This window comes from Apium graveolens, chromosome 3 (genome assembly GCF_009905375.1).
Source record: "Apium graveolens cultivar Ventura chromosome 3, ASM990537v1, whole genome shotgun sequence".
Taxonomy (NCBI): domain Eukaryota; kingdom Viridiplantae; phylum Streptophyta; class Magnoliopsida; order Apiales; family Apiaceae; genus Apium; species Apium graveolens.
In genome coordinates, this window is record NC_133649.1 from 40,720,898 (window position 1) to 40,792,986 (window position 72,089).

At 35.4% G+C, this 72,089-nt stretch overlaps 4 protein-coding genes across 7 annotated transcripts; 1 reads left to right on the plus strand and 3 right to left on the minus strand.

The window, feature by feature from the left end:
* The first annotated feature begins 10,149 nt into the window (after positions 1 to 10,149).
* Positions 10,150 to 22,441, plus strand: LOC141712179 (uncharacterized). Of its 2 annotated transcripts, XR_012571537.1 has the most exons (8): positions 10,150 to 10,590; positions 14,396 to 14,631; positions 15,623 to 16,301; positions 16,762 to 17,125; positions 18,479 to 18,573; positions 18,895 to 19,089; positions 19,521 to 20,327; positions 22,183 to 22,441. XR_012571537.1 is itself a non-coding variant. In XM_074515013.1 (7 exons), exons 1-7 carry the CDS (start codon positions 10,414 to 10,416, stop codon positions 20,205 to 20,207), a joined length of 2,433 nt encoding a protein of 810 aa, XP_074371114.1. In that variant the 5' UTR covers positions 10,150 to 10,413; the 3' UTR covers positions 20,208 to 20,477. The 2 variants fall into 2 exon arrangements, 1 of the variants encoding a protein (XP_074371114.1); XM_074515013.1 differs by lacking the exon at positions 22,183 to 22,441 and having other exon boundaries at positions 19,521 to 20,477.
* A 1,326-nt stretch (positions 22,442 to 23,767) lies between these two features.
* On the minus strand, positions 23,768 to 27,771 carry LOC141712180 (alpha-galactosidase-like). 3 transcript variants are annotated; one of them, XM_074515015.1, is made up of 16 exons: positions 27,453 to 27,771; positions 26,754 to 26,847; positions 26,572 to 26,630; positions 26,336 to 26,392; positions 26,225 to 26,259; positions 26,029 to 26,132; positions 25,824 to 25,899; positions 25,676 to 25,734; positions 25,516 to 25,581; positions 25,303 to 25,386; positions 25,145 to 25,209; positions 24,958 to 25,040; positions 24,756 to 24,846; positions 24,627 to 24,676; positions 24,407 to 24,547; positions 23,768 to 23,952 (listed from the first exon to the last, which is right to left on the minus strand). In XM_074515015.1, the coding sequence occupies exons 1-16, from the start codon at positions 27,493 to 27,495 to the stop codon at positions 23,866 to 23,868; spliced, it is 1,194 nt and encodes a 397-aa protein (XP_074371116.1). In that variant the 5' UTR covers positions 27,496 to 27,771; the 3' UTR covers positions 23,768 to 23,865. The 3 variants fall into 3 exon arrangements, with proteins under 3 accessions (XP_074371116.1, XP_074371115.1, XP_074371117.1); XM_074515016.1 differs by having other exon boundaries at positions 23,771 to 23,952; positions 26,754 to 26,852; XM_074515014.1 differs by lacking the exon at positions 27,453 to 27,771 and having other exon boundaries at positions 23,769 to 23,952; positions 26,754 to 27,429.
* Positions 27,772 to 27,925: 154 nt separating this feature from the next.
* Positions 27,926 to 29,569, minus strand: LOC141712182 (aquaporin TIP3-1-like). The gene is made up of 3 exons (XM_074515017.1): positions 29,323 to 29,569; positions 28,629 to 28,879; positions 27,926 to 28,544 (listed from the first exon to the last, which is right to left on the minus strand). The coding sequence occupies exons 1-3, from the start codon at positions 29,450 to 29,452 to the stop codon at positions 28,146 to 28,148; spliced, it is 780 nt and encodes a 259-aa protein (XP_074371118.1). The 5' UTR covers positions 29,453 to 29,569; the 3' UTR covers positions 27,926 to 28,145.
* A 705-nt stretch (positions 29,570 to 30,274) lies between these two features.
* Positions 30,275 to 32,978, minus strand: LOC141714154 (leucine-rich repeat receptor-like protein kinase PXC1). Its single transcript, XM_074517688.1, has 3 exons — positions 32,153 to 32,978; positions 31,381 to 31,758; positions 30,275 to 30,969 (listed from the first exon to the last, which is right to left on the minus strand). Exons 1-3 carry the CDS (start codon positions 32,976 to 32,978, stop codon positions 30,329 to 30,331), a joined length of 1,845 nt encoding a protein of 614 aa, XP_074373789.1. The 3' UTR covers positions 30,275 to 30,328.
* Positions 32,979 to 72,089: the final 39,111 nt, after the last annotated feature.

Here is a 72,089-nt window from a genome sequence, read left to right on the forward strand (position 1 = left end):
AATTTTGGGCCCATTTTCCTAGGTTTTGCTTGGCCCATTGGTTTAACTGGGCTTCTTTGGTCCATTTTAAATTGGGCTTTTTTCTAGGCTTTATTATTCAAGTCCCATTTAAACTTGGGTTGGGCCTTAACTCTCAAGCCCAATTTCCAGAATATTCTGGAATTTCTAGATTATTCCAGATTTTGCCATAATTTTCCAAATTTTTTTTAAAATATTCTGGAACATTCCAGTTTTTTCCATTATTGGGCCCAAATGGGCTTTTTTAAGGCCCAATTTGCCCTACCAAGGGCTATATAAGAGTGTGGTGTGGGAGGTGTGACTTCACACTTCTCATTTCATTTCTTCCAACTCCTAAACAATCTCCTTTCCTTCCTTCTTCCTCATTTTAGCAAATTTTCGACCAAGTTCCTTTCAAGGTTTTCAAGTATTTCCAAGCTTTTCATTGATGGCTGACAAGAATTCCGAGAGAGCGGCCAAGATAGCCTCGGCTTCAAAATGAGGTTAGGATATCGAGATCCGTTCTTCATACATGTCTTTGATCGATATGATTAACACTAGGGGGGATGAATATCCCTCCACTGCACATCTCGATTCTTTTAATCATTGTAACACTTGGCACAACATAGATTTCGATAAATTAAATGCACGTTATAACGTTCTTCCTCCTCTTAGATTAGTTCCAGTTTCTGGTGGTGACCGTACTTGCCACTGGAAACCCGACACTCTTTTTATTTATACAGATGCCCTCGATGCTGGGCTTATGTTCCCTTTTCATCCCTCCATTCCTCATCTTCTAGCTGATTTACAAATCAACCCATGTCAGCTTCCTCCAAATGCTTGGAGGAACATTTTATGTTTTATGGTTTGCTGCCTTAGGGAAGGTTTTCCCCTATATGTAGCTGTTTTTAGGAAGGTTTTTCAATGTTACAATAGCGCTTCTGGTAATTGTGGTTGGGTCTATGTCAAACAAAGACCCAAATGTAAGCATATCTTAACGGCGCCTCCATTCCTGAGAATAACCAAAATTGGAGGAATAGTTTTGTCGGGTTACGTTGGGAGAATGGCAACTGGGGCACACTCTTCAGATCTTCCTTCGGGAAGGTTAGTGATGGTAGCCTCAAATCCATTCACTTAACTCCCGAGGAAACTAATATTTATAATGAGCTTACACGGGAGGACGGCACTACTACCAACTGGACTCTCTTAGAGGAATTCTCCCTCATTTATGTGGGACTATCCTCTGTTTCTCAATAGGGTATTTTTCTTCCCTTCTCAATTTTATTTCATTTCATGCATTATTGACACCACTTATTTTGTTTTTTTATCTTATCTTGCAGCTGCCAAGGAGATCAATGAGGATAACGTGCCCCTCGTTGAGGAAACTGCTAGAATGAAGAAAGCTCGACTTGCGGGTCTGGACACTCGAGGAAAGGCCACGGAGCCTATCTTCTTGAGGAAACACAAGGAGCCCATGGGGGAGGCTTCAGCTGAGGGAGCTGAGGGCCACAGTGCTCCTATTACTGCTGCTCCTGCTGCTGCTACAGGTGCTTTCCAGCCTCTCTGGGGATTCCGCCGAGGGGATACCGTGGTGGGATCCACCAAGCATGCCTGGGATTGGTCCTATCATGGCATATCTCCCAAAGATTTCACTAACGTGGTTGCCACCCCTGACCTAGAGAGGATAAAGCTCATGGGAGCTCAATCTCTGGCTTCGGTATGACCTTTTCTTGAATTTATCTTTCTTACTTGTAGCATTCATTTGCCTTACATTTTTGTTAATTGTTTCATTTCAGTCTAACGCCTATTTTCAAGGCGCTGTGAGGCAAGTCGAGTAATGGAAGCGGGCTTCTAACAAGGCTGACAATGCCCTCAGGAGGCAACAGAAGAAGTATGCTGCTCTAGAGAAGAAGTTCAAGCGCAAGGAGGAAGAACTCGGATAATCTAACGCCGAGCTGGTGGTGCTTCGGGCCGAGAAGGATAAGACTATAGATAACTATCTGGATTCGGAGGAGTTTGCCCAGTCCATGAGGATAAGGGATGACTCAGTCTTCCCCGGGTTTTTTAGGACTGGTTGGGACACGGCCCTTGGGACCGTGAACGAGGCTTGTCCTGATATTAACCCGGCGGACTATGTCTGCCCTGATGACGAGGCTTTGCTGCAGAGGTTTCGCACTCGAGTAGTTGTCTCGGATAACGTCTCTCAGGACTTGCTTCTTCCTCCTCCCGAGTCTTCTTCCAGGCCTGCTGAGGATGACAACTCTTCCTCCTCCTCCGAGACGACAGAGACTTCTAGCGAGAGCGGAGGGGATGACGATATGGATGCCGATGGCACCTCAGCTCCTTAGAGCTTTTCCAGCCCTGCGTGGCTTATTTACTTCATATTATTTTCGAGACTTTATTTATCAAACTCTTGTAATATTTATTTGATCTATTTTATTTATCGTATTTTATGCTTGCATTTCACGCATTTGGTTTTATTTGCCTTGCCATAGAGATTCAAACATATTTCGAAAACTTTATGAATTTTCATAAATTGTTTGGGATTCATCCCTTACACGAGTCTTAATAAACCTCAAAATAAAACTAGAACATATAAATCCTAAGCAAGCAAAGCTTCAAGGTGCTTTTCAACCTACTTGTCATCTTGACAAGTGAGAATTGTATTCAGTTGCCCTACACATAGTAAACCTTCAGGTTTTGTGCATGCCAAGTTCTTGGGACTTCAAAACCATCCATAGTCTCCAGCTTGTAGGTTCCTCTACCTTGAACACTCTTGACTTTGTATGGCCCTTCCCAATTCGGGGCAAGATTCCCTTTCTGTCCTACACCAGAAGCTTCTATCTTCCTCAAGACTAGGTCACCGTTTTTGAAAAACCTTTCTTTAACCCTTAGGTTGTAGTAGAATGAAGCCTTTTTATGATATTCCACTATCTTCGCATGTGCCTCATCTCGCACTTCATCAATTAAGTCCAGGGCTAACCTTTGTCCTTCCTCATTCCCCTCAGCATTGAAAGCTTGAATCCTGGGAGAGGAATGTGATATCTCTACGGGAACAACTGCTTCTGCCCCATATGCTAACATGAAGGGAGTTGCTCCAGTCGTGACTCTACAGGTAGTCCTATAGGCCCATAGTATTGGGAGTATCTCATCCACCCAATTATTTCTCGATTTCTCGATCCTCTTCTTTAGTCCATCCAGGATTATTCGATTTGCTACCTCTGCTTGCCCATTGTCTTGCGGGTGAGCCACAGAGGTGAACCGTAACTCAATTTCATTTTTTTTACAGTACTTCTTGAATTCCTCGTTGTTGAATTCTGTTCCATTATCGGTGACTAGGATACGGGGAATTCTATACCGACACATAATATTTTCCCACAGGAAATGTGCAACCTGCTTAGTTGTGATTTTGGCCAAGGGTTTGGCTTCAATCCACTTAGTGAAATAATCAATGGCTACAATCAGGAACTTCCTTTGTGCCGTGGCCATGGGGAAAAGCCCCAGAATACCCATTCCCCACATAACAAAGGGGATGGGCTAGTTGATAGAGGTCAGCATCTCGGAGGGTTGTCTAGCAACCGGTGCATGCTTCTGACAGCGGTCACACTTCTTCACATATTCTTTGGCATCGGCCATCATTTCCGGCCAATAGAAGCCTAAACGGGTTATCTTATGAGCCAAGGCCCTGCCCCCCAAGTGTTGCCCACAAATACCTTCATGTACTTCTTCAAGAGCCAAGTATGCCTCATCGGGCCTGAGACACCTTAAGTAAGGAACCACGAAAGATCTTTTGTACAGAATCCCGTCTATCAAAGAGTACATTAGTGCCCGAACAGCTAACTTCCGTGCTTCAGTAGCATCGTTTGGCAACCAACCGGTTTGAATGTGGGCCTTAATGGGATCTATCCATGACGTCCCCAGGCCTACAAGAGCTACAAGCTTAACATCTATGCTCCGTGTCTTCAAAATATGGAAGTACACACTTCCTGAACTTTCTTCTATCTCGGATGAAGCAAACTTTGATAATACATCTGCCTTAGCATTTTCCTCCCTTGGAATGTGCTCAACATGGCATTCATTGAATTGGGTCATCACAGCCCTTACTAGGCCAACATACTTAGCCATCGTATCATCCCTTGCCTCAAACTCTCCCTTTACCTGGGATATGACCAGCTTCGAGTCTCCACGGACTTTTAAGTTCTTGACTCTAAGTGTCCCTGCCAGGCCGAGGCCAGCTATCAGGGCTTCATATTCTGCCTCATTGTTTGTGGTTGGGAAGTCTAACTTCATGGCATACTCAATCAAGAACCCATCAGAGCTTTGTAAAACCAATTCTGCTTCACTTGAATTTGTTTTTTATGCTCCATCAAAATAGAGAACCCATTATTCTTTCTCCTTATCATCCTTCTCTTTGTCCCCCTTATCAACTTCCTTGTCTTGAGGTATGGTATCTTCCTGCCCCCCGACTTCTTGGTTGGGTATGGTACATTCCACCACGAAGTCAGCTAATGCCTGGGCTTTTATTGCCATCCGTAGCTTGTACTTAATGTCGAACTCTCCCAGCTCTATTGCCCACTTGATCAACCTCCCACTAGCTTTGGGACTATGAATGATATTTCTCAGGGGCTGATTTGTTAGCACCTCAATTTGATGAGCCTGAAAGTAAGGGCGTAACTTTCTTGAAGTCATCACCAAGGTTAGAGCAAATTTCTCAATAGTTGAATAATTGAACTCGGCACCATGCATAATTTTGCTGACATAGTATACGGGTTTCTGGATTTTCAGTTCCTCCTTAACCAATACAGCGCTCAAGGCACTCTCTGAAACAGCTAAGTACAAGAATAAAACTTCATTCAAAGTTGGCTTGGCCAACAACGGGGCCTGGGCCATATATTTCTTTAATTCCTCGAATGCCTTCTGGTTTTCCTCATTCCATACAAAGTCTTTAATGTTCTTTAGTGACTTGAAGAATGACAAGCACTTGTCTCCTGACTTGGAGATGAATCGTCCCAGCGCAGCAACCCTTCCTACGAGCTTCTGAACATCCTTGACAGTTTTTAGTGGTTCCATGTCCAGGATTGCCTTTATTTTATCGGGGTTAGCCTCGATCCCTCTCTTGGAGACCATCAATCCCAAATTTTTTCCAGACCTTACTCCGAAAGCACACTTTGTAGGATTTAACATCATCTTGTGGTATCTCAGGACCTCAAAAGCTTCCCTCAAATGGGTTATATGATCAGTCTTTACTAGACTCTTGACTAACATGTCATCAACATAGACTTCCATAGTCTTGCCAATAAGATCCTTAAAAATTTTATTTACCAACCTTTGATAGGTGGCTCCTGCATTCTTAAGACCAAATGTCATAATAAGATAACAATAAACACCAAAGTCAGTGATGAATGATACCTTTGGAATGTCACCCTTGTGCATCTTAATCTGATTGTATCCACTAAATCGATCCATGAAGCTCAGCATCTCATGCCCAACAGTGGCATTAATCAAAGTATCAATCCATGGCAACGGAAAACAGTCCTTAAGGCATGCATCATTCAGATCAGTGAAGTCTATACACATCCTCCACTTTCCATTGGCCTTCTTCACCATTACAGGGTTTTCTAACCATTCCGGAAATTGAATCTCCTCAATGAAACCGGCCTCTAAGAGCTTTTCTACTTCCTATTTTATAGCCTCTTGTCTTTCCGGGGCAAAGTTTCTTTTCTTTTGCTTCACTGTCTTCCGGTTTGGATCCACATTTAACTTGTGAGTAATCAGCTCCGGGTCTATGCATGGCATATCAGCTACTGACCATGCAAACACATCACTATTCTCTTGCAAAAATCTCACCAACTTCCCTCTAAGGGGCTCCTCAAGTGTGGCTCCAATGAAAGTCATCCTCTCAGGATTCTCGAGGGCTAAAGAAATCGAAACCGAGTCTTCTGCTGGCTTTCCTCTTTTCTCATCATTCTCTCGGATATCCATATCTTCAATAGGAACAACCTGCCCCCCCCAACTCCATCTGCCCTCAAAGAGGCTATATAACAGCTTCTAGCCATTTTTTGATCTCCTCTCTCTTCTTCAATCCCATTCCGGGTGGGAAACTTCATAACTGAATGGTAGGAAGAAGGGACTGCCTTGAAGGCATGTATCCATGTTCTTCCCATGATAGCATTATAAGTTGAACTAGCCTTTACCACCACAAAGTCCAACATCTGCGTTGCTTGCCTTGGTTCCTGACCTATGGTGGTTGGCAACTTGATTATCCCTTCCACGGGATATTCTACTCCCGCAAATCCATATATCGGCATGTCGGTTGGGGTCAATTGGGAGTCGTTATATCTCATCCTTAGAATGACGTCATGGAGCAAGATATCCACTAAAGCACCATTATCCACAAGGACCCTCTTGACCGGGCTATTTCCTATTATCGGTGTTATGACCAGCGGGTCGTCATGAGGAAATTTCACACCTTCTAGGCCAGAATCATCAAAAGCCAATGTTACTTCTGTCCTGGCCCTCTGCGGGGCTTCTCCAACAATATGCATAACCTCTCTAGTATATACTTTTCTGGAGTTTCTGGATAATCTAGCAGCAGTTGGTCCTCCAAAGATTGTGTTTATCACAGGCCCTCGAGGTCGCGGCCCTTCAAAAATTGCGTTTATAACCGGTCCTCTAGGATGGGGATTCCGCCCCTGATCGTCTTGGTCCCTTCTACGATCATTAAAGTTCTTCCTTCCATTGTTATTCCTATCCCCTCCTTCTCCAGTGTATTTGTTCAATCTTCCTTTTCGAATGAGAGGAACTCAATTTCATCTTTCAGCTGTCTATACTCATCGGTGTCATGACCAACATCTTTGTGAAATCTGCAATACTTGCTCTTATCTAGCTTGGCAGGATCAGCCTTCAAGGGCTTAGACCAACGAATATCTCGATCTTTTTCGATTTCCATCAGGATCTGGCTTCTAGGAGCATTCAGTTTAGCGTATTCAGTGAACTTTTGCCCAGGTCCTCCCTTCTTGGGGTTTGAATCAGGGTTTTGCTCGGTTCTAGGATACTTGTCCTTAGCGATATACTCTAGATCAGTTTTCCGCTTCTTGCCTCCAGTGGGCTCATTACTCACTACGGTCTTCCTCATGCTCTATTCCACCTTGATATACTTCCCTGCCCTATCCTGAAGCTGCAACATGCTTTCAGGGGGACGTTTGGCCAAGGACATCTTAAAAAACTCATCCCTAGTTCCTTGTTGTAGTGCTATCATGGCTACCTTATCATCAAGGTCTGGGACTTTTAAAGCCTCCTTTGTGAAACGATTCAGGTAGTCTCTCAAGGATTCCTTTGTTCCCTGCACAATGCTCATAAGAGATGCCGAACTTTTCTCATGTACTCTCCCACTGATGAATTGCTTAATAAAAGCCTGACTTAATTCTCTGAACGACCCAATAGAGTTTGGGGGCAAACGACTATACCACCTTTGAGCCATACCCGACAGGGTTTGAGGAAAGGCCTGACACTTAATAGCATCATTCACGGGCTGCAACAGCAGTGCATTAGAGAATGTCCTAACATGATTAGCGGGATCTCCCGTGTCATCATAAGCTTTGATAGTTGGCATCTTGAACTTCCTTGAGATATGAGCATTCATTATTTCTTCAGTGAAGGGCGGAGTAGGATCATCAGAATCTCCAAGGGGAAGAAGATTGTTTGGATCAGCCCTTGGGACAACAACCATTCTCTGTACTGGACCATCCAGGTCTATGACAGGAGGAGGATTTCTCCCCCTAGGAGGTACGGGGGGTCTGGTGGTCTGGTACGCCTCCAAGTCGCGCCTCAGCCTTTGAATCTCAGCCTCGTGAGCCTTGATCCTTTCCTGCACTTCTTGGGGATTCGTCCCTTGGGTGCTTTGAGGACGTTGGCTACCATCAGTCATCGGCTATTTGCCAGCACGTCTCCTTATTGGGGCTACTTCATCATCCGAAGATTCAGAGTCTCTCTCAGTGTAAGGACCAGAAAATTCCTGATCCTCGGGGATAGGAGCTAAACCTCGTATATAAGGGGGTGATCGCCCTCGTGCTTCACTCCGTCCATCATGTCCACTTCCCCCAACCTCGGGGTAAAGGGACATCCCATAAGGAGGGTTAATGGTCACAACAGTTGAATACTCGTACCCAATGGGTCGAGAATTCACAGGTGCATGTAATTGTTGAACTTGGGGATTCGTTCCTTGAATAGCCGAGGGAATCGTCCCTTGTGGCTGAGGTTGAGTTGCCCCTATCTGGGCTTCCCCTTGGGTAGCTGCATAAGTTGAGTGAGAAGGTATTTCCACGGTTGACGAAACCACTTGGGTTGTCCGCGATGGTATTCCTTCCTCAAGAGCTCTAATTGTTCTCCGTGTTCTCGCCATGGTTGTTGTTGTGCTGTCCCACAGATGGCGCCAAATGTTATGGATTAAAAATTAAGATGTATAATTGTTGTATTTATTACTAAGGAACGTGAGCTTCGAGGCTCAATTTGACTGCTCTTGTGTTTCGTGACTCAATCTGCCTTAACAAGATGCCTACGTACCTTGCTGATTGCCAATGATCAAGTCAAAAAACGTAGTTCTGATTTGTGGGGTGAGGCCCCTTATATAGATGTTGGGAGCCCTTGAATTGAACTTGGTATAGGAGACTTGGTGGTCAAGTCTCTGAATTAGAATGGACTTTGGAGTCCTAGGAAGTAGGAAGCTGATTCCTTATCCCATAAGGTTCCTTGGAGGCCAATCTACAAAGATTTATATTTCCATCAGGACTTATCTTAATGGCTGATTTTTCCCTTATTAATTAATTACGAAATTAATTAATAATCAGGGTTTTGGGCCTTCTTTGTTCCATCAAACCTGATCTGGTCCATCAGGCATGATCAATGTGTTGACCTTTTTGGTCTGAATGTCATACATCTTCTTATTGGGCCTTGCAGCCCAAATCATGTGTAACTAATACAACATTAACTACGTAATCAGGATTTATTTATTCCCTATCAAATAATATTAATTTTTTTTCAAACGAATCCAATCCAATTCGGTCGTAAAAATGTATCCAAACCAGACCAAGCAGATCATCAGCCCTATGTTTGAGTACCTAAACCTAGGGATGACAATTTTACCGGACCCGACAGATACTTGACCCGTTTCGATTCGTTTGGATTTACCCGAACCCGAATTTTTTATATTTGGATCCGAATCAGGATCTTATTTTTAAACCCGAAAGAGTTTGGATCTGGATTTGTATCTTAGGTATACCGAACCGATACCCGACCCAAAACCCGAAATCCGTTCCAAACCCGATCCGAATCCGAAACCCGAAAAAAACACGATAACATATTCTTATCTTACATAATTTTATAACAATAATACCTGATTTGTATACATCAAATATTTGAATCTAATGTTATAACCGGGACGTTGGATAATTATCGATTCATAAATTTATTATATTTTACGCTAATATTAAATTATCTAAATATACGTAGTACTATCTTTTTAGTTAAACAAACGCGTGTACTATCTTTTTAGTTAAACAAACGCACACGCACGAGTGAGTAGAACTTTTAACCTACATTTATTAAAGTAAGATCTCTGCCATCACACCAACCCCTGTCCCCTCATTTCTTTAACGTTTTTCCAAATACTTGACACGCATTTTAAGACAACTATAAAGTATATTTCCGTAATTTATTTTTAAAATCTTTTTTTTTGTATAAAAGTTTGAACATTATATTTTTATTTAAAAGAAAAAAAAATTTTAAAAAATTATACAACTACGTTTAATAAGAGCATTAAAATGCGTGCCGAGCTTCCGTCCTCAAATGTAAAGAATTAAGGAAAACGGAGGGAGTATTAAGTATCATTTTTGTATTCTTAACATTGAAAAATGTGTTCTCTTAACATATTTGTATAATAATATAACTTTATTTATTTTTAATTAATTACTTTTAAAGTATCCGAATTAAACCCGAATTAAACCCGAAACTAACCCAAAACCCAAAAAAATCCGATTAATCAAATTTGGATATTTATATTTTATATTCAGACCCGAACCCGATCCGAACCGAAACATAACAAATGAGATTTAGATTTTACGAAACTCAATCCGATACCATCCGTTCCCATCCCTGCCTAAACCCCAATTACAACCGGTGGGATTGAAGCATCAGAAAAGTGGCCCATAACAACCCCGTCCCCACCATTTCACTTTCCCCTATTTTCTTCGTTTCTCAAATCCTGAAAATTCAAATTCCATTCCACCACACCCCCTTTATTCTTCTTTGTCACTTCTTTCCACACCCAAAATTCTATTCTTTTCTTAATTATTTCACCCTATTGCGACAAATACTACCCTTATCTCATAATCAATCAAATGTGTTCCACAAAGTAAAATTATGGTTCTGTTCACTCTCTCTGTTGGGTTTTTTCTTGGTGTACTTTCCATCATTTCACTTGAATTTCTTGGTTTTTTGTTTCTGATTAAAAGATTAAATAGAAAGAAAGTTAAAGATCAAGAATTTAAGCCACAACTTCATGGCGATCACTTGGATCTCTCTTACCCCAATAAGCAGGTTTTTCACCTTTTACTTATTTTTTTTTGATAAATGGGTCATTGTGTATATAGTGTATATATTGTTTTTTTACATATGTTATGCATTTTTTAAATGAGGTTGCAAGAAATTTATTGTATGTACTATTTGTAACTGAGAATGGTTGGTTATGGGTTTGATTTAAATTTATGAAATTGGGTTATTATATGTATTAAGAATGTTTAGTTACTATGTTTTTGATCTGACAACAACTCTCCGAGTGAAGAGTGGTGACAATGTTCATATGGCCCTGATGGGGCACAACTCGAAAATGACTCGAAATGATTTACCTAATTAGAATTTCACTATATATTTGTATATTGAATGTTATCAAATTTCCGCGAGTTTTTTTGTAGCAAGGGGAATTTGTCATGTTTAAGAACACGACCTTAAGCCCAAAGTTGCCGGTTGTGAAGTGGTAAAAAATGGTGCAAGCCGTGGCTTGTGATCACTTACATGAGTTGCTTTCAAAAATGAAATTGAGTGTTATGGCAAAGTTAATCTTAACACATAGGCATATGAATAGATTTTTTTAATCCTAATGGACAATGGTAGTTGAACTTTGCTTGACATGACAATGAAGTGTATTTTAAAGTTTGTATTGCTTCTAGTTAGCGGCATCGAAGTAATAACATTTTGTATTTTTTTCATCCTCTATTAATATATGTCTTCTAATAATGTTATACTTCCTCGAAGTTGTACTTTCTCCAGATTTATTTCTTACCTCTTACCAGCTTAACCACGGGTTTTAGTACCGGTTTGGCCAAACCTAACATACCCGGTTTATCCTATCCTGCTAGGAGGGCTAAGATGTACGCATACCATGCTCTATTTCGAAGAGTAGCGAGACTGTTTATGTGAAGACCCAAGACCCCGGTGTTAGTGCACGACAAAAATAGTGCGACAAAAGTAAATAATAACGAAAATGATAAATAATAATATAAGTAATAAAATTGGAAGAGACAAACTTGAGCCTATGGTTGTTTTCACATGGGACTTACGTATAAGGATTAATCTTCGTTTTTCATCTTCCGTCATCTTCTGCACTATGTGTCTCCAATCGTTAACTTTTAACTAATCTTGGTGATCACAAATTGCCTTCACCTTATTCCTCTTCCTGTAGTGGTGAAATCATCCTTGCGATATTGTGCACAAATGACATTGTCTTTTTCCTCATCATGTATTCTCCGACTTCCAAGGAGAGAAACATAGTGATTTCGGTGATTGCAGTGGCAGTTGGCCGACCCGATATTTATGTTTCAACCCTCTTATGTTCTTGAAACCCGAAAACATAAACGTCCGGGAGTATATCATGTGTATCTTAATAATCCTCCATGTCTTAATCATCAATTCCGCGAGATAGTGACAATGGAAAGTGACGTAAATATATGAAAATGTAGTAGTTGCATTCATGCATTCATCAACTTTATACTATTGTCACTATGATGGCTTGGCATTTTTCATAATCAAGTTCCACAATTGGTGTTGCAAATCTTCTTCCTCTCTTAAAATTTAAGGGAATAGAGGGAAGTTATATTTTTCAAAGAACATAACCGAGGTCCAGGAACTCCCATTGGTAGATTGCATATCAACTTGCAACAACATAATATATAACATAATTATAGGGATATTCTTAATGATATCCTTTTATGATTGGCTTTTTCAAATGGCATGCAAAATAGTTTTGACTTCCGGATGGTACCATTTTACTATTATGTCATTCTATGCAGTACCCCAAATGTTAACCTCCGTTAGTTAACGTTATATTTTAAGTATCATTTGGAAAAAGTCAATTATAAGAGGGTACCATTAATGATTTCTCTTAAATTATATTATTATGATTTTTTTAACTTATTATTCTGAAAATTTAAACATATACAGATTAGACTTAATATCAGTTTTTAAAGTCGGGGTTAGGTTAAAATGAAGGATACCGATTGAATAAAATTGGGGACAATTAAATTGAGTGTAATTAGGGTTTAAAAATCAAGTATCATCTTTGACGAAATAACAAAGAATCTTATTTGTTTCAATCCGAGTACATCTTCTCATTTCTCTATTTTAGGCATACAAACAATTATTTATGTGTGTATTATCTAATAGAACAGTTTCAAATTAAAATAATAAAGTAGTTCTCATTTGAGCACATACCCATCACTCACTCGCGCTCATCACTCCAGTCACGCTCATCACCTCTCGTAAACAGTTATCTTGTTAATTTCAAATATAGACTATTGAAAATTGTGGAGCCGCGTCTCCGATTATAGGATTTTGATTATAAGTTTGGCCGCTGCTTTGATTTTTGTGTAATTTTTGATTTATTTAGTAAATATATGTTTTATTTAAGTTTGTATTTAGAATTAATAGTCTGAAAAGTCGGGTGTTACAAGCACCCTTTATATACATGATCTAGTTATAAAAGCATATTGGAGATGATATTTTCATAATAATAGGATTAAAAAAATATGAAAAACATATTTAATAGAAATTATCGATGGCGCCCTTCTAGAATTGACTTTTGACTTTTCTAAATAATACCAAAAATATAACATTTGAGTAAATGAGGTTAACGGTAGGGGTACTACACAGAATGACATAATAGTAGAATGGGTACCGGGCAGAAGCCAAAACTATTTTGTGTACCATTTGTAAAAGCCAGTTTTGAGGGTAACATTGAGAATTTCCCTGACTTATATATCAAATCCCTTGGTTTTGAACATATCAGTATGAAGGCCCGAAAGTGTCATCTTAACCGCATGGAAGAATGACTTATCAAATCCCTTGGTTTTGAACGAATGAGTATGAAGGCCCGAAAGTGTCATCTTAACCGCATGGAAGAATGACGAAGGCGACTAAATCTATTGGGCCAACACTACCGTATAAATTCCAATCCTTTTGTACCTAACAAGATAAATTTCTTGCTTATCTAGTGATTTGATAGATCCATTGTGGGCGGTATGTGCCAGTCCTCTTGGATAAAACTTCTTAAATTAATTTTAGTGGCTTGGTGACTTTCCAAATGATGATGTTTTCAATAATGTTATGCTTATTAATCTGGTTCATAGTAAATGATCCAAGGGATTGATCAAAATTTAACCAATGAGTTTCATTCTTCCAGTAAACAACAAAATTCCTTTATATATGGCAAAAGAATGCAAATACCAATTAATTCCCTTCCCTATAAGATGATGATATGAAGTATATATGGTCAGTATATAAGTTATGGTAATCTATGTCTTTAACTTAAAAATTAGAGTGGATGTACCATATTTTTTGTGCTCTACAACTCCTTTTCCACGAGTTCTTGTTTAGTCCACCATAATATGCTAGATGATCATGCAGAAGATACTAATAGTTTGAATTTTCAGTAAATAGATTTAAAGAGATGATTATTCCTAGTAGAAAGTACCAACTGTTAAACACATAAACATACACATCGCATGTAATGATACTTGAGATAAAAGAGTTTCCCTGCAGATGCTTGCACATTGCATCAATGTTGACCAAGCCTGTTATCATAGGAATTGCAAGTCGGTAATTGAAAGGTGATAACTTGGAGAGTAATCGAATGCCTTTAATAAACATTCTATGGAAGGTGTTCCTTTTATATACTACTATTCTGGTTGTTTTTCTGTAATATAAATCATGATGGTATATTTCCAAGCACAAATAGTTAGTAAAGCTGGCACAAGATGGTCTCTAGTTCGTTCACAGTTTAACATGATACTCTTCAGTCTTAGTGTTTTAGGTTCATTTTTTCACTGACAATTGCCTTTCTATGACTCAGGGGCCTGTGTGGGTTCTAGATTTTGATAAGGTCCCAAAACATTGGATTAATGACAAAGGATCCAGAGAGCAGAAAAGAAAGATAGAGGTCTTGGAAGTAAACCCTGTCCGCAAATATGCTAAACTCAAGGACCAGTTACTTCTGATAACAGGCTCAAATGGTTCAAGCACAGAAATCCAGTTAAAGGGTTGCACCGTAGCAGCTGTGTCTGCTACAAACCTGCCCTCAAGAAAATGGTAAATATAGTCTGTCCTTGTTAGTTTTACTATGTGTCTATGTCCTAGTACTGATTAGTCTGCTTACATACTTGTATATAAACCTCACTGAAGCAACCTGTTATATTTTTCATATTTTTGCTTATCTGTTGCAAATTATCATTATGTGTCTTACTCAAAATAAATAATAAATTCAAGTTAAAAATCATTTGTTGTGTATGCACGTGGGCCATATATTGGCCTTGAGCTAGTTAATTTAAACTTTTGCAAGCCTTTGTAGTTGTACTGAGGCTGGTCTAAAAATATCTAGTCTCAAAATTTCAATTATTCATTTTTGCTTGGACTGTACCTCAGGAAATTTGAGACGGTTTATTATATGTTTTCGAAATGTATCAGCATCTGCGAACTCTCTTTAGTGGGTGTAATCCCCCTTGAAATGCAAGGATTAAGGAGCCTCAATCACAGATTCAAAGGTCATTGTTTGCATGGTTCCCTTACTTCATTGACTAGTTCAGTGATTAAATGGCCAATCGGGCTTATATATATATTAATGTTTCATCCATTTAAGGTCTTAATGTACCATATATCCATATCCGTTGCAAATTTTCATGTGTCTCATATTTTGATGCTAACAAGTGGTAATGTGGTATATAAGATTAACAGCTTCTCTTTTCTTCCATATCCCTGTTTATCAAAGTCGGGTATGGTAGACTTCACCGAAAAATTTAAAATTATATATTTTCATCATAGTCATATCCCCTTTTGTAATTATAGTTAGCTGACTTGTCATTTATGCAAAGGTTTCCTAATACAGTTATGCATATCATTTTAGGTAAAAAAAATTATTAGTGAACTGACTCTAAAAGTCTGTACCTATGGTTGTCTATTTTTCTTAACTTCCACTACGAAGAGGGTGGGGGGGGGGGAGTTCACAACTTGATCGGCGTGTACAGAAAATTATCAGGACATATATACATCACAGCTCTAATTGTCATCTATGTATTTCTTATAGGGCCAAAAAGTACCCGATTAAAGTGGAGAGCAAGACTTCAGCAATATATCATGGTGATAAAAGATTATACATTTACTTTGAGACATCTGTGGAAAAGGAATCTTGGAGTAAGGCACTCCGTATAGCTTCATGTACCAACGATGAAAATCTTCAGGCTTTTGCCAAGTTGCGTATGGAGTTTCAAAATTACTTGACAGCTCTAAACACCGAACATCCTTTATTATTGAAACCAGTAATGGGTTTTAGTGCCGAGTCAATTGATAGGTCTATAAAGGTTGACGGTTCTTCATCAAAAGTTCGCCACTTCCTTAAGAGGCTTGCCAGAAAGACTTCTAAGAGTGGTATAGATATTAAGGCAGACTGGAGTTCTGCTGGAGGACGTGAAGGTAAAAGTGTAAATGAGAAATTTCGTCTACCCCAGGAGTCTGTTGCAGCAACCGGATTTTCAAAGCCTCCTCTAGTTGGAAAAGTACCCAATTCTGTCGATGAGAATGCTGAATCAGCTACCATTTCTCGCTCAGGTAGCAGAAATAGTCTCTCTGCAGTTTCTGAAGCAGATTCTGATGATAAACATATTAGTGATGAAGGGACACTTTGTTGGAATATATTAATATCACGATTATTCTTCGATGTTATGAGCAACTCAATGATAAAAAGTTTTGTACAAGCAAGAATTCAGGTTTGATTTTTGTAGAAGCTCCGTGATGTGATCTTAAACAGTGCATTCATAGCATGTATCTGTATATAGAACATTACGATTATTTTTTTCTAAATTAGCTTCTTACGTTTTCAGTTTAGTCAGAAATGGATTAGGTGCAAGAGTGTTCTGATCTCAAGCTTATGCATCTGATAACTTCTTCTTATTTGGAATAATGGAGTTAATATAGATTTTAGTTACTAAGGTGGTCTGGTAGGCTAGTCAGAAACTTTTAGAGGTTAGAGAATGAAGAAATGGTCAATATCATGAAATTTTGTCTCTGTGGTTGCTGACTTTTGTGTTCGAAGTCTTTTTCAAAAGTAAGAATGTGTGCATGTTTCTTATAATCACACTGTTGTGCAAAATGCTGCATGTTATTTTATTTTGTTTTCCCAGAAAGTTGAATGCACATTATATCTGATACTGATCTTTGATGTGACAGAGATCTCTGTCCAATGTTAGAACCCCCAGCTACATAGGTGAGGTCATGTGCACTGGCATACATCTTGGGAATCTTCCTCCATATGTTCATGGCATGAGGGTTCTTCCATCAGACATGAATAAAAATATGGCATTAGAAGTCGACATTGAATATCGTGGTGGTGCTGTGTTAGATATTGAAACAAGGGTTGAAGTTTGTGATCTTGATATTTCAAAAAGCATGACTCCAAATTCAGAAATGACCTCTGTGGATGAAGTCGCATCAGATCTTCTAGAGGGTATTGAGCACTATAGAAACCAGTTGGAGCTTTCTGAAGAGACATCTGAGAAAATGGAAGCTAAAAATGAAGAAAAACCTAAAATCGGTTGGTTCCATGATTGTTTTCTCGCAAATTTTGGGACTATTCATGTTTTTTTAATACAAAGAATTATCAGCAAAAAATATAAAAAAATACTGTTGGTGGGCAGTGGGACAGAAAGTCTACCCACAGTAAAACGAGTTGAAACATATTATTTAACACTCCCTCTTAATTGTACGTTGAACAAATATATAGCAGAGAGAACTAAACAGACAACAAACAATTAAATTGAACATATGGGTTTGGGAGGACTCAAACAGCTAATCTAAAACCTTACGGTGTTAGAGGAAGGCCTTAAATGGATTATATATTATTCAAGAGTACTAACATTAGGCGATTTCCTAATTTTTAGTCACTGTACAAGGCTATATAAGGATCTACTGTTTCTTTTTTTTAGAGATCTTTAATAATATAACTGAGGGGTCTGATTTTAGGATTTATAAAATGCTAGAAAGAATGCAGCTCTCATATCAAATATCACAACAGTGTGAATTTTCCCTATTCAAAAAACCAAGGGAAGCTGAATGAATGATCCTTGGTTTTGTGAAGTAATGATCCATACTTTTTCCTAGTAAGTAATCCTCATATTCTCTTGTGTTCTTATCTCTTCCGGTATTCATATAATATTTCGTGGTTTTAGTAATACTTGAATCCCTCCTTATTGTAATATTGGTATTGGAGTAACATATGAAATAATTGAGGTTGTCGCCTGTAGTCTTGCAGCAGCATTCAAAATTTTTCTTAACATGACATTTGTGAAACATAGAAATATCAGCTAAGAACTATGAGAAGGCTATGTAATGATTAATGTCCACACATAGTTCAATACAATAGGCTGAACTAGCAGTCTGTTGTGAAGCTCGGCCCACTCTTCTTATAATTATTTATAAGGTTACTCTGGGTATCTTATTTTGGTAGGCGATTAGATGTTTAGTAACAATAAATAATAAGCTCTGTATGGATAGAACTGCAAACACTAGACTTTTATCTTTTCAAATTTGAAATCTCTGTTTGACTACAAATATATTAATGAAACACAGACAGTTTATGTACTGTAAATCTGTTATTAACTGATAGTTTTGTTGCATGTAACACATGAAACTCGTGCAATGAGACTGTCGGATTTTACTGCATGGTTGCTTATATTATATATACATGCTCATTATATGCTAATATAGTTTCCCAAAGTTCCTAAGCTTAAAAATCAGAATATTATATTGTTTTTTGGATAGGTGAACGTTAGATTGTTAATCTCACTACTGTTTCATTTTTAACATAAAAACCTTCGCAATATAAATATAGTATCTTCGAAATACAAAATTTTTTTACTTGACATTATACCCTTCTATATCGTGCCAGGAAAGACCAAAAGTTTCAAGAGCTCTTCACATGGATCAGCTTATGCATCTAAGTGGAAATCAATTAAAAATACTGTTGCCAAACAAGTTTCACAAGTTAGCTCTCTCTCTCTCTCTCTCTCTCTCTCTCTCTCTCTCATGATATAGAGATGATATTACCCAGTTGTGTGCATGAATAAATGTGAATATTTCCTGTTCATTTTTGAGCCTTGAGGATATCTTATTGTTGATCTCCCATGAAATTTGTAAGGGACTTGGTTCAGTTTAGTTAGGGTATATACTTATTATGATTTTGACGTATAGAGGCCTATATTCTTTATAATCATTTAGGTGCCATGTGAAATCATGTCAAAATTTCCTATTGTTTCACTTTTACAGTATTTTTAACTTACTAAGTGATATACTACACAACTGAAGGTGCCTCTCTCTCTTGGAATAAGGGTAGCATCTCTTCGAGGAATTTTGAGGTTGGAGATAAGAGCTCCTCCATCTGATCAAATATGGCTTGCATTCACATCAATGCCTGATATTGATTTGAACTTGGAGTCTTCTGTCGGGGAGCACAAGATCACAAGTGGACATATTGCTCTATTCCTGATCAATCGATTTAAGGTCAGGTTACTTTATCATGCCAAACTGTCAAAGAGTTTATTAATTTCCCTTATGTTTAAAATGTGATTTGATATTGCCGCTTGCGATGTTCTTAGTCCCCTGTAAGTTGTCTTGAAATAGCAAATGGAAGTTGCCTTCAAAGTTTCTTTGATCCTCTGTTCATCTGTTTTTTTTGTCAGTTCTTTTCATCTGTTTTAATTAGTGTGAGAAAGGCGAGAATTCTGTTGGACCTTTTCTGACCTCCAGCCCTCAGATTCTAGATAAATTTATGTTGTCGTGTGATTAGTTTTACAATGCATGTGCTCTGTAAATTTTGTTTCTTTTAATGAAATTGTGTTATACCTGTGCTTTTATAGATTTGTTGCTGTAGATTGACAGGTTACTTATTCATATCAATTTGTTAAGGCTTTTGTCGTTTGACATTGATTCAGGCAGCCATTCGTGAAACTATGGTACTCCCCAACTTTGAAAATGTAAACATCCCATTTATGACAGCTGAAAAAGATGACTGGATTCCGAGGCAAGCGGCTCCATTTATTTGGGTAAATCAAGAATCTAGCAGTGATTCCACAACCTTACATGAAGCACCAAGCTCTCAACAGAAGGACGCCGCACAATTAAGTGGATCCAAGAGGGAACCCCACAGCAAGGAAGAATATAATGAAAACAAGGTTGACGAATTAGAAGGTCTACAACTGCAAACTAAGAAATCCTGGTCAACGTCATCAAATTCTAATAATCAGTCACCCCTTCATGAAAATCTTCTGCAAGAATTAAAAACCCCATTGTTAGGGATAGGTGAAGCAGAACCCACTCCCTGGTCGATAGAAGAAGAGCATGTGGAGAGGGAAGAACCAAAACGAGAAGTTCAGTCACCAGCTCGGTCAGCGAGTTTAAGTGAGTTATCATCTCGGTCAGTAAGTATAAGTGATGAAGAGACTCATTCAATGCTGGGAGATGACGCGAGGCCAAAAAGAATGGGGAGTACGCGGGCAAAGATGCTTGGTTTGGGAAAGAAGATGGGGGACAAATTTGAAGAACGGAGACGTCACATAGAAGAGAAAGGTAGAAACATTGTACAGAGGATGCGTGGGCCTGATAAAGGCGTGTTTCAGTAAAATCTTATAAGATGCTGGAGGAATTTTAGAACACAGTTAAGAAACATATATACAGTTCCATAATCGTCTGAATTAAAGTGATCAAGGTATCCCACCCAAAATTCAAGACATTAGGCAAAGGTTAGTAAAGATGCATCAGAAGTTTTAGTTATTGATTCTGCAACTGGTATATCATCTTACAGTCCGAGTCAAACCTGTATATACTATTGTGTTTTATAGAATTCTCGTTACACAGAAATCAATTATTTTAAAAGAAGATTAGCTTTAGCATATTGATCTTTTTGTGCACCTGATAAAAGATAGCTAGCTAGCATGTTTTCCTATTGTGACCCTTAGTGCTACCCAAATGAAGCATAATCTCTTTTTCAATGTACATAATCCAGTTTTACACACTATAGTTGTAATCTGATCCATTTCGAATAATTTTATTCATTTTAGCCTTTCAATCTACATAGTTTATACTTATATTCTAGTTTCTGTTGTGAAATCCAGCCTCACTTTATATTGGTGAAACAAACTTATAATATGTGGCATGATTACAGTGCGCAGTACAACTGAGAGATTAGAGATCTTTTTATAAGTTATTAAAGAAGATCAAAATTTTAGTTCTTTACAAGATATAGACCAAAGAAACATGTCCTTGTATCCATTATATATCGCAAAAGTTGTTGAAGTCAGAAACGAGATTTCGTTTGGTTAAATTAATGCTTAACAGTTAACGAATAGCCTAGGTTTTAGATAGTAGTATACTTTAGTTGCAATTTATAAATGCTAGATCATTGACATGGGCGAAAGTAACCTGCAATGTTAATTATTAAAGTTTAGAGCATTAAGATTGCAAGTTCAACTATTTTCTCTGATACAGTTTTTGCAATAAAATATCTCAAAGATTGTCTCTTCTGTTGGACAAGACCATCTTCGTGCTTAAGCAGGAGTAAGTACAAACGTCTTGCAATCATGGGAGTCCACACTAGCAGATAGTTGACCCTTCACTGAGCTCTCAGTCTGGTGCTGTAGTTTTATCACCATTCATCAAACCTTGTTTGTACAGAAGCTTGCAAAATGATACCATGTTTCTCTTGATCACCCTATTGATCCCTAAATAAATGTTGATCCTTCTAACTTAAGTGCTTTGTTATCCCTGATATAGAATTCTTATGAATTGTTCCTTGCGTACCTTTGAATCACTCCCTGAACTTTGTTTCCTTAAAATCTGAATTAAGAATGAGTTTCGACTCGAAAGAGTCCGAATGATTTCAAATGTTTGGTAATGATAAAAATGGATTTTAGAAAACCTATTTGTTTTTCCAACTCAAGGTTTTCCAAATGAATTCCTGATGGATTGGATTGGGACGTAAGAGGCTAGTGAGACTAGTCCAGTCATGGTAAGAGGCTAGCGGGGCTAGTCCAACTTAAGGCTGAAATTATGCCGATTGGTACCTTAAAGACCGGATGGAGGTCGGTACGGGCTGATCACCCGTACATAATGAAATGGAAAGATAAGTGATCCAATCAAGGGTTCTAATTGATTATTTAAAAAGGGAACTGAAACTTTTTGTTCAGTAAATTGATGTTTGAAAATGAAAATGGTTTTTATTGTTTTGAAAAGAGTTGATTATGTTATCGTGAAGTTTAAAACTCGAGAACCCTGATTCTTGAAATTGTTGATTATAAGATTGATTCTATATATTGAAATAATGTTGCTTTCCTCTATCGAAAGATCTATTATGATCCTTTAATGATTTGTGATGAATGTCGGCTTTTGTCCTACTTTGAGCCTTGTTCCTTGAAAGCCCCATACTATTCTTCAAAAACCTTTCCTTAACCCAAAAGCTGAAAATCTGCCACCTAGATCGAATAAAGTAGAATGTCCTGAGTTTGGTAAAGCATATTGTGATTGGATATTGTAGAACTGCTATATAGTTACTTGCTGAGTTGTATACTCATTTGTTTTGTTTTAATCTAACCATGGCAGTTAAGCAGGAAGATGAGCAGACTTAGCCGCACTGCTCGTAAGAGCATACTTGGTGGTCCCTACCATGTTGAGGGTTTCCGGTTGCCAGAGCAGGTAGTGGTAATTATGAGTGAGCTCACGCCTAGAAAGAAGTATTAAAAGATACAATGGGTTATCTGTCGGTTCCCAGCCAGAATCGATATTGATTATTCAATAATATTTTGGGTTTGTAAGTTATATTTTATGATTGGTAGTTGTGATCTTGTCTCATACTTTATCCTGTTGATTCTGTTAGTAGTTAATCGGGGTTTATGCATATTTAATTATTAGATTAGAGGTGTGTGAGTCCTCATTTCCTAACCCCGAGATTGAGGGCGTCACAACCCGTGAGTATTAAGATTCGAGATATTGCATGCTCATACTCACTACTACATGATCAGGCTATTTTAATTATTATTTATTTTTAGTTAGGATTTATTTTTATATTATTTTTAGTGTTTTCTATCCTTAAATTAATAATCTTATAATGTTACAGATGAGAATCTTTTATTAAAGTTAAAAATCTAATAGTTTTCTCTTATCTTTGTTGTTTGAAGGATTGACTGGTTTAAAGTTTTTTTTCTGTAAGAGTACTTGCGAGGATTAACGCTTTTTCCCCCTACATTTTCATGCTACGTCAGTTGCCATCAGAGCATTATTTATCTAGTATTTTCATTAGTTGATCTATTGTGGGAGAATGAATTACCAAAAATATCTTGTAGTGGTTATAGCGACTTTTACCGCGACTCTCAAAGTTTTGACACACCAGAAGATTACGTTGACGGACGAAAGTGGAGATGAGAATCGAGTTCCTCGAGATAGGAAATATCATGTTGGTGAGAATTCTGGCTCGAAGTCAAATATGGGTAATCGACTCAATAAATTAAAAATGATGATATACCATTATTTTATGGGTCTCTAGGAGTCGATGAACTTTTTCATTGAAAATTGATGTTGATAAATTTTTCAATGTCATGGGTATTCCAGAAAACCTACCGATTAAGATGGTGGCAGTTCTAAACGACGGGAAAGATTTGTTCTTCAGAGGCGGTGACAAAGAAAAATATCAGTTAAAATATGCAGATGAGATTTTGAGGATATATATGTTCTTATCGCCATGAGTACAAGATGCATATTAAGAGTAAAAAAAAGGATAACGTGATTCATCATTATGAACCCGTACAAGATGCACGTTGAGAGTAAAGAAGAGGACAACGTGATTCATCGTTATGAACCCAATCACGTTGATAATGTATTTGATGAATGTCCACAAACGAAATATGATATTTTGTTGGAATTGAGAGATGTGAAGGAGATCGTTCTTGTAAACGCGCAATTTTTTTTTAAAAGTTTGAGAGGTGTGGATATAGTCGGAGAAGGGCGTGAGATAGTGGATTTTGTAATTTTTTATGTCAATGATAAAATTGATTGTGATAATTGGTTTTGATATATATGCAGGTAAGATCTTATATCATTATTTCTCGTATACTTAGTTTTTTCTTATAATTTATAAACGCTAAATCATTGACTTGAACTTTGAAAAGAAGTAACCTGCAACCTTGATTATATTTAAATTTCAAAGCATTAAGATTGCAATTCTCAGATACACATTTTGTATTAAGATATCTCAATCATCATCTTCTTTAATGTTTTGTTCCAATGTGGTTAAGCAGGAGTAAGTACAAACATCTTGCAATCATGGGAGTCCACACTAGCAGATAGTTGACCCTTCACTGAGCTCTCAGTCTGGTGCTGTAGTTTCATCACCATTCAAACTTTTTGTTAAAACAAGCTTATTTAAACATGTATATGTACATGTATTACAAATTTACAATACAATTACAAGTGTATATGTGCATTGGTCCTCTTTCACAGCAACAGTTTGTTACAACATATCAAATCATGGTGATATACTATGGTGCGAAAATTGCAGGATTTTTGTTACGAATACATGGAAGTGCGTTCTCTATAGCCTTATATACACAATACAGTGAAGCTGAGCCATTTAGAATGTATCATTTGCAGATTCTACCTTGAAGATCATGTTGCCAGGTTTGTTCAAGTGCAGCTATTTACAGTTTGAACGATTTCACATATCTTTTGGTTACTCGTTATTTATCAGTATCTCTTGATTCTTGGCATATAGGTGAAAGTAGATGAATATTACTCCTAAAAAATTTAGACAAAGAAAATCTTATTATCTTACCGCCCATAAGTCACGTGCAGCAACAACAGTTGATGGATTAAGACCTAAATCAGACCAATAAGCAGTTATATTAGTTGTTGAAGATCCTCTGTTCCAAAGCACCACTGCTACTTTGTTACCACTGAGCGGACCAGCCCAAACCTGCCTCAATTTTCTATTATTAATGATTTTGACTTGTAATTACAAAAAAAAAAGAATAATATCTAAACAAGATAATAACCTCTGAATCTCCATCAGCCTTAACTTTTTTCCCTTGAGTTCCAAGTCCATCTGTACTCAGATTTAACACAGATTATCAATTGACAGTAGGCCAAATAATTTAGGGAATAATAGATACTTAAACAATCACCTTGGTTGACATCAATAACCTCTTTATTGCTAAGTATTTCCAGTGTATCTTTGTCCATTGCTGTAAGATCACATCCTATCAGCAGAGGAGCCTGTATAATTTATATAAACCGCGCAGTTAAGTACACATATACAACAACATGAGCAAAAATTATGTATATTTTATGTACACTGTATGATTATCTCCCAAATTCTATAGATACCTTGGCTAATGCCCATATGCTGAAATGAGATCGATATTCTGCAACTGTCATTCCTCCATTTCCAACTTCCAACATGTCAGGATCTGTATCACCGGATTAGGACATTCAATATTGTCGATATTTATATTTCTATAAAATTGCAAGCAAGCAGCTAAGGTACTAAAACTGAACTTGTATATTTCCTTACCATTCCATCCACCAGGGCCAGCATAGGATGCCCATCCGTCATTTTGATCTGCCCTTGAAGTCATGCTACATTATTTAACCAAGAACAAGATATAAACATATTTAACTCGATAAAACAAAACAAAACAAAATATGTATATCAATAAAATATCTAGTTACCTATCCCAACCATCAGATATATCTCCGGTAGTTCTCCAACTGTTTCCAAAGGCTGGTGCCCATGTAGCAGGGTCCTCTTGGCCCCTTCATGTAATCAAACATATGAAAAATATTAAATAAATGCATGCTTAAAGGAAAAAAAATGGATACAAAATCAATTGGAAATGCATTCTAAAGAGCAACTACGTAACTACTGAAGAATCCGTAACTCACCATTCACATAGGGAATAAAAGATGGATCTTCCAGAATCCAGCAAAGCTTTAGACATTATGGGGTACCTTTATATGTTTCAGCCAATATAATGTATATAGTCAAGACAAAATTTGATTGATTTCCCTTGTACATTATATGGAAAATGTTGTGTTTAATTACCTCTGTTTAGCATCTATGTTATTGTTATTGCAGTTATCATACTTCAGATAATCAATTCCCTGCATATAATTTATGAATAAATTTGAATCCAGGAGTGGCTTAGAATCATTACTTGATCATTTTATGTACATAAATTATGTATGCATACCCATGAAGCAAAAGTCTTTGCATCTTGTTCCTCAAAGCCCAGTGACCCAGGCATAGTTTTGCTACATGTTTGAGTCCTGAAGAATAACATTCAGAAAATTTAATAATGCAAAAACAACTCTATCTTATTATTGATATTTTTTATGTGCGTGCACACATGTTTCCGGTTAAATTTAGTAGATTAATATGATGGATCATAATAATACCCAGCATCAGAGTAAATTCCGAGCTTCAAGCCTTTGCTGTGAACATAATCTGCAAGTGCTTTGATTCCGGAAGGAAATTTTGTTTTATGAGGCACCAAATTTCCCTGTGAAATCAAGATTTTAGCTTCACAAACTGAGCTCAAATAAAGCAGAGTCTGATCCTGTACAAGTTCACTCACAGAATTGAAGAACTAACCTGAGAATCTCTATTAAGTTCAGCCCAACAATCATCTAAGATGAATTGAAATATCAGATAATCATATTTATCAAGAGAATTATTACCATCATTCATATCTAACTTACTCACCTAAATTTATGTATTCGTAACCAAGTGCAGCAAGTCCTGTTGATGCCATTGCATCCGCTGTCATAATATATTCTTGTTAGAACTAATTATTTCTCCAAATAATAAGAACTAAAATTGAAAAAGTTATGTTCATTGAAGAATACTATACAGGACACGTTCCTCTGCAAACTATCTTTGCCTACAATTCTGTTGGAATTCACTAAATCTGTAGTTAAACACAATCCTTGCTGTATTACCTGTCTGTCTGATCATTTGTTCTTCAATATTACAGTGAAAATGGTTCCAGCTATTCCACCTGGTTATTAGGCAGAAAAAGGAATAACATTTAGAACAAATCTGTATAAAAAACGTTTGTATCATTTATCTGTACATCCCTATATGCATGTATCTTAAATTCGAGAGAGAGAGAAATTATCACCCCATTTGAGGAGTAAGGGCAATTCCATTTTTGAGAAGCTTCCTCCGGGACTGATCACCCATCGTCGTCTTCTTCATCAGCCTAGAAGCTTCAACTTCACTAATATTGTTGATTGAAAATATCAGAAAAAGGCTCATATTGATCACAAGTAATGCTGAAGAAGCTGAAGATTTACGACAACCCATCGTAAACTAAATATTTTCTCTAATCGAATAGTTAAAGTAGATTTTACTCAGAGACTCTAATCTTTATATAGAGAGAACAGTAGATTGGGACAAGCTAAAAAGCACAAACTCAGGCATTGTTTAAAAGGCTTAGAAAACTTGGAAGATCAAAACAAGAGAAAGAGAAGTGTTAATTTAATGCATCTATGATCAATGTTTTGGCTGGAAGTATTTGCATGTACAATATAACAATAGCTAAGCTATTTCATCATCTATTACACGTGCAGCCGTTCCTTTGTACTCTACATTACAAAAATTCAAACATACTTATCTCATTCATTTGAAAATTGCCATAATAAAAAAGACGTGCGCTATTTAGCAAAAAAAAAAAAAGACGTGCGCCGAACGCAATTAGTGATTGCATATTAAACTGATCCGACTGACCTTTCATGCATCCAGTTCTGAATGAATTTATATGAACTCTATTTTGTGAGGTTCAGGAGTTTGAGTTATGTTTAAATAACAATCGACTTGCCTGTTTGCCATCCCTTAGCACGGGGAGATGTCGAATGGAACATAATCTGCCCTTGCCCAGGTATACTCCAGATTTGAACTAAACAAGTAAAGAATTAGTAGAACAGCGGCATCACAATGATTTCCCCCCTCAAATTAAGCTACTAGTTCCTTGAAAAACAAAAACAAGCTGCCAGTCAATTAGTCAACAAGTATCACATATTGCCTCTACTTTGACACCTAACAACTAGATCTTTCAGGAAGGTTAGTGATACTTTCAGTCTTTCACTAGTTAGTTCTGAGTGAATTTGTGAGGACTAACATAAAGAGTTCCGAGTCATTAATCAATGTGACTCAGACAAGTCAATATGAAACAAATTTTTTAAGGTGAAAGAGCCGAAGGTTGCACTTCATTTTCTAATTTACTTGAAGTGCAACAGTGATACTTTTCATAGATTGCAAATCCTGTGAATCAGGTCAAACCTCAATGTAGGATGAACAACGTAAATCACAAGAAAACACATCATGTGTAGCAGTTACAGCTTGGTAACTGCTTTTATTTTACACTGGAACGAATTCAACACGAACAACAAAAGGTCTGAACAAATCACTGCAAATGAGTCCACAATACACAACTTGTCTGAATCAACAGACTTTATTAACACAGCACTTTAAAAGAGAGCACCAAGAACAAACTTGAACGATATTAAACAACCTAGTAATCCTCTGGAGTCAAGGGCTGGTGATGGGATTGAGTATGGTGCGGGAGAGCCTCTGATTCTATGATCCCGAACTCATATATCAAACCAGACAATGCTGCACCAATGAATGGACCGAGCCAGTAGATCCAGTGGTTGTTCCACCTCCACCCTACCAAAGCCGGTCCAAATGCCCTTGCTGGATTCATGGATGCACCTGAATAAGGCCCCCCGACCAGCACATTTGCCCCAAGTACCAATCCAATTGCAAGCGGTGCAATTGTCCCCAAATGACCTCTTTTTGGATCAATAGCAGTCGCAAACACAGTGTAAACAAGACCAAATGTTAGTATAATTTCCATCAGCAATGCATTGAAGTTCCCCACACCTGCAGCCACCTCGAATCCAAGTGGTCTCTGAAAAAAACTCATGATTAGTAACTAATAAAATAGACAACTGTAAAAGGAAAAAGATCTATGTTGAACGACGTTAAGTATTACCATGCCATTAGTAGAGAACCTGAGCAAGAGGGATGCAACCACAGCACCTAACAGCTGACCAACCCAGTATAAAACAGCACGCATTAAAGAGATTCTTCCCCCTACCAATGCGCCAAATGTCACGGCAGGGTTTACATGGCCACCTGAAGTGTTGGCAGCAGAAGCCACTGCAGCAGAGAGGGATAAGGCATGTGCAAGTGCAATCATAACCAGACTTGCAGCTCCCAGACCTTTGTCCCTGTACATCTTATCTACAAGTAATTATACAATAAGTTCAGTACAACATCCATATACAAAATTATGTTGTTGAAAAGTAAAAAAATCTATTTAGTGCATTCTGCTAACACTTTAGGATTTTAGAAGAGTTAAGAACTTAACACAGTATCATATCATTTTTTCAGGGGAGATCTCAGGTTTTGTACCTCCAATATAGTCAAACTGCAGACTAAACGCCTTTGTTTATATGGTGCGAGTGAGGGCAGAATTAAAAGTATAAAATCCAGTTAGGGGTTTCTACTAACAAGGATATCTTGTTAATTTAGGTTCAAACACTAAATTTAAGTTATTTTTGTTCGAATAAGAAGATTGAACTAATCGAGAAAAACTGAGACCCTCGTCAGGTTCAAATAAAAAAAAATGAAAAGACGAAGAAGCTAGAGCAAGAAAGGCCGCGTGTGCTTGTAAGATTATGTACCTAGAGCAAGAACGGAGCCTTCACCAGCAAAGACAAAGATGAAGGTAGACAGAAATTCAGCCAAAGCAGCTCTAACGGTGTTAGACTGTGCCTCATCTTCTGGCCCCCTTACTGCATATACTCGAGGCATATTGTTTACTTAGCTTCTTCTTATTGTTCCCTTTAAAGTTTTAGCTACAGTATAATAAATATGTAAACCAACAGAAGAGAAATATAAGTACCAATTTTGTATTTACCAATTTATTTTGGGGCATGTAGACGGTATATAGGTGAAGACTACGGGTTTCAGGGGAAGATAAGGATGAATGGATGATGCATACATAAGAAAAACTGAGGAAATGGACAAAAGTGCATGCATGGGGTTTTGGATTAACATGAATTATGAAGTGCATGAGATATGACACGTATGTCTCTGTGTTGGCTTTTGCTTCTTTTTTCTACATTTTTTTAAAAATTCTTTAGCTTCAATCTGAAAGTCGAATACTCGTATAGTGTACGAAGCTTCCCAGCAACATCATATCTAGGAGAAATTGGGACGTCTCAGTTTTAGTTTAGTAGAATGGTAGTTTCTTAAGGTTCGAACAATTTTACTATCATACAGAAATCTCTCTCTTCTGTCTCCTAAGACGAGGACTCAACAATCTTCTTTGAAATCAAGTACAATCTAGTTCGCCTTTGTGGTATTTGCTGATTTCACTACATATACTTTGCCAAGTTTATGTAAAAATTATCACTCTCGTGTTACTACTATACATAAATAAAGATGCAAAATAACACGTAAATTTGCAGTGCCAGTATGTACTCTTCTTATCATAATAAGGAAGATTAATCTGATTCTGACCATCATATTTGCATAGAGTGTTTTGTCAGGAACATAAAAAACTTTTAAAAGAATTGGTTAACACTATATTAAAACAAGTAATTACATTCAAATGAACACTTGCTACCCAAAAAAAGAGAGGAAAAAAGCATGTCTTATGAAACCAAAAACCATGTCAACATTTACTCATGAATCTATCTGTTCCAGTTGTTGATCACAACTCATTTGCTCAATCGCTTCAATTCTTTCCAATACTTGACTCGTGTTTGGTCGATTTTCTGGAGCCAAATCTGTACATTGAAGAGCCAGCTCTGTAAGTTTCAACATCTCCTCATGTCCTTCTTTGGAAGATAATATCTCCATATCTAGTATATCAGGTGACCAATCATTATTAACAACCATTTTTACCCAATCTGACAAGTTATTAATGCTACTGCCATCTTCTCCCCGGAAGCCTGATGTAATTTCGCCTGGTATTTTGCCGGTTAAGATCTCCAAAAGTATAATGCCAAAGCAATACACATCTGCTTTGTGAGTGAGCTTCTTAGTTTCTGCAAACTCCGGACATCTTGCTATTGCTAGATTTTCTGATGATTTTCTAGATTGTAAGAGGGGTAAAAATCCGAAATCGGATAGCTTGGATTGGTATGTTACGTTTTCGTCAGTGGCTTGTTGTGTAATCAGTATATTGGAAGATTTAAGGTTGCCGTGAGGGACCTTTTGTGATGGTAAAGAATGGTGTAGGAAATTCAGAGCTTTTGCTGTGTCTTTGATGATTAAAAATCGTGTACTCCAGTTCAGTGGTATTCTTCCAACTCCTCTGTTCTCTGTTAAAAATAAGATGGTTAGTTATAACTGTCATTTTCTTTGATTTTTACGTAGAATGTGCAGTGTTTTCACATGATTAGGCCATGATTGTCATAACTTAAGGTTGTTCTGGTAGAGCAATTTGCTAATCAGCTAAAGAGATAACAGAACTCCTTTAGTCCCACAAAAATTCAGCAATCTGCTGGACACATGTGTCAACAAAAATGGTAGTAGAACTCATCTGGTCCGGCATAAATATAGCATTCGACTTGGCAATTATATTTGTCAACCTAAGATTTATATTTGTGTGTGCAATTATTTTCTTCAACTGGACTCTCTTTTTGCAAGTAAAAACGGAACGATTTCACCATTAGTTGATGATGAATAAAACTAGCATGTAATGAGGGATCTTTGAGGAGAAAAATACTAACCATGTAAAAGCTGAAATAGGCTTCCATCAGGCACAAACTCATGAACAACTAGTTTCTCCTCCTTTGAGAAGTAAAAAGAAACTATATGAACTAGGTTTTCATGCCTTATCTGACCAAGCAGCTTCATTTGTTGAACAAAATCCTTTTTGCTCAAAGAATTCATTTCTTTTAGACGTTTCACAGCAATAGCAGGACCATTTTCCAACAGTGCTTTGTATGTAGTGCCTAGTCGTCCCTTTCCCAACACCTCTGCGGAAGATCTTAGCAAATCATCCAAGTTAAAAGCTGGTCTTTCCTTGTCGAAAAACTCTAGGTCTATGATTTTCGATAGATCATCTGCACTACTTGACCATATCATTTTGTTTGCTACACTCATTCCTGCAAAACAAAAGAGAAGTTCAAAACACAGCAGTCTTCTGAATGAGTCAAACTCACCCCTATCCTCATGTCATTTTTTCCTATAAGCTATTTAGAGTTTATAGTTCCACACGTATATTTGTCAGCGTATCGGTTCATCCAACAAATTAGGACAGCTCCTAAACTTAGATTAAAACAAAACTAGGCCTTTTACACACCAATAATATCTACATGTTTTGGCATGGGACAAGATGTTACACTAAAATTGATTCACAAAATGACATTTGAGCATAGTTTCATAGTTGGACAAGTCTGTTCAGATTGAATGATAGTCACAAAAAAGAAATGAAGATTTTTATATTGACAGTTTTTGTCAGTATAGAAATCTCTGAAGCGATCACCAGAATCTTCTTACCTTGTTTGTTCGACGACTTCTGTCCGCGTATTGCCCTTTTCCAAAAGCACAAGAAAACAAGAATAACCAACAGAGGGATAGCTACTGCAGCTGCTGCAATTAGAGCAATAATATATGCTTTCAGGACCTTCTTTTTCTTATGTTTTGATGGTGTGCTAGGTGACGGTGCTGGTGGCAAAACAGGACATGGTTTTCCCACAATTTTTCCACATAAACCAGAGTTATGATCATAGGAGCTATCACCGAAACTTTTAAGAACTCTGGTTTCCGGAATCAAGCCCGAAAGGTGATTATATGAAACATTAAATTCCACTAAACTTTCTTGATCAAAAGGAGGAATTTCACCTACAACAACATTCTCTTCTAACTCTAAACTTTTAAGCCTTGGGAGTTGAATGTAATGGAATGGAATTGAACCTGAAAAGCTGTTTTTCGACAGGAATACTTGCTCCAAGTTGATCAAATTAGTGAGATTCGGTAGCTGTCCATATACTGAATTGTTTCTAAAGCTGAGTTTAGTCAAGAATGTCAGGTTCTGTAGAAATGCAGGTGGCAGAGAACCTGTAAGTTGAATATTTTCCAGTACTAGGTGAGTTACATGCCAATTTTCGCAAGCTATTCCATTCCATTTGGTCTGATTCTTGTGACATGGTACACCAGTCCATTTTGCATGCAAATTCGCAGTCGAATTCATCATTTCCCTTAGCTGTATCAAAGCATCACGCTCAAAAGGGTAGAATACGTGCTCATTAAATTCAAATGACACGATTTTTAGTACAAATAACGCACAAAATGCGATGAACAATCTTAGCACGTTCGATAACATTTCTAAGAATTTTGGTATTACCTACTGCTAGAATATATATTCCGGCAGTATGAGGTGATAAGCTACTGAACAAGGAAGAACAATATAGAGGTATAATGAGGCCCCTAAGGATGAAATAAGATTCCATATCAAAGACTATGTTGTAATATAACAGCTGTTGACGAAGTACGCAAAGAAATGATTAGTTTAGAAAATTGCGGAAAATACAAAGTAATATTCAAATGTCTTGCAAGGTCAAATTTCCATTTTATCAAAGAGGTACATGCCTGATTTGTATTGTATATGTTACATTGTTGTGTTTTTAATCGTTTGGCTGTTCACTGAAGAGTAACGAAACATTTCTTAATCTGCCAATGTGCCAAGTTATTACTCCCGTTACCATTTATTTGATTTTTAAAATCATCTCTTTATTTTGAAACGGCACTTATACACATGTTTCCAAAAACCGGCCGATTTTTAGAAATCGCCGATAAATTACTCAAAAATCGCTGAAAAATATTTATTCGATTTGATCGATTCTCGATAAATTATCCGATTTTTTAAAAATTACCCGATAAATCATAAATCGGTATTTCAACCGAATATTTCCGATTTTCGAAATCTGTAACCATGCATATACCTAATTTAGTAATTTTTGTGGGGGTCCTATTTTCCAAATTGAAATCTGATTAATGTACTTCATCTTTCTTTCTTTTTTTGCTAACTAAATAAAAAAAATTAAAATGAAGAAACCATTACAAAAAGGGGGCATGTTGAGAATGACAGCTCAGCTGCTGACTCAGCTAGTGGACCTACTTGAAGATTCTTTTATCTAACTAATTTTGGCGCCATTTTCTGAAATCAATGAATTTAGATCTCTCTCTGGATATAAAAGAAAAACAGGTAGAATGGTATAGTTAGTTAAAATGCTTCTCAAAATAATCTTCTTGTTCTTCATCTTCTAATCAGTAGACTTTGTTTCTTTTCTGTATCAAAACAATGATGATCAGTAGTGTATTGTTAGTAAATCAGTAGATACAATTCGATTTCTTCAAGTATGGAAGGTGTTGACATTACGTTCAGTTCATAAAATTTGACATGGTATCAGATTAATGACGATCCTACTGGGTTTCATCTTCAATTCTCATTTCGCCATTATCGATAACCGCAAGATGAGTTTTACTCTATTTCATTTACTTGTTTCTCTGAGTCAATTTCATAAACAGTTTAGGACATATGATAGATAAATATGAATTAGTGTTTGTTAATCTCAAATTTAGTGTTTGTTGATCTTGAATTTAGTAATTGTTGTATCTAAATCTTTTCCTTCTGTGATTCGATCTATGAATTTCGATTCAATTCTTGATTTCTCATTTGATCCTCTTTATAAGACTACATTCTTTTGAGATTCCTGATAGCTTTTGATTCTTATTGATCAAAATTATGGCTACTACTTCACAAACACAAACTGCTTCTGTTGATCCTTCACAAAATCCACCATCACACTATTTTTTGCATCCTTCTGATAATATGTGAATGAAGCTTGTTTCAATGAAGTTTTATGGAAATTGCTATAGCGATTGGAAACGTTCTATGTTAATCATTTTATCTGCTAAAAACAAAGTAGGTTTTGTTGATGGAAGTATTGAGAAACCTCAGAATACACATACTGATTTTAAGGCATGGGATATGTGTAATAGTATGTTAATTTCTTGGTTACTTAGAGTTCTAGATCAGGATATTGCACGAATTGTTTTGTATTTCTCAACTGCTAGAGAAATCTGGATGAATTTAGAGGAGCGATATGGTCAATCTTCTGGAACTTTATTATTTTCACTACAACAATCTCTTCATGATTTGAAGCAGTCTCAGGATAATATCCCTTGTTTCTTTACTAAAATCAAAATGTTATGGGATCAGTTGGATTCTGTTGATCCAATACCTATTTGCAATTATTGTTGGTGAGACTGCGTAGCTGTATGAACAGTTACGTGATAACTCAACACGATAACAACACTAGAACAGGACAGGTTAATAATACTACGTCTACGCAAGAAATCAGGAAGAATGAAGACAAGACAAATACAAAGAATCGGAAGATTAGAAGAAGGCCTGAAGTCTGTCTATAGGTCACTGAAAGAAGTTCATTAATATGATCATGCCTCAGTGAAGAACAAAGGTTAAAGACTTTCAGGGTTTCAGAAAGGTTGAAGATTCAGTATACAAGTGCTACCGGAAGATTTCAGTTTATTGGCATTGATTAAAGATAGACGGTGTTCGAAGCATAGAAATCTGAAGAATTGAAGACAAGGTATAGACAGAGGTTAATGAAGACATAGTCTAGAGTACCAGAAAGGATTCCAATAAAAGTACTGTTAGGTCCCAATATGTTTGTAGAAGGGGGGTTGAATACAAACAGTACCGAATAATCGAATTAAATGCGGAATAAAAAATATGAAACAAAATTCAAGTTAAATAAAAATATTATTAAACTTGAAAGGTGTTACAACAACTGTATCGATTACAAGGAATTAATCTCAAATTAATTATCACAAATTTAGAATAAATTCGACATGAACTTTTTCTATTTTTGCAATAATTAGAATCAAATGCTAAACGCGATTTGAGATTAAGTTCTAGGGATTTTGATCCGCTAGATTGTTACACAAGAACAAGATAAAGATTTCTAGTTGATTGGATTTAACTTTACAATCTAGAAATTGATCTTGAAGTTTGCAGATGAGATGAAATATTTTTCTGCTTCTTTTTCTTTTGTTCTCGGGTTCTGTTTTTTTTTTTGGATGATTGATTGTGTTCTGCTTCTGCTTCTTTTAATCAAACAACAGAATAGAATGAACTGCAATGACAATCGGTGAGACAATCCAATTGTACTAGCAAGACAATCTGTTGAACTGGAGAGACTTTCGGTATGACAATTGTTTGTACTAGCAAGACAATCTGATTGAACTAGCAAGACAATTCTCTTCCAGTGTAACTTTCGGCAAGACAATTGTTTGTACTAGCATGACTTTCGGTACGACTATTGATTGTCATACCGATTGTCATACTAGTACAATCAGTTTGACTTGCTGAATTTAAATGAATTTTAATCCAATTTAAATTCTGAAAAACCTTAATATTAATTCTGAATTAATTAATCAATTGATTTAATTAATCAAATAAATTAATCTTTGCAGATATAATTTATTTTCTTAATTAAATTATATGACTTAATTAATTAATAGAGAATTAATACTAACCCTGAGTAGCAACCAATCTTCTGAATATCTTCTGAAAATCACTGAGAATTATGAATCAATTCAACCACTTCAACGTTGACACTCGATGTACTGTCTGGTTCATGAGTGACTAACTTCTGTGACGTTTCTTCATGTCTTGACTTTGATACTTTGATTTTCTTCAGATTAAATCCTTGTAATTAATGATACTCTGACGAGATCTCTGTCACTTGATTAAATCCACAATCTTGATTTGTATTACTGAGGCATGATCAATTTCTTGAACTTCTTCCAGTGAATTAATTCCTCAAGTCTGTAGATGAACCTTGTTTCTGAATCCTTTGACAGATATTACTTTGCGAGATCTCTTTGACGGTAGATCCACTATTTACTTATTACATTCTTATTTGAGTTGAGTTGAATCCTCGAATATACAAATAGGCTATGACATATGACTTACAATCTCCCCCTATTTGTTTGTTAGACAATAACACACAAATACCTAGAGGATAACTCAACTAACAAATAAGAAAAAGATATAAAAAGAAATACAAAGTAAATAGTAGAAAAGTTCTGGACTAGATTTAACATTTTCCAGATTTCAAGTAGATGTTCCTCTAGACTGAACATATCTTCAAGTAGTTCCATCTTCATTTGTACAACCACATTTCCTGTTGAGAAGCCCATATCTCTCTTGCTTCTCCCCCTATGAGAATCAACTGATTAAAGAAGATCACCTTCGTTTACCACCTCTCCCGTACAATAGGATCCGCAGATAAAAACCAATGGTACTCCCCTAACAGCTTCTTCCCTTACTAGAAAATCACCTTGTGTTTACCACCTCTCCCGTACAATAGGATCCGTAGTTACAAACAACAACGGTGTGGTGTAGTGTACATGTAGGATCTTTTTCTTCCTCCCTGCTATTTCTCCCCCTTAGTTGAGGAATCCTCCAAACTATTACTTAAGCTTTTATATCCCCCTTAAAGAAGGAATGTATGCCGCCGTCTGAAGGAGTTCTCATATTTCACTTGGTTGGAAAAGAAATAACAAGTAGTTTCTCTTTCTTCCTCACTGTGAGTGTGTGATTCTGTTTAGTGTACCTCACATGTGTTTCACTCTTCTCTCCACTGGTGTTTACACTCTTTCTCACAAGTGTATCACTCCTCTCATAGCTCCATATTCCAGCTGTACCTGCAAGGAAAATCACCTTAGCCATCCTTAAGGAGGTCACAGGTGGTGCAATGGGAGTTCACAAATCCCCATCCTTGTTAAACTCGTCAGATGAATCTGAGTCATAATTTACAAGTTGCTAGTTTCCCTTTTAGGGTTCCAGATTTGAATTCTGGGAAGTAAACAATGATCCAACGAATTTAGCATAAAGATCAAGGTTCCCTTCTAATGTCTGTGAAGACATTTCCTTGTGACTCATCAGGTAATATCTGAATCATTATCAACAAGTTGCCGATCTGCACCTATGTCAGATCCACTATCCGCAGATGCATCCAGGGGATTTAAGCCTGGGGAGGTAGACACTGACCACTGACATATGGCTTTTGGATCAGTATCCTCTCCTAACACCTGTAAAGGTAATTGGTCCATTAACGAACCTTAAACAATCGAATCTGACCTTAAAATGGTCGAAACTCTTGTTTCCGTCAACTCATCCTTTGTGTGTGTAACCTCTCCTTGTGCATCAATAATTGTTTATATTTGAAGTGGTGACACTACATCGGATGCCTTGGCTGACAGGCAAAATTCAATAGACGCACCCTGTTGAGAGAATGAATCTAGTAACTGTTTTTGTGCCTTTTCAGTCATTACATCTTTTTGAGAAGATGTATGGGGGCTAGCAGTTGTCTCGGTTTAAATACTACTCATCTATGTAGGAGACAGAGCTACTGGGTTGACTACATAACCTTCCTTATGTGGTGCACTAAGGCACTATCTCCCTCACGCTCATTCATACTACATTTAGTGGTAAGAGAGTGTTGGTTGGTTCTGTTTCTGTGTTTGTCTTTACAGTCTGGGATAGATGTTGTGGGTTTTCAACCTCATGACTGTCAATGAAAGAAAGTCATTGGAGACTGAACCTGTAACACAGAATATATGGCACTATAGAGATAAAATGTATTTAAGATTTATAATGAATGAAATTTATACATTTAATCTTTTGAGAGTAATGATGTACAATAGTGATTTCAAAGGATTTTACATGAAATAAGAAATCACTAATGTAGAAAGAAGTTTGATTTTGTTTTTTAATATGAATGAGTTTTTGATAAAACATTGATCACTTAGGGTAAAGTCTAAGTAATTCTCATTCATGTCAAAAGCTTACAAATATCTGCAACATAATGTTAACAACATATCATTGACCGATACTTGTCAAGTACTTTAGATACTAATTGTTATGTTGCATAAACAATATATCACTGTACATATAAAACAATATGATTGTGCCTAATGATAAGAGAGTTAAAAATATGACGACTCTACTAGTTCATATTAAACAATAACTTCAGTTAGAGTGCCATACCATGTTCTTGACGATTGCTTGAGTAGTACACTAGTTCATACCAACCTGAAGTGAGATTGTGAAGAAGAGATTGCATAGTCCAATAGATCTGCAGCTGCAAAGTCCATGAACTGTGGTGCATTGACTTCCTATTTTGACTCACCAACCAGGAGTACACTTGTACACATCTTACTAGAGTCCAATTCCAAGTGTAATGTGCAGCAGGTGCCTGATATGTCATAATATTCTCAAGTCTCGTCACTGGTGCTATATGTTAGATACTGCTTCCTGATAATAACCTAGCACAATATACAAAATTTCACTGATAACATATCCAGCTTGCAAACAACCATATCCCTCAGATAAACCTTTGTTGTTATCTCCAAAGGTAACCATGGGGCCAGCTTTCTCAACCACATTTGATAGCAGGGCTCTATCTCCGGTCATATGTCTTGATGATCCATTGTCAAGAATCCACACTACCGGTTATACCTGTTTAATGCCCTGCACTACAAATGGATTAGACCTTCTTCAGAACCCAAACTTGATTGGGCCCGACATACTTGTAGAATTGTCCTTTGTCAGGCAAAACAACATTTTTAACTTTAATGGTCTCAACTTTCTCAATGACTGAACATTTGACTTGTAAACAGCTTTAACAAATTTCTGTCTAGCAGTCTTAGACCTATCATGCTTCTTGTTATTCACATGCTGACGAGGAGTAGTCTTATCATTAGAAACATGCTTACCATTAAAATAAGCATACATCATATTAAAAGCACAAGACATATAATTAGAAACACCACAGGCTTAGAGATATTAATAGCAGGCAATTTATGCATGGTAGACATGGCATTTTTGTTATCCAACTCATGTGTGTCTGAGTTAGTCTCAGTTTCTTTCACAACTTTGACTGGAACTTTCGACACACTCGACTTGGAAACAACCTTCTCATTAGCAAGATCTTCAACACGTATTTCTTCTTGAATAACAGAAGAGGTCGCATCAAATGGTTCAGCAATTGATGGTTTATAGAGGTGTTCATCAACACCCTTAAGCACATGTGGTACTTCCCTCCCTTTAGCACAGACACGAGGAGGGGAGTTTATGCCTAATTCTCCAATAGCAACATTGTAATCATAACCTATTCCAGATGTTTGATTAACAGATTGCTTACTGTAGAACTCTTTAGCCTTCGAACAAGAATTGAAGTAGGCTCTAACCTTAGTCTCAAGACCGGTGATCTTGTCTTTGAGAATAGTTTCGAGTTTTCTATAACAGTCAATTCTATTCTCTAGAAAAGATACTTGTTCTTTTAATTTGTCTTGATTAATGTGCACAAGTCTTAATTCATTGACCTCTTTCTCAAGGTCTGTGATCTGTAAACTTAACAGTTCATTATCACGACGTGCACAATCTAAGTTACCTCTTAGATGATAAACCATTTCAGCATCAGAAAGTTTTACCTCTATTCTTGACGATAAAGCTTTTCCATCAATAGCCATAAGAGCAAGATTTCCTTCATCTTCATCTTCACTGTCAGTATCATCCCAACTTCTTCCCTTTGCCAGATAAGCCCTTTCAGAGTTCTTTCTTACTTGCTTTGGTTTCCTACATTCTGTGGCAAAGTGTCCCAACTCATTGCAGTTATAGCATCTAATGGTGCTCCGATCAACCATCCCTGTTTTATATCCACCACTGCTGGTGTTAGAGGATGAAGATCCACCTTTCTGGAATTTGTTGTAGTTGGACTTGTACTTAAGCTTGGGATTCCTCTTGAATCTGACATGGGAGAATCTCTTGACAATTTGGGCCATTGACTCGTCTTCCAATTGCTCCAGCTCTTCCAAGGAATAAAAATCATCACTTGATTGATTTGTAGTAGGAGGATCATATTCTGCTACTAACATATTTTCCTCAGCCTTGGAACACTGTACCATTCTCTCCAATTGTTGAGATTGCTGTTGTTGTTGACCTTCAGCTACAAGTGCAGTAGATGTGCTGACCATTCTATCCTTCCCGTAGACTTCCTTCTGTTGAATCTGCTCCAACTCATAGGTTTTTAACACTCCATAGAGCCTATCCAAAGAAATCTCAATCAGATCTCTAGCTTCTCTAATGGCAGTGATTCTATGTTCAAGATGAGTTGGCAGTGTTAAAAGGAACTTTTTGTTGACCTCCCTGATTGAATAATATTTCCCATTTATGTTCAGGTTATTGATCAACGCATTGTACCTCTCAAACACTTCAGTAATTCCTTCTCCTGGATTTGATTTAAAATATTCATACTCAGAGGTTAGGGTCTCCAACTTGTTCTCCCTAACTTCCTCTGTGCCTTCATTAATCACCTCAATAGTTTCCCACATGTGTTTGGAATTTTTACAGTTCATCACATGTCTGTTCATCAAGGGATCAAGGGAATCAATTAATATTAATTGAAGGCTGGCATCCAAGGAGGCTTCTTCTTTTTCAGCAGGAGTAAAATCTTCAGGCTCTTTTGGATAGGTTCTAGCTTTGGTAATCACAACATCATCTACTATCACCTCTGGTTCAATAACCATCGGAGTTTTTATCCCCTTCTTTAACAAGTTTGAATATCTGGGATTTGCCACTTGTAAAAACAAGAGCATCTTCTTCTTCCACATAATATAATTCTCTTTATCAAATTGTGGAATTTTAACGGTTCCAACTTTTTGTGAAGTCATTATGAATTTTTGAATGAATAAAAATTCAAGGAGTTGAAAAATCACATAAGTCTAGGATCTTGATTTGTTCGTTAATCAGAAGGCTCTGATGCCAATTGTTAGGTCCCAATGTGTTTGTAGAAGGGGGGGTTGAATACAAACAGTACCGAATAATCGAATTAAATGCGGAATAAAAAATGTGAAACAAAATTCAAGTTAAATAAAAATATTATTAAACTTGAAAGGTGTTACAACAACTGTATCGATTACAAGGAATTAATCTCAAATTAATTATCACAAATTTAGAATAAATTCGACATGAACTTTTTCTATTTTTGCAATAATTAGAATCAAATGCTAAACGCGATTTGAGATTAAGTTCTAGGGATTTTGATCCGCTAGATTGTTACACAAGAACAAGATAAAGATTTCTAGTTGATTGGATTTAACTTTACAATCTAGAAATTGATCTTGAAGTTTGCAGATGAGATGAAATATTTTTCTGCTTCTTTTTCTTTTGTTCTCGGGTTCTGTTTTTTTTTTGGATGATTGATTGTGTTCTGCTTCTGCTTCTTTTAATCAAATAACAGAATAGAATGAACTGCAATGACAATCGGTGAGACAATCCAATTGTACTAGCAAGACAATCTGTTGAACTGGAGAGACTTTCGGTATGACAATTGTTTGTACTAGCAAGACAATCTGATTGAACTAGCAAGACAATTCTCTTCCAGTGTAACTTTCGGCAAGACAATTGTTTGTACTAGCATGACTTTCGGTATGACTATTGATTGTCATACTAGTACAATCAGTTTGACTTGCTGAATTTAAATGAATTTTAATCCAATTTAAATTCTGAAAAACCTTAATATTAATTCTGAATTAATTAATCAATTGATTTAATTAATCAAATAAATTAATCTTTACAGATATAATTTATTTTCTTAATTAAATTATATGACTTAATTAATTAATAGAGAATTAATACTAACCCTGAGCAGCAACCAATCTTCTGAATATCTTCTGAAAATCACTGAGAATTATGAATCAATTCAACCACTTCAACGTTGACACTCGATGTACTGTCTGGTTCATGAGTGACTAACTTCCGTGACGTTTCTTCATGTCTTGACTTTGATACTTTGATTTTCTTCAGATTAAATCCTTGTAATTAATGATACTCTGACGAGATCTCTGTCACTTGATTAAATCCACAATCTTGATTTGTATCACTGAGGCATGATCAATTTCTTGAACTTCTTCCAGTGAATTAATTCCTCAAGTCCGTAGATGAACCTTGTTTCTGAATCCTTTGACAGATATTACTTTGCGAGATCTCTTTGACGGTAGATCCACTATTTACTTATTACATTCTTATTTGAGTTGAGTTGAATCCTCGAATATACAAATAGGCTATGACATATGACTTACAAGTACAATTGTTTATTGACAGTCAGTGTTCGAAGCAATAAAGTTGAGGCAAGCTTAACAATGTAATCAAGGCTATAATACGAAGACCTGAATCGGGGTTAGTCATCTGTGAACCAGACCAGTTGCACTAGGCATCAACAGCTCGTGAAAGGAATCTGGGTATTATTTATAAAAGAATTATTAAGTTGAGGAACATACTTGGATTGAACGTTTATCTGTTAAAGTTCGAGAAGAGGTGCGCGGGGTATACAGCTCAACAGCTCAACATCTCAGGGGACTGGCGAAACTTAAAGTTTAATTGGTAAATTAAATAAATTTATTTAAAGGACTTTAATATAATTTATTTAATAAACTTAAATTGATTTATCTTATAAACTTTAAATAAGTTTATTTTATAAATCTAAATTAGTTTATTTATATAAGTTATATTAAAGTTTATTTTATAAATTAATTTAATTACAATTTAAACTTAAAAAGAAAACAAAACAAAAAAAAAGGAAAAAGAAAAAGAAAAAAGAAATAGAAAACAAAACAAAAAAAAGAAAGGAAAGAAAATTAAAAAGAAAAACAAAAAAAGGAAAACAAAACAAAAATCAAATAAAGAAAATAGTAACCTGGGTGACTCAATGTCGCCACAGGTGTATATAGAGTGTTTGTTTAAGTACACAACATGTACTTGCACAACCTTGTCGCCATACAGGTTATTGTGGTTTATAAAGTAAACTAGTAACTCCTGTGGTCGCCACAGGGGTGTTAGTATATTAGTTTACTTTTATAATTGATGTACCTGTTCCCCTGTCGCCACAGAAGCTCTCAATTCTCAACCACATAATTATTGGATAAAGTCTACACTTTGCAGCAGAAGATATTGAGCCATTCATTTATTTTCTGTTCATCTTCTCTCCCAAAAAGAGAAGTGAAAATGGCAGCGGAGATTTACAGAGGAGTTCAAGTTACCTGAATATCCTTTTAACTTCTCACCGGAGTAACGTTATAATGCCCGATTTAATTCTTGTATATTCTTAGGGGCATTATAATCGTTACCCGGTAATTAAATCCTAGTTCAAACAAAAACTAGATTATTGTATAGGATTTGATTTGTAAATCTTTGTAGTAGCTAGGAACTTTGTTGTTCTTAGATTGTAGCCGGTTAATATATTTACCGGAGTGTAACAACACCCTTCGAGGATTTATATACGAATATATATTTCCCCGAATATCTTGTGTTCCTCGTTTTTATCGTTCCAAACACTATTCCTCTTAAGAACACGAAACACTAACCAAGCACTAAAATTTTATCCGGTAAAGATTCGAAAGAATTTTTAATTTAGTGATTATCGTATTCAACCCCCCTTCTACGGTAATTCGGGACCTAACAATTGGTATCAGAGCAGAAAAATTGATACACAAATCAGGATCCTGAAATTAATTTATTTTATTAGTTTTTATTTACATAAATTATTTTGTAAATTTAATTATGTAAATTTATTTTATAAATTTAATTTAAATAAGTTTATTGTATGAACTTAATTTAAATAAATTTATTTTATAAATTTAGCTAAATTAATTTTATTACTTAAAATTTAGTAAATAAAATTTTTAATTTAATTTTTTTTCTTCCCCCGATTTCTTTGATTAATTGGCTGCCAGGTTTAGTTATTTGGTGCCATTTTTTGTTGTTTGTTGATAGTTGTATAAGTTGATTCGCAGTTGGCACCTTTGATTAACAAACAACTGGAATCATGCGTGATGGGATGCACGCGCAGGAAGTTCAGGCTGCCAGTTTTTGCAAAATCAAAAAAAAACTTGTAGCAACAACTTTCTGTTGTTGCCAGCCTGTCACATGCAACAAAACAAAATCAAGTGTACATGTATTTAAACAAAGATCAGAGGAGTACACACCTGTGTCACTCACCTGCGAAGAAGACTTAGGCAGCTGGTCACGCGCCTGGAGAGAGACTAGAACACGCGCAGCAGTATTACTTTGATTATGTTTTTTTGTCGCCACACAAATTAATCGCCACAAAGGAAATAAAAACCAAGGCAAATGAATATTCCTCCTACATACCTGCAGTCGCCACACATGGTTTCCTCTTTGTCGCAATAGATGAAACAAATCGCCATAGGATTTGATCGCCACAGGGAACTCTCGTCGCCATACAGCTTCTATTACGACCTGTGACGGTGCACAGAGTAAGAGATGTCGCCACAGCCGCACTTAACATTTAACACTGAATTAATTTTATATTTCTGATTTATTTATTTTTCTGTAAAATTTAAATTTCTTAAATTTAAATTTTTCTTAAATAATAATTTATATTTTATTTAATTTTTAAGAAAATTCAAAATTCTAGAAAATTAGATTTTATGTAAATATTTATTTTTGACTAATTTATTTTCTAAGAAAATTAAAAATATTGGAAACATAAATTTTTCTTAAATATTAAATTAAGGGTACTCAAGGTATTGGTAGACTCAGGATTCCTCTGGGCTTTTAAAAGTGGATTTTAATCTTTCGAAGAAAACGAAGACCATGTGCTATTCAGACGAAAATTGTAGATAATGGTTTTCTTACTCCGACAAAATTAATTTCAAGACCTACAGACGAAAATTGTGGAACCTCCTCAAAGGCTTACTCCATAGGATACCACTGGGTTTTCAGATGTAGGGAATGAATGAAATTTTTATGGGTACAGTTTTTCTCGGAGATTTTAAGACAACTCTATGATTCCAGATTATACAGTCACACAGTGGTTTGTACCAATGCTATATTTATCCGGGAATCAATGAGATCAAACAGGCAGGAATTGTGGAGGTCAGAAGAGGCAGGAATTGTGGAGATTAGAGAGAATAGTGGGGACGTACAAATATCTCAGTTACATGCAGTAAAATTGGAACCTCGAGACATAATGTAAGAGTTACTGATAGCTGAATCAGAAGAAGCTCAGGTAGAAGTACTTGAGGGACTGGACGTCAGGGCAGTGTTTCACTTGTCAGGGAAGTTTAGTCGGATCAGATTCACAAGGAGTACATAAGCTATATCTGAGGATCAAGCCTATCTATTCCGAAGCAGAGACTTTTATAGATTCAGTTCAAGTGGTGATTACAAGACTGAGAATGGGACATATACAAGATTTGATAGCTACAGGTTTGACAAGCAATATGTGTCAAGTAACTATCAGGGGTTTTGCTACATCAGAAGAAGAAGCTTGACAAACAAGGATGAATAGGGATTCAGTTGAAGAGCTGAGACAAAGGTGGAATGTTTTCTTAAGGAAGAAGCTAGTCAAAACTTATAGTGCACGGGAAAGAGTTGGGATGGATCAGATGACGAGAATAATGAATATCTTACTTTCATAACAATCTCTGAAGATGGTCCAACTCACATATCTCAGGTTTCAAATTCTTGAACCACTGCAATACTTTGCTCTCAATATTCAATGCATGATAAGATCACAGTGTTTAAATGTTTAACACTCGCACAAGAATGATAGCATCACACATAGATAATGCTGAACTAGTTCACTAGATTATTTTCTGGTAACTAAAATTGATGTTTAACTTGTGCATGTTACATTAGATGATCTTAAATAATTGTTTGAATATTTGTTGAACATGATTAATTGCTTTAGTGAGGTACATGTTTTTCCAGCATATAAGACCTTTATTTATGCGTACTCTCTGTATCCTAGTACAATGTAATTTATTCATTTAATCTGAACTGTTTGTTAAGATGTATTAGTTTACGATTGGATTGAGATAACTAGATGAGATTCATCAACAAGATTTTACTAGATAGAATTAGTGATTTATTTGTTAATTCTGTTTATTCCATATCATGCCTATATTGCTTAATTCTTATGCATAATGTTTCTGAATGAATGCCATGTATTCTTATTTAGAATTACAATAGGGCAAAGACTGCTAGTCCTCCATATATAAGGTTGGAACCATTTATCCCCTAACCTAGAGACAAATTTGTCAAGGGTATTTAAGTGGAGAAAATGGTCAGTCAAAGATAAGAAATAGCATGATAAGGTTGAAGCTGTTGTTATCTCTGATTATAGTAATATCTCTAATCCAACTGGACCCAAACTAATAAGTTGGGTACCAAGAACTGTTAATCCATTTGTGACTGCAGGACATAACAGGGTAATTGATTCATATATATTCTTGGTAATTAATACTCAAGGTATATGATCAAAGAAAGAGCCTCATAATCAAATGTGATTGACAAAAGCTATTCCGTCAATAATCTTTGGAGATGACAACAAAGATTTTCATTACGGGACAAGCTATGCAGAAAAGGGATGTCATCATGAATTGAATAATTGGTATCATTGACAACAACTAATTATTGGAGTCATTGATAACAATTGAAGTAACTTCTTGCTGGAGAATCAAGGCACAAATCCTCTTATCAGATAGTTCTGCATCAAAGGACAAAATGTCAATTCAATGAAGGATTAATGTCTCATCTGAAGCAGGAAGATTGAGAAGCTTGCTCTGATTAAGAGTAAGTTAGAAGCTCTCACCCTTGAACATCAACACAAGGAACTCTTTTGTGAAAAGGGGTTAGTGAGAGGACTGCCTCATCTTGAACTCAGAAGATGGTAAATGTGAGGCATGTCGGAAAGAGAAGTCAAAGACAACATCACATCAAAGCAAAGATATCCTTAGTGATGATGAATGACTACTCTTAACACAAAGTTGTTGTTCGTGCGTTCTCAAGACAAGACATCACAGATGGTGATTGATTACATCAAAGAAGATCAACTAGAAGCAACTGTAGAGACATATTCAGCACGGGGAGCTCCGTGTCAGAATGGAGTGGTACAAAGGAAGAACTAGAACTTGATTAAAGATACAAGGGAAATATCAAGCTAATCAAGACTTTCTAAATACCAAAGGGCTGGAGCAGTCAAAACAGTTTGCAAAACGTAAGATCAAGCCTTGATCTGGATGTATACATGAAGACCACTAATGAGTTAATGGCCAACAGAAGCAAACACTGGATAACCTGAAAGTGTTTGGAGAGAAAGTTCTACAATATGAGGATATTCTTCATAGCTACTCAGTGAAGTCTACAACCTACAGGGCATTTGTGGTTGATCAACAGAAGGTGATAGAATGTCTAAGTGCACAGTTCAACAACTCCATGCTCCAAGCTGTTAAAGGAGAAATTAATGGTATTGATGATTCATATCCAAGAAGTGGATTGGCAGTGTATAACACAACTCATTATCTCAATGAAGCCAGTCAGCAAGGGTAAGGATTTTTAGGAAATCCCAGCAACAGCTAATGGGGAGCAAAAGAAGGATCAGCTAGTCAGACACAACACCACATTGAATATTAGAGGACACTAAAGAACATATCTGCTGAGACAAAGGCTTTGATGTTAATATTATTCCCAGAGTCTAGTTCTTAAGTGGTCCAGATGGTGGAGTAATGATTAACAGGGCTACTGAGTGTGAATGATTATTTCTCTAGTTTTCTATCTGAAGAAGAAACTGAGAAAGTTATAGAAGCTCTGATAGATCTGGATTGATTGGGTGATTATAAAGCAAGAAGAACTCAATCAGTCAGCAAGCAGATTGTAGGGAAGCTGGTATCCAAACCAAATGACAATACTGTAATTGGTACAAGGATAACCAGAAGTCAAACTGGATGACAATGGTATTGTTACGAGGGACAAGGCCAAACTGGATGCTAGGTTATTATCTGGAAGCAGTGTCTGACAGAAAGCACCGGTGATGAGACTTGAGGATATTACGACATATCAGGCACCTGATGCACATTACGCTTGGAATTGGACTCTAGTAGATGTGTACAAGTGCCAGGTTGATGAGTCAAAAGAGGAAGTCAATGCACAACAGTTCATGGACTTTGCAGTTGCAGACCTATTGGACTATGTATATCTCTTCTTCACAAGCTCACTTCAGGTTGGTATGAATTAGTATACTACTCAAGCAATCATCAAGGACATGGTATGACACTCTAACTGAAGTTACAGTTTAATATGAACTAGTAGAGTCATCATATTAATAACTCTCTTATCACTAGGCACAAACATAATGTTATATATGTGCTCTGATATAATGATAATGTTATATGTTGGTCTACTAACAAAGACTCGTGCAAGATTATTTGCTAAGTAATTGCAGAGTAGGTAGGGAGGAGCATGTTGAAAAGTTGCAATTCTTTTTGGGATTACTTTAAGCAGGCCATTAGAATAATTCTTTTAGGAGCTCAAGCAAGCCAAAAGAACAATTCTTTTAGGAGCACAAGTAAACCAAAAGAATGATGGCAATACAAGTAAGTTAAGGATCTTTTGAAGATGCAAAATTTGGAAGATTCTGAACATGCCAAGACCACTTACCAACAGAAACCACTAAAGCTTGATCAGTGCAACTCAGGTAAGTATTACAAGCTATAGAGGTATGACAAGCTCACTCTTTTACTCAAATGCTAATAGACAACATGTAATGTTCTCAAAGTGCCAATGTTCAAGGTTCCAAGTGGATCCTAGAGAATCCAATCTTCTAGCTATTAACAAGATTATTAGATATATTAAAGGACTACCAACTCTTGGAGTAAAGTACCCTAAAGATATTATGCTTAACATGTTTGGCTATATAGATACCGATTATGTAGGTTGTAAGAAAGACAGGAGAAGTATCTCTGAAGCTGTCAACTTAAGTGACAGGAGAAGCGTCTCAGGAAGCTGTCAACTTCGTGGAAGAAGATTGATTTCTTGTTATGATGAAAAACAACCTCAAATCCCACAACTCTGTGAACACTCTATGACAAGGCACCTTCACACCAGATATCATTACTTTAGAGAGCATGTCTTTAGTCAAAGAATTACTGACGGAAACATTTATTAAATCACTTGTTAAAGTTAATTTTCAAGACTGGTTTGTAAGTGTGGGATATCATTAATTACATATTAGTTGGAAATCCCATTTGTAAGGAATTCTTCATATAAGTTCACAAGTATTAAATCTTCAATATTTAAAGGACTTGTGAATTTATCAGTAATCCGGTACCTCGTACTTAGTGCTACTATCTTGATTATCATGATTATAATGTCATGTACATTTGTGGTAGTTAAGTATTATAGCAGTAAGTTTGAATATTATTTTAATTGATTTAAATTATGACTGTAGACAATTCAATTCCATATCAGTCTCATAATTTGAATTGTATTAAAATAATATGCAGCATAGTTATATGTATAATGTATGAACAATTATGATACTTTTAGTATTAGTGATATTATTTAGAATTTTTGTTCTAAGTAATCAATGCCCATTTCTAAAATCACTAATATTGAAAGTTGAAGTATTTTCTAAGTTATGTCTATAAAACTCTCAATATTTTATATGCTTAAAAAGTATTTCTAAAATTACTAATTATCCAGAGAGTGATTGCCATGTATATAAGTCATATATCCTATTGGTGATTATTCAAGGATAATTATGGAAATATTTAAGTGCTAGTATCTAACTCATAGATATTTAGTATTTATTTATCTATTATTTATTTTAGGTAGTTTGGATTATGGAAAGTGAAGCAATTCAATGATTTTATTTGCTCCATAATTCAAACTAACTTAAAATAAATAAGCAGCATGATTGATTATAACTAAATCTGTCAACAATTGATATCCAATATATTGATTGTAACTTATGTGTTATAAGTTAATTATAAGATTTTGGTTTTAGTGAATTTAGCAATGCTTATATCTCAAGAATTCACTGAAATCAGAATCATGATTGTAACATTATTAGTTGTATAATAATTCCTGACTTAAATCAGTTAATGATATTTAGTTAAGAGTTTAACTATGAACTAATTATGGAGTATTAGTATTTGTGACATTACTTAGAACTCCTCTAAGTAATCAATGCTTATCCTCAGTCACTTATACTAATATAAAAAGTGTAAAAATATCTCTTGAAGTACAACTATGGTCAATGAAGATTTTGCTTTATTAAGAAGAAACATATGTTGTTCACCTAGAATAATTTTTATACTTATTTGGAAATTCCTAAACACTTTGATAATAGATGCAATACTCAATGGATCAAAGTATATGGAACTTAGAATATTTTTCTAAGATTGCAAACAAGACAATGTTGGTTAATGTTGCTCTATTTATCGAACCAATATTGTTTGAGATATTACAGTTGTTAATAATTGTATGATATATGAAATTGAATGCTGATATCTTTTTGATAGATAATTGGTATTTAATTCATTGATATCTTATTTTAATGTTTAAAATATGATGCAACATAATTATTGGTATCCAAAGTACTTGACAAGTATCAGACAATGATATATTGTTAATATTTTGTTGCAGATAATTGTGAGATTTTAAGTTCTGGTGAATTTATATGAGTTTCTATATCTGACAAATTCACTACAATTTGAAATCAGCAGCATAGTCATTCTTATTAAGATTATTTATCAATAAATAATTTTGTTGATTATAATCTTATAAAGATAGATTATGGAGCTTTTGACATGAATGAGAATTGCTTAGACTTTACCCTAGGTGATCAATGCTTTTACAAAAACTCATTCATATTGAAAGACAAAATTTTTCTTTCTCTTCTTAATACTGCTAGGTCATCAGTCTGTGTCTTATCAAATTATTTATCTTTTTAGGCATAAAAACAGACTTGTACACTCGAATAGTTTTAGGAGAAAATCAAACTTCTTTCTACTTTAGTGATTGCTTATTTCATTAAAATCTTTTGAAATCACTAATGTACATCATTTATCTCAAAAGATTAAATGCATAATTTTCATTTATTATAGATCTTAAGTGCATTTTATCTCTATATTTCCATATGTTTTATGATACAGGTTCAGCCTCCAATGGCATTCTTTCATTGATAGTCATGAGGTTGAAAACCCATAACTTATATCCCAGACTGTAAAGACAAACACAGAAATAGAACCAACCAACACTCTCTTACCCCTAAAATGAAGTATAAATGAGCGTGAGGGAGAAAGTGCCTTAGAGCACCACATAAGGAAGATTCTGAAGTCAACCCAGCAGCTCTGTCTCCTACAAAGATGAGTAGTATTTAAACCGAGACAACTGCTAGCCCCCATACATCTTCTCAAAAAGATGTAATGGCTGAAAAGGCACAAAAACAGTTACTAGATTCATCCTCTCAACAGGGTGCGTCTATTGAAATTCGTCTGTCGGCCAATGTATCCGATGTAGTGTCACCACCTCAAACATAAGCAATTCTTGATGCACAAGGAAAGGTTACACACACAAAGGATGAGTTGACGGAAACAAGAGTTTTGACCATTTTACGGTCAGATTCAATTATTCAAGGTTCTTTAATGGACCAATTGCCTTTACAGGTGTTAGGAGAGGATATTGATCCAATAGCCATATGTCAGTGGTCAGTGTCTACCTCCCCAGGACTAATAAACCTGGATGCATCTGCGGATAGTGGATCTGACATAGGTGCAGATCGACAACTTGTTGACAATGATTCAGATATTACCTGATGAGTCACAAGGAAATGTCATCACAGACATTAGAAGGGCACTTTGATCTTTATGCTAAATTCTTTGGATCATTGTTTGCCTTCCCAGAGTTCAAATCTGGAACCCTAAAAGGGAAACTAGCAACTTGTAGATTATGACTCAGATTCATCTGAAGAGTCTAACAAGGATGGGGATTTGCGAACTCCCATTGCACCACCTGTGACCTTCTTAGGAATGGCTAAGGTGATTTTCCTTGCAGGTACAGCTGGATTTTGGAGCTATGAGAGGAGTGATACACTTGTGAGAATGAGTGTAAATATGAGTGGAGAGAAGAGTGAAACACTTGTGAGGTACACGAAACAGAATCACACACTAACAGTAAGGAAGAAAGACAGAAACACCATATCCCATTCCCTATCCCTAAACATGGTTCTTGATACTTCAGGTCTTGATTCTGTTTATGATTACAACTTAACTCTTAGGAACCTAACATTTACAGATTGGATTAGAATACTTCGGGACCTTTGGGGGCTAACAATTGGTAACAATTGGTGATCTCACATTTGGGAGGTATAAGGAGTTGGGAAGATTGGTGAACATGATGATCAACAGTGAAGTCATTCTTGCAGCATTTGAAGGGACATGGTTGATCAGACTATGACTTGTTATTTCTTTTCCAACCAAGTAATATATGAGAACTCCTTCAGACAATATCATATATTCCTTCTCTAAGGGGGAGATAAAAGCTTATGTAATAGTTTGGAGGATTCCTCAACTAAGGGGGAGAAATAGCAGGAAGGAGGAAAACGGTAAAGCACATGTACACCACACCACACCATTGTTGTTTGTAACTACGGATCCTATTGTACGGGAGAGGTAGTAAACACAAGGTGATTTCCTAGTGATCAGAAGAAGTGGTTTGGTTCATCACTATTCTTCATAAGGGGAGAAGCTATTTACCAAAAGGGGAGTATCATTAGTTCTTATCTGCGGATCCTATTATACGGGAGAGGTGGTAAACGAAGGTGATCTCCTTTAAGCAGTTGATTCTCATAGGGGGAGAAGCAAGAGAGATATGTGTTTCTCAACAGGAAATATGGTTGTACAAAAGAAACTGTTGATGATTACTTCAAGACTGAGAAATATTATCTGGCAAAGATTTGAAGAACCAAGGAAATGAAGATGAAACTACTTGAAGATCAGTTCAGTGCTAGAGGAACAAGCATCTTCCATTTCAACTACTCAAGAAATCTGGAAATGCAGTATTTGATCCAGAAAACCAGTAGCATTATTTACAAGTCCTGGTACATTACTTTTTCTAGTTGTTAGTTGAGTTATCCTCTCTATTTAATTTGTTTGTTAAGTTTAACAATCAAATAGGGGGAGATTGTTGGTGAGACTGCGTAACTGTATGAACAGTTACGTGATAACTCAACATGATAACAACACTAGAACAGGACAGGTTAATAATACTACGTCTATACAAGAAATCAGGAAGAATGAAGACAAGGCAAATACAAAGAATCAGAAGATTAGAAGAAGGCCTGAAGTCTGTCTACAGGTCACTGAAAGAAGTTCATTAATATGATCATGCCTCAATGAAGAACAAAGGTTAAATACTTTCAGGGTTTCAGAAAGGTTGAAGATTCAGTATACAAGTGCTACCGGAAGATTTCAGTGTATTAGCATTGATTGAAGATATACAGTGTTCGAAGCATAGGAATCTGAAGAATTGAAGACAGGGTATAGACAAAGGTTAATGAAGACATTGTCTAGAGTACCAGAAAGGATTCCAGTGAAAGTACAATTATTTATTGACAGTCACTGTTCGAAGCAATAAAGTTGAGGCAAGCTTAACAATGTAATCAAGGCTATAATACGAAGACCTTAATCGGGGTTAGTCGCCTGTGAATCAGACCAGTTGCACTAGGCGTCAACAGCTCGTGAAAGGAATCTGGGTATTATTTATAGAAGAATTGTTAAGTTGAGGAACGTACTTGGATTGACCGTTTCTCTGTTAAAGTACGAGAAGAGGTGCGCGGGGTATACAGCTCAACAGCTCAACAGCTCAGGGGACTGGCGAAGCTTAAAGTTTAATTGGTAAATTAAATAAATTTATTTAAAGGACTTTAATATAATTTATTTAATAAACTTAAATTCATTTATCTTATAAACTTTAAATAAGTTTATTATATAAATCTAAATTAGTTTATTTATATAAGTTATATTTAAGTTTATTTTATAAATTAATTTAATTAAAATTTAAACTTAAAAAGAAATGAAAAAAAAGGAAAAAGGAAAAAGAAAAAGAAAAAAGAAAAACAAAAGAAATAGAAAACAAAAACAAAAAAAGAACGGTAAGAAAATCAAAAAGAAAAACAAAAAAGGAAAATAAAACAAAAATCAAATAAAGGAAATATTAACCTGGGTGACTCAATGTCGCCACAGGTGTATATAGAGTGTTTGTTTAAGTACACAACCTATACTTGCACAACCTTGTCGCCATACAGGTTATTGTGGTTTATAAAGTAAACTAGTAACTCCTGTGGTCGCCACAGGGGTGTTAGTATATTAGTTTACTTTTATATTGATGTACCTGTTCCCCTGTCGCCACAGAAGGTGTGGTCGCCACAGAAGCTCTCAATTCTCAGCCACACAATTATTGGATAAAGTCTACACTTTGCAGCAGAAGATATTGAACCATTCATTTATTTTCTGTTCATCTTCTCTCCCAAAAAGAGAAGTGAAAATGGCAGCGGAGATTTACAGAGGAGTTCAAGTTACCTGAATATCCGTTTAACTTCTCACCGGAGTAATATTATAATACACGATTTAATTCTTGTATATTCTTAGGGGCATTATAATCGTTACCTGGTAATTAAATCCTAGTTCAAACAAAAGCTAGATTATTGTATAGGATTTGATTTGTAAATCTTTGTAGTAGCTAGGAACTTTGTTGTTCTTAGATTGTAGCTGGTTAATTTATTTACCGGAGTGTATCAACACCCCTCGAGGATTTATATACGAATATATATTTCCCCAAATATCTTGTGTTCCTCATTTTTATCGTTCCAAACACTATTACTCTCAAGAACACGAAACACTAACCGGGCACTAAATATTTTATCCGCTAAAGATTCGAAAGAATTTTTAATTTAGTGATTATCGTATTCAACCCCCCCTTCTATGATAATTCGGGACCTAACAATTGTACAAACTGTTCTTGCACCATTACTCAGAAGCTAATGAAGTTACAAGAAGATCGAAGGTTAATTGAGTTCCTGATGAAACTGAATGATGGATATGAGATTATTAGAGGTAGCATTTTGGTGATGAATCCATTCCCATCTATTACACATGCTTACAGATTGATATTACTAGAGGAGAATCATAAAAGATTGATTCATATTGAGGACATCATGGCTTTTGCAGCACAAAGGAGATTTCAGGAGAACAATTCGGAGAGATTTAGACAAAATATCTATCATAACTCAGGAAAATAAGGATTTGGTCCACAGATTGATACAAGAAGCGGATTGAACACATATTTTTGTGACCATTGTAAATTTCCAGGACATACAGTTCAAAGGTGCTATAAACTACATGGTTATCCATAGAATTTCAAGACTGGCAGAGAACGAAGAGTAGCAGGAGTTGTACATCAAGATAATGATGATGAGCATTCATTGATAAGCCAGAGGCAGTCTCTTTCCTTATCTAATGATAATTCTGAGAATATTTCATTCACTCCAGCACAGTATCAACAAATTCTGCAGTTAATTGGAAAAGAGAGACCAAAAGATTAGGTTTCGATTATTTCACAAGATAATAGTAAAACAGCTTATATCGCAGGTAATTTTTGTCTCTTTGCTTCCACTGGTCTAAAGTGGATATTAGATAGTGGGGCCACAGATCATATGTGTTTTGATTTAGATATGTTTGATGAGCTAAATATACATCAAGGCAGTTCAAATGTAATTACTATTCCAAATGGGAAACAAGTTGTTATCACAAGGAGTGGGACAATCAAGCTTAATAATGATCTTATATTGAGAAATGTGTTGTTTGTTCCAGATTTTAAATATAACTTGATCTCAGTACCAAAATTATGTAAAGATCACAAGTGTATAATTATGTTTAATGATGACCAATGTGTTCTACAAGGCCTTTCCATGAGGCCACTGCTTCTTGGTAAATTCAGTAATGGATCATACTTCTTGGAGGATACTACAAGTTCAAATCTGAAACATCCAAGCTCATTTATTGCTTCAGCAACTACTAATGCTACTACTAATAAGGATTCTTTTTCAGCTATTGAATTAGCTAAACTTTGGCACCTGAGAATGGGACATTTGCCAGTCCCTATGTTGAAACATGTTTCCTCAACTTTACAACACATTTCAAGCACAATGGATTGTCTCTGTCAGATTTTCCCTCTTGCTAAACAAGCCATACACTCATTTTCAGATAGTACTTCTATGACTTCGACTGCTTTTCAGTTACCGCACTTGGATGTATGGGGATCCTAAAAAGAATATACTTGTGCAGGTTGTAAGTACTTTCTGACTATTGTTGATGATTTTACTCGTATGACTTGGGTTTTCTTACTTAAATTCAAATCAAATGTCAGCATAGTTTTACCTCAGTTTGTTACTTGCATAGAAAATCATTTTCATATGTCGGTTAAACACATAAGAACTGATAATTCCCAAGAGTTGTGTGAGGGTGAGCTCAAACAGTTTTTTTTTCCATAAAGGGATTTTGCATCAAAAGAGTTGTCCATATACACCCCATCAAAATGGGGTGGTAGAGAGAAAATATAGGCATATTTTAGACACTACAAGAGCTCTTTTCTTTCAGTCCAAACTTCCAATTTCTTTCTGGGGGGAATGTGTACTTTTTGCAGTACATATTATTAACAGAATGCCTCTTAAAGTTCTTGGTCTTATTAGTCCATATGAGAAGCTGTTCAATGAGCCTGTCGATGTAGATTATTTTAGGGTTTTCGGATGTCTATGTTATGTTAGTACATCCAATTCTCATAGGACTAAATTTGATGTTAGAGCTGTTCCTCATGCTTTTGTTGGATATCCAACTGGAACAAAAGGATACAAGGTTCTTAATCTTCATGACCATACTGTTTCTATATCTAGAGATGTTATTTTCTTTGAGAAACATTTTCTGTTTCATTTATCTAAATCACATACTTCACACACTCCATTTTTTCTGCCACTAATAACAGAACCTTCACCCTTTTCTTTTGATACTGTACCTGATATATTTCAGTATCCAGCTTCTTTAGATTCTTCTCATGATCCGTCCACTAACACCACACATGATCAGTTTCAAGATCATGATTCTTCTCAATCTTCACAAACAGATCAATCTTTGCGAAGAAGTGTCAGACAGTCTAAAACACCTGCACACTTTTATGATTACATCCGCACTTACTCTCAGTTACAATACCTTGCTAAACCTCAGACTGAGAATTGGTGTCATCTTATTTTTATGCTGAGCTTCAATTATGTCATCATGTTTTTATTGCTACTACTGAATCCTTAGTTGAACCTGTTACTTATAATTAAGCTTCTAAAGATCCCAAATGGGTGGAAGCTATGAATAAGGAATTGCTTGCTTTACAGGTTAAAAAACTTGGGTTTTGGTTGATCTTCCAATTGGTAAGAAGCCAATAGGGTGTAAATGGGTTTACAAGATTAAATCGAAGGCTATGGTTCTGTAGAATGATATAAAGCTAGACTTGTAGCTAAAGGTTACAATCAACAATGGGGGATAAATTATATGAAAACTTTCTCTCCTGTAGTTAAGATGACCACAATAAGATGTTTGTTGGCTTTAGCTGCTCATAGAAACTGGCCCTTATTCCAGCTTGACGTTAATAATGATTTCCTCCATGGTGACCTGCATGAAGAAGTCTACATGATTGTACCAGAGGGTTTACCTAATCCCTATTCAAAGGTCTTCAAACTTGTAAAATCATTGTATGGATTAAAACAGGCTTCCAGATAATGGTTTTCCAAGTTAGTGGGGGAATTACTTGATAGAGGATATTATCAGTCCAAGAATGATTATTCATTATTCATTAAACATGCAAATGATTTGATTACTGTAGTGGTTGTTTATGTTGATGATATTATACTGACTAGTAGTGATTCATCTACTATTTCTGAATTAAAGCTTTACTTGGACCAGGCTTTCAGCATTTAAGATTTGGGCAGATTGAGCTATTTTCTTGGTATTGAAGTGGGATATTTGCCTAATGGAGTTTCTCTTACACGGAAAAAGTTCAATAATGAGTTGTTACAGAGTTCAGGAATTACTACCTTCAAGAAGGTAGTTACTCCTCTTCCAGTTAATCTAAAGCTAGCAGCAAATGGAGGTGAAATATTTCCTGATGTCACTCTTTACAGATGTCTAGTGGGAAAACTCAACTTCCTAACAAACACTAGACCAGATTTGGCATATACTGTTCAACATCTTAGTCAGTTCTTGCAGCAACCAACGAAGCCTCATTATCAAGCATTACTCCATACACTTCATTATATGTCATCTACAGCTAGTCAGGGAATACTCTTAAAGGCTGATGAACAACTTACACTTCAAGCTTTTTCAGATTTAGATTGGGGTGCTTGCTTGGATTCAAGAAGGTCTATATCAGGATATGTCATGTTATTAGGTAAATCACCTATAAGCTGGAAATCCAAGAAGCAAGGAATTGTATCTAGAAGCTCATCTGAAGCAGAATATAGGTCCATGTCTAATGCAGCATCTGAAGTGACATGGTTAGTCAGACTTTTGAAAGAATTAGGTGTCACAAATCTAAAACCTGTTACTCTTTACTGTGACAACCAAAGTGCGATTCATATTGCCAAAAATCTAGTTCATCATGAAAGGACAAAACACATTGAGATAGATATTCATTTCATGAGAGACAATGTGCTTGAAGGATTAATGCAAATTGCTTATCTTCCAACAACATCACAATTAGCAGATGTGTTTACTAAAGTCCTTCCTTTTGCATAATTTAATGACTTGTTGTTCAAACTTGGTATAACTTCAGCACAACCAAGTTTGAGGGGGGATGTTGAGAATGACAGCTCAGCTGTTGACTCAGCTAGTGGACCTACTTGAAGATTCTTTTATCTAACTAACTTTGGTGCCATTTTCTGAAATCAGTGAATCTGGATCTCTCTCTCTCTGGATATAAAAGAAAAGCAGATAGAATAGTTTAGCTAGTTAGAATGCTTCTCAAAATAATCTTCTTGTTCTTCATCTTCTAATCAGTAGACTTTGTTTCTTTTCTGTATCAAAACAATGATAATCAGTAGTGTATTGTTAGTAAATCAGTAGATACAATTCTATTTCTTCAAGTATAGAAGGTGTTGATATTACGTTCAGTTATAAAATTTGACAGGACATACCCTTTTTTTTTTAAAAGGGGCATATGCTGGTTTATTAATGCCTTGCTCCCAAGTTTTTATCAGGGAAGGAAGTAAGTGATAGGGAGGTAAATAGTTTCATTCCAAAAATTGGATGAAAGTTTTCAGGGTAAAGTATGTAAAATTTAAATTAATCACCACTTGCTTTCATTCTTTTTAAAAACTCGGGAGCACGATTGAGAATGAAAATAAAATTGTTTTACTTACCTTTCACTTGCTTTTCACCCTTTTTAAAACATGGGAGTAATGGCTAAAAGTTTGTTTTAATAATTATTATTGAGGGGCATTTTCTTCTTCAAATTGTAGGGCATGAAGTGATGAACAACCTGCTTGAACAAAACAGGGAATTAACAGCCAGAACTCGGATTGTGGTTTCACGAACACAAGGGAAGTATGAGTTATCCAGTCATAACTGAATTATCCTAATAACATATGTAGACTTCATAAGGCTATTTATGTCCTTCGACAAGCCCCGCGGGAATGGTATCTTACGTTGAAGAAATTTCTTCTCCAATTTGACTTCAAAAATTCCTTGGATGATACATCCTTATTTATTTATAATAAGGCAGGAATTATTTTAATATTTTTGGTGTATGTTGATGATATTGTACTAACATCCAATTCTATGTCATTTTTAAATGAGTTTATTTATAGACTCGACAAAGCTTTTTCATTAAAGGATCTGGGTGAGCTTCATCATTTCTTGGAGGTAGAACTTATTCCCACAACTATTGGACTTTTCTTGTCACAAGCCAAACATATTTATGATCTGCTCTCAAAACACAAGATGGATGGTACAAAGGAAAGAATCACACCCATGAGCTCCAGTACATCTTTGGTCTTAGATGATGGAAGCAAAAAAATTGATCCTGCACATTATCGACAATTAGTTGGGGGTCTTCAGTATCTATCAATCATACGGTCGGACATATGTTATGCAGTGAATCGTCTGTCTCAATTTATGCATGCGCCCTTAGAAATTCATTGGTTAGCACTGAAACAAGTTCTTAGGTATCTCAAAGGTACAATCCATTTTAGACCTGCTCTGACTCAAAATTCCAGATTTAACATTTCAACCTTTAGCGGCTCAGATTGGGGTGTGAAAAGGACACTGGTCGCTCTACTACTGGATATATTGTGTACTTAGGTTCAAATCGAGTTTCTTGGAAATCATCAAAACAAAAATCAGTATCCAGATCATCAACTGAAGCAGGGTATAAGGATATTGCAAATGCAGCTACAGAGCTTTTATGGATTAAATTTTTTTGTGGGAACTACACATTAAGGAAACAAGTATTCCTCATATTTTTGTGATAACACAGGAGCTCAATATCTTAGTTCAAATCATGTGTTCCATTTAGGGGTGGCAAAATCAGACACGACCCGAAATCCGACACGAACCCAACTCGCAAAAGTACGAATTAGGGTTGAGAATTTTATATGTATATAAATGGTAGGTTATATTTTATAAATCATTTGTAATATTGTGTTTTATTATATTTCTATTTTTTATATTAATTTGTCATAACATTTTAGTTTTGTAATGATGTAAATTAATTTTTTTAATTTTAATTTTTTTAATTTTTTGGGTTATTTCGGGTAAAACAGGTCAATTTCGGGTTACTCGGGTACCTACCAGGTCGGGTTCGTGTCACAATTTTTGAACCCGTTTCGGGTCGGGTCGGGTTCGGGTCAGACTAAAAAAAATTGGGTACATCCAACCCGACACGAACCCGACCCAAAACCCGAAATTGCCACCCCTAATTCCATTCAAGAATGAAACATATTTCGTTAGACTATCATTTTGTGCGGGAAAAAGTCTCTGATGTCACATTTAAAAGTTAGGCATGTTCATACAAAAGATCGGTGGGCTGATGCTCTTACAAAAGCTCTCCCAAAGCAAAGTTTTCTGCTCATTCATAACACGTTAGGAGTCTCCAATGGCTCCTCCTGCTTGAGGGGGCGTAATAGCCAGAACTCGGATTGTGGTTTCACGAACACAAGGGAAGTTTGAGTTATCCGGTCATAACCGTTACTCATTAAATCTTATCATTTATTCTAACTATAGCTTCGAAGTAGAAGCTTGGTTAAACTCAAATTAGTTATCCTTATCATGTAAACGTAGATAACTCACTGTAACTCTTTATATACCAAGTGTTGTACCTCTCACATTTCATCAAATAAAGTATAAACAACACTTCTCAAATTTACTCTTTGAAGTTACTTTCTCTTAGGAATTACTAGACATCGTTGACTTAAAATTTAAAACTAATAAAACCTAAACATAACAAAACTAGACAATCAATTACTTAAAATAATTATTAACTTAAATAAAATGAATACACCTCATAATAGGGGTGTATATATGTTAACTCGATTTAGAGTATTTTATCATCCCAATTCATTAAAGACAGTTTGATTATTATTCAAACCAACCCATTAAAATTATTATGTAACTCAACCAATGTATCGTACTTAGAGTTGGTTTGGATCGGTTTCGAAAAATTTGAACATTTTAAATTATGATACATATTTGTGGATGCTGGATATGTAAACATTTCTAAGTTTTCCTGTATTAGTTGATCTTACTCTGCACAAAATATTATGCATAATGTCACACTAGTTTACAATGATAAAATGAACACTTTCAAAATATTACAGCTATCGAAGATTATGAGACATCAGAGAAGACAAAAATATGTTTCTAGTTTTGATAATTTTCTAAATTGTGACAGAAGAAGTTTACACTGATACTAGCTACGAATACTACCTACAATTATTGTTTCTTTATTAAAGTCGTGAGTGTAGGTTAAGGTCAGATGTCTAAAAGCTAAACTAGACTAGACTACTAAATCTTAAAACAAAATAGTAAAAATTGTAGTGAGATCATATATACCCAAAATCCAGTGTTACAGAAATCGGAAATCGGGGAAAATCGGTTACGTGAGCTTATAAGGATTAATCGGTGAATCGGGGATTAATCGGAAGGAAAATTGGAAGTAAATTAATATTAATAAATATATATAAATATAATAATGTATCAAAATAATTCAAAAACAAAAAAATCCTATCACAATATTGTAAAAAACAAAATTAATGTATAAAATTAAAATGATGTTATTTAAGCAACAAACATTTTTCTAGACAACAAAGGAGGGTTATTGATATGTCCTAAGTCCAATCATGTATGATGATTTAGGAATAACTTTTATGTAATCTGTTTTGATTTCATTGATATTAATAAAAGGCTTGTTTTGTTTTTATTGCGGGCTCTATCTATTTAAATGTTTAAATAAGATATACCACAGTTTAGAGTAAAGCTTTTTATGGATTGTGATGAGATCATAATAATGAGACCTAAAAGATGATAACTGTAAACTTAAATAGTTCCTGGTCATAGGATTACTAACTGGTAATTAATAATCCATAAAGATCAGTACATACTATGCTTGCTTCATTATGAAGGATGTCTGTTCTCATAGACATTTGTGTGGTGACACTATAGCTAGTATGTAGGTGCTTATTATAGAATAAGTTCACTGAACATGACTCACACAGCTGAACAACTGATGGAGTTCACTCACGTGTCAGCAGTTGTTCATATAGTGATAGTTGTACAAGTATCCTTAGACTTGAGGTCATCATAGTCATCTTGTGTACATTGAACTATGCTTTGGTTTAGTTCTTAGTCTCAAGGGACAATTATAAGGGCTCTACTAGGTATAGGAATTTGTACACGAAGAAAGTGTATGATCAATAAAGGATCTACCCCTTCCAGTGTAGGAAGAGAATGTTCAATGCTGATCCACTTATGTTAGTTCAGGAATCTCTGGCCAGAGTGAATGAAATTAGAAAGGAGTTTCTAATTTACATTAAATAGAACTAAGCATAGTGAATGGGAAAGCAAGTGATTAAATAAGATAGGATTGACACAAGTTCCATGCCTTGTATTTAATCGTGACAATGCAGGGTAGAAGGAATTGATTGTACGGTAACTACTCACTGAATAGGTTCTTGGTATTCTAAGCAGTGAATTCGTATTATCCGGATAGTCGCGATATGCTGAGAAGTATCCCTCACGATGTAGAAAAAATATGATTAATTAATTAATCATATTTAATGAATTAGAGAATTTATATAAATAATGATAAAATAGTTTTATTATTATTTATTTCTACTACCGGCTTAATATTGAACCTACAGGGTCACACCATAAAAGAGAATGATTTAATGGTGGAGGAATTAATTAATAATGGCTGATAATTATTTATTTATGAAATAAATAATTAATTGGCAAATTTAATAATTGATTAAATGAGATTTAATTTATTATAAATTAATTAAGAAAAGGTTCTTAATATTATTAATTAAGAATTTAATTTTTGGAAATTAAATCAAGTGAGAGAATTATTTCTAAAGAGTTTAGAAAAAAGATTAATAATTAAAAGGTGTTTTAATTATTAGTGAGAATAATAAAGGGTTAATAATAATAATATTTTATGGGAAAATTTTCAGCTGAAAATTTTGCCTATAAATATACTATTATAAACCCTATTTTTGCCTCAACCAAAAAGATTTACGAAACCCTAATTCTCTCCATCTCCTCCTCCTTCATTACATCGTTTTCTTGGTGGATACCGGTGGAGTGCTTCACACTTGAGGAGCAACTGCTAAGGATCTCCGTTCATCGTTCTTGGATCGCTATTAAAGACCTCCATCTTTCCATTAACGTAAAGTTTCTTAAGGTAAACATACTGAACTACGAATTAAATATTATTTTTCGCATGGATCCTGCGGAGGGTTTCGGTTTTTTTAAGATTAAATTTACTTTTTCGCTGCGTTTATGTGCTAAAAACCCTTCAATTCTCAACAATAAAAAAGGGAAAATGAAATAGGTGTCGTCCACTTTTTGGCAACTTGAAGACACTAAACCAATCATTGATATATGTGTCATGAATTTTCTTTTGTCCGTTCCATCGTCTTCTCAGGCCATTTCAAGTAAATTCTTCTTCCTACCCATCCTCCTACTCTTTAAAGTTTTCTGCAAAATCATCGTCGAATATGTTCCATATTTTCATCTACACGATTTTCATGGCTTTGACCCGATTTTTTCCGATTTTGACCTTCTTTGCCTGAAAAACGTTTTCTCCGACGATTACCCATATTTAAATCGGAAGCTTGCCGATTTCCGATTACCCGACCGATTAATCGGGGTAAACGGCGATTTTTATAACACTGCCAAAAACACCGGGAAGTAAGGTTATAAAATTACTAGAAACTAAAAATCAAAAAAGTTGCAGCAATAACCAAAAAGAATTCTGAATCAAGAAATTAAAATAGGTTACCTTAGAGCTCCATATTATATATTTATAATATTACCATAGGGTTATGTTAGCCCAAATGATTCAAATCCCCCCAATTCATTAAGGTCGGGTTTAAGTCAATTTAATTTTTGATTTGGATCGGCCATAAATATGGCCAGTTTGGATTGATTTTAACCATGCACACCCTACTACATGATAGATTATGCAACAACTCTTCTTCTTCGCAACCCTTCAACATACTCTTATCCCCCGGCTGGATAACTTTTTCCAACACCAAGTGAACGTCATCTCATCCATCATCTTCACCATCATCAACGTTCATATAAGAGTCTCAATCATCATCCTCAGTAATTTAAAATCACCCAATAAAATTTTTATATGCATATCAAGCATTCAATGTTACTTCACTATGTCAGAAAATCTTTGAAAGATGATCAACCTGATCCTATTAGAAGCCCTATACTCAGCCAAATATCTTGTTAAAATATTTTAACTAGCCTCCATGAACATGTAGAGTTAGTATAGGTCTTTTTTTCCTTCCTTCAGTTATTGATGACTCTTGAATGATTTGGGTAACAAACCACCTCCAATCTTTTTATTCCCCTAAATATCAGGGTTGTCAGTCCCCAACTCAACAAAAATATCCTGCTCAAAAAATGCTCCTCTTAGACCAACCACCATTGACCACAACTCATTATACTTTGCAGGAAAGTTTCTTATGGATCCATAATACATTATATCAATTGTACCCTTATAATCTCTTATAACCATCCCCACACCTGAATCAATCCTATTGGTAAACTGACGATTAAGGGTGAACACATGGACAATTCACCTTGACAAAGCCTCTAGAAAAAAAGGCCAACCTAATTTCATGTTTGAAATAAAAATAAAGGTAAGTGAAAATATTTAAGAGCGAAAATGATATACGAGTCAAGTTGTTGGGTGTCCAACATCTCCCTTTATCGAAATATGGCGCTGTTTGCTACATCATAAAGGTTATAATTGCGTTTTATTCATAACTAGTTGCTTTTGGCATAGTGGTTAGCGTTTGATCCTAACAAGTGGTATCAGAGTAGGTCGCAAGTTCGATTTCCACTATCGCGCATATTTATAAAATTTATGCAAAAGGCATATTGTACAATCATTATCTCAAACGGGGACTTATTAGAGTTGTAGTTACTTGGATTTCTTGTTTTTGGCGTAGTGGGTTGTTACTTTTGACGTAGTGGTAAGCGCTTGATCCTAACACAAGTAAAAATCTTCGAGGAAGAAGTTTATATATGTTGATTACACACTACCCATGATTGAGTTCCTCGATGTATTAATTACTTACCCTTTTAACTACGCAATGTATTTAATTAAAATAATTTTAATTTTTTATAATTTAAAATGATTTATTAGAATAATTAATCACTAAATATAGGCTTAAAATAGATGGGTCTGTTACCCGACCTAAATTTATTAAAAAAATATATAGAGATGGGTTTTCATCTCTTCTATATATAATATGAGAATAAGGGGATAAAATTAGTGATATTTTTTATTCTCAATAAAATGACTACTTACCCCTGTGCTTAATATTTATATAAAAACTATTTTTTGGTGAAATTGAACTCAAGTCTTTACATTCACATATACATCTTCCTACTACTACACCACATTGTTACTTGAGTTTTTTTATCATACACATAATATGTGAGTGTCGTAAATAACGATCAATTATTTAACTATAAATATAGTTACTAAAATATTTATAGAGTTAGTTTAAAACAATTAAATTTAAAATATGAAGTTAAGCATAGTACATAAACGGATCATTACCATATTTATTAAATAATTTTTAATTTGAAAAGTATATCTCGTACATTTTTTATACTTATTTTTTAACAAAAAAGATAAATTATACATATAATTATTATTTTTTTAATATTTTAAAAATGGATACACTTATATAAATAATATTTATGTGTACTACATATTTAGATAGGTTAGAGTTATAAATAGTAAGTATATTTCCTTTTATTTTGAATTCGAAATAAGAACTTAACTCATATTTCAAAAAATACTCGAAATATGACTACATGACCTCACCGAAAATACAAAGTCACTATCTAGGTTTAAATTAAATTACGAGTTCGACGAGAAAATTTTACCATTAACGGGAATTTTTGTGATATCTTATGTTGATAAAATTAATATTTTTGAGGTGTTTATAGGATCAAGTCAATTGATAATATGTATCAAAATTACTAACTTCGAAATCAGAACTTTACCCATTTTGAAAAAATACTCGAAATTTGACTACATTACCCGGCCGAAAATACATCATCACTGTCTAGTTTTAGTAAATTTAAATCACGGGCTCGACGAGAATATCTTATCGATAAGGATAAAATTTGTAATATCTTATATTAATAAAATTTAATATTTTTGAGGTATTTATACGATCAAGTCATTTGATATTATGTATCAAAATTACTAACTAATTGGTTGTGCATTATTATTTCTGGGACTTGATCGAATATTTGAATACATTCGGAATTTGACATGAGATGTCACAAGATCCGTTAAAACTACGAAGATATACTAAATTGATTTATTTATTAATGTTTCACTTTAAAAAAGAATTAGGTTTATAATATTATTCAATGATGGTGAATTTGTTAAGAGATAATTCCAAACTCCTACTTTTTTCATTATCTTTAGGAAAAAAATTAAACTACAACTATAAATTAAAATTTAGAATTTTCATTAATATGCTATTTAAAAATGGTAAGACATTTGATGCTTTTTCATAAAAAATATAGTTTATTTATTGCATTATTTATTTAAAGATACATTTTATTCAAATATTTGTGAAACAAATCTTAAATTTTAAATTGTTCAGTTTGATATGGTTATTATAAGTAATCATATACATGGAGCCCCTATTTTATTTTTGAAGTCATGGAGTCCAAAGTTTCAACTTTATATAACAATCCAATCAAAATGTTAAGGTTTTATATTTTTAATAATTTAAATACTAAAATAATAAACTACATGATATAAACGTGTGTTATTGTATTATATTATTAACTAACTTTATAGCCCGTGCGAGGCACGTGCATGATCTAACGTCAACTATTATAAAATTTGTATATGTGCTTATAAAATAAAATATATATCCTGTTACGAGAAATTATTTTTTTTGTGTACAGTCTTTACTGTAAAGATAAGTTTTTTCCAGTCTTTGTATTTTATATCATATATGAGATGCAAACATTTTCAAAACTCATACGTTAATGAAATGTATAAATGTTATTGTTATTTCCTAACAATACAACAAGAATTACAGAAGGGGGGTTAAATATAATTCTGGCTACTTTTTCAGATTTTAAAACAGTTCTAACTTGATAAATATAACAGTGTTTGATTAGCAGTTGTGCGGAATAAAAAGATGATAGAAATCAAAATACTAAGTAATAAAAACAAAAGCTTTTAAAACTTTCTGGTAGATTTGAAAGTATCCACCAGATATATATATATATATATATCAAATGAGAACCCTGTGAAGCTTGAATAGCTCACAGCTGCTTACAAGTTTAACAACTAAAACTATAGAGAAATGTTTATAGGATATAGCTTGATATGTTTCTCTGAAAATATATCTGCTTAGTTAATTGTTCTCCTTGCTACACTTGGTTTATATGTTAGATATATTTGATAATGTCATGGCTAATATGATTTATGTTTAGATTTCAGATCTTACTTAACAGGAAAAATCAGTACTTAACCATTAATCAGTACTTATACTGGAAGTCAGGACTTAAGGGTATCAGTACTTATATTATCAGGAGATAATCATCAGAAGTTAGATATCAGAACTTAAGTGATGAAGGACGTTCAGATAAGGACGGTAGCTGATTAAAGGAAAGAAGATCGAGATAAACATAAAAAGAGATATGCATGAAGAAGGAGTTCCGTGAAGAATGGAATACTTGGAAGAAAAGATATCTGATTGATATATTTTAGGAAGTAGAATTATATTCCATATCAATTAGCGATTATCTTGTAACTGTGTAGTATATAAACACAGACATAGGGTTTACACTATAAGTGTTATCATATTCAAGAAGATTATTCATTGTAACCCTAACAGCTCTCGTGATATTTGTTCATCACTGAGAGGTAACAGTTCCATACTGTAACAGAGTTTATTGTTTCAATAAAGTTTGTTTTCTGTTACTTAAGATATTAAAGTTCGATTTGATTGTATTATACACTGTATTCACCCCCTCTACAGTGTGTGTGACCTAACAAGTGGTATCAGAGCTAATCTGTTAACACACATACAGTTAAAGATCCAAACACAATCATGTCTGACACAGAAACTCCAACTAAGCCTACAAAAACTGAAGAACCTCCAAAGACACAAATTCAAAGTCGGTATGAGACTATCAGAGTTCCCATACTGAGACCATCTGAATATCCCATATGGAAGGTAAGGATGACCATGTTCCTGGAAGCAACAGATCCAGAATACCTTGATAGAATCAAGGAAGGGCCTCACAAACCAACCAAGCTTGCTGTTGCAGTTGCAGGTGAAGCAGCAAAGACCGTACCAAAGGAGAAGAGTGATTATACTGCTGAAGATATAGCATCAATTGCTAAGGATGCTAAGGTACGACACTTACTGCATAGTGCCATTGATAATGTAATGTCAAACAGGGTAATCAACTGCAAGACTACTAAGGAGATATGGGATGCTCTGGAAACAAGGTGTCAGGGAACTGACACAATTAAGAAGAACAGGAAGACAATACTCACTCAAGAGTATGAAAATTTTGACTCAAAGACTAATGAGTCATTGAATGATTTATATGATAGATTTGTCAAACTTTTGAATGATTTATCATTGGTTGATAAAGAGTATGATCTTGAAGATTCAAACCTTAAATTCCTGTTAGCTCTTCTTGAATCCTGGGATTTCAAGGCAACGACAATAAGAGAGAACTACAATCTTGATGAAACAACTCTTGATGAAATCTATGGAATGCTCAAGACTCATGAACTTGAGATGGAACAAAGAAGCAAGAGGAAATGAGGAAAGTCAAGGACAGTTGCTCTTAAGGCTGAAGAAGAATCCCCCGAAGCAACTTCCTCAAGGAAAGACAAGGGTAAAGCTCTTTTCATAAAGTCTGATACTGAGTCATCAAGTTCTGAAAGTGATGATGACTCAGATTCTGAAAGCTTGCCTGAGACTGATGCTGATGAGGAAATGATGAAGCTGTGTGCTCTTATGGTGAAAGGAATCACAAAGATTGCATACAGGAAGTTCAGGAAGGGAAAGAAGTTTTCCAGGAAAGGCATAAGTTCTGATAAGAAGAAATTCAGAAGATCTGAAGGCAGAGGAGGGAAGTCTGACAGAGAAGATTATACCAATGTTAAATGCTATAACTGTGGTGAGAAAGGCCACATATCTCCTGATTGCAAGAAGGTAAAGGGTGACAAAGGCAAGGCTCTTGTCACAAAGCAGAAAAGCAGGACAGACACCTCAGACTCTAAAAGTGAGGAGAACTATGCATTGATGGCAAATGCTGATAAAGAAAGTACTGAGAGCAGTTCTGAAGCTGCTGAAACAAAGGTACCTCAGACTACTTATGCTTTTCATACTGATGATATTAATGAGTTGAGAAGATATCTTAAAACCATGTTTGTTAGTTATAGAGATCAAACTTTAACATGTGAAAGATTAACTTCTGAAAATCTTGCTTTTAAGAAAAAAATGATTTCTTAGAAAAAGAGTTAGTCATGTTCCATCAAACTCAGAAGGATAGAGATGATGCTTTTTATGTTAGGGATGAAGTGCTAAAAATGAATGAATCTCTAAAAACTGAGTTAGAAAAGGAAAGAGAGATTATCAGGACTTGGACTAACTCTGGCAAAACAACTCAAAATTTGCTAAGTAGTGGAAACTGGAAAGCGGGCTTAGGTTATGGAGATCATAAGAATGATAAAGGAACTGAAGAAATTAAGCCTGTTGTTAAGCAAAAGTCAAAGTTAAAACCTGTTAAGTTTGTAACTGTAATGTCTGAAAATGAGAAATCAGAAGTTAAAGAGGAATTAACTTCTGATAAACTAAAACAGGAAAAGACAGCTGAAGTAAACATAGGCTTAATGACAAAGAAGCAGCTTAAGTATAAGCTGAAAGATGTTAAGAATGCAAACAAGGTAAAATTACCTAGGAAAAATAGGAATGGAAAGGAAGGTGTGAATAAAAGTAATGATTATAAACCTGTTCCTGATGCTCCTAGGAAAACATGTCATAACTGTGGAAGTTCTAACCATCTGGCTTCTTTTTGCAGGAAGAATAAGAATATTAACTCCTTACCTACAAAATCAGGAGTTAAGAGTCAGTCTGTTAGATATAAACCATAAAATCTTTATTTTCATTGTGGTAGTTTATGGCATTCCATTTATACTTGTAAGGAATATCATAGTTTGTACTATGATTATTATCAAATAAAACCTTCTTTGAAGAAAGTTTCCATTGTTCCTTCTAGTGTAAATTCTGATTCAAAGTCTGATAGTGTAAGTTCTGATAAGAAAAATGTTAACATAAACTCTGATGCTAAATCCGCTGCAAATGTTAACAAACTTAATAAGACCAAAGGATCCAAGCAAGTCTGGGTCCTTAAAACTAATAGTTAGTGGTCTTTGTGATTGCAGGGCAACAGGAAAAATATTCTAGTTCTGGACAGTGGATGTTCAGGACATATGACTGGAAATAAGGCCCTATTATCAGACTTTGTGGAGAAAGTTGGCCCAAGTGTTTCTTATGGAGATGGCAACATTGGAAAAACATTGGGATATGACAATATCAATCTTGGGAATGTCATAATTAAAGAAGTAGCTCTGGTCTCTGGACTTAAACACAATCTGCTGAGTATAAGTCAAATCTGTGACAGAGGTTATCAT

Coding starts and splice junctions, on each gene's coding strand:
- LOC141712179 (XM_074515013.1), top strand. CDS start 10,414: ATGGTTCTGTTCACTCTCTCTGTTGGGTTTTTTCTTGGTGTACTTTCC. Junction 16,302..16,761: donor TTGTACAAGCAAGAATTCAG/GTTTGATTTTTG, acceptor TTGATGTGACAG/AGATCTCTGTCCAATGTTAG. Junction 19,090..19,520: donor TCCTGATCAATCGATTTAAG/GTCAGGTTACTT, acceptor ACATTGATTCAG/GCAGCCATTCGTGAAACTAT.
- LOC141712180 (XM_074515014.1), bottom strand. CDS start 26,938: ATGGGTTGTCGTAAATCTTCAGCTTCTTCAGCATTACTTGTGATCAAT. Junction 25,900..26,028: donor GGAATTTACTCTGATGCTGG/GTATTATTATGA, acceptor GTTATTCTTCAG/GACTCAAACATGTAGCAAAA. Junction 23,953..24,406: donor CTGCACGTGACTTATGGGCG/GTAAGATAATAA, acceptor ATGAAACTACAG/CACCAGACTGAGAGCTCAGT.
- LOC141712182 (XM_074515017.1), bottom strand. CDS start 29,452: ATGCCTCGAGTATATGCAGTAAGGGGGCCAGAAGATGAGGCACAGTCT. Junction 28,880..29,322: donor AGGCTCCGTTCTTGCTCTAG/GTACATAATCTT, acceptor AATTACTTGTAG/ATAAGATGTACAGGGACAAA. Junction 28,545..28,628: donor GGTTCTCTACTAATGGCATG/GTAATACTTAAC, acceptor AGTTTTTTTCAG/AGACCACTTGGATTCGAGGT.
- LOC141714154 (XM_074517688.1), bottom strand. CDS start 32,978: ATGTTATCGAACGTGCTAAGATTGTTCATCGCATTTTGTGCGTTATTT. Junction 31,759..32,152: donor GAAGTCGTCGAACAAACAAG/GTAAGAAGATTC, acceptor TTTGTTTTGCAG/GAATGAGTGTAGCAAACAAA. Junction 30,970..31,380: donor CCTATTTCAGCTTTTACATG/GTTAGTATTTTT, acceptor TATTTTTAACAG/AGAACAGAGGAGTTGGAAGA.